Source organism: Haematobia irritans, chromosome 3 (genome assembly GCF_050003625.1).
Source record: "Haematobia irritans isolate KBUSLIRL chromosome 3, ASM5000362v1, whole genome shotgun sequence".
Classification (NCBI taxonomy): Eukaryota; Metazoa; Arthropoda; class Insecta; order Diptera; family Muscidae; genus Haematobia; species Haematobia irritans.
Window position 1 is genome coordinate 36,494,246 of NC_134399.1, and position 72,089 is coordinate 36,566,334.

General features: G+C 33.2%; 1 protein-coding gene across 1 annotated transcript; it reads left to right on the top strand.

The window, feature by feature from the left end:
* The first annotated feature begins 23,557 nt into the window (after window positions 1-23,557).
* On the top strand, window positions 23,558-54,348 carry unc-4. The gene is made up of 4 exons (XM_075300500.1): window positions 23,558-24,731; window positions 46,671-46,849; window positions 47,710-47,849; window positions 49,732-54,348. The coding sequence occupies exons 1-4, from the start codon at window positions 24,161-24,163 to the stop codon at window positions 50,291-50,293; spliced, it is 1,452 nt and encodes a 483-aa protein (XP_075156615.1). The 5' UTR covers window positions 23,558-24,160; the 3' UTR covers window positions 50,294-54,348.
* The last annotated feature ends 17,741 nt before the right edge of the window (window positions 54,349-72,089 follow it).

The following is a 72,089-nucleotide window of genomic DNA, read 5'->3' on the forward strand; positions in this document are numbered from 1 at the left end:
ATTCAATCTATATAGCCCTATGTTATATAGAAGGATCATAAGTGGACCGATAAAAAACGGATTTCAGATGTCATAGATCATGGGCAACTTGGAATGAAGAAAAGCGATGTATAATGACAACCCGTTATTACAGGCTCACTTAAGCTATTCAGTACAGCTTTAGAATTTTTAACTCGGAAATTGGGTGTGTAGAAAACAATGGACAATAAAATGTTTTACTTTCCCATTAATATTTAGTGTTTTATTAAAAAAACAAATCAATTGGATCAATTAATTTCGTGATTGAATCAGAAAAAATGTCCGTCTGTCTCTCTGATGTAATAAAGCCAAAGTCTTCCATAATGGCGCTATCGTCCTGTAATTTGACGCATAATTTGTCTGCACGCAGCCAAAGATCGAAAATGGGCCATATCGGTTTTGATATAGCCCCCATCTCTCGATTTGACTTCCTGCATTTTTGATCCAATTTGCCTGAAAATCGAAATCTAGTTGCACAAATAGATATGGACCCAGCACAAAAATGGAAGTTGTTCCACGAACATTTCTTTTAAAGCACATCCAGGGATCCCCCACCGATATTTTCACTTCCGATGTAGTCCTGTTGGACAAGTATTAGAAAGTACGCCACTAGGATATAGATTAATGGACAATTAAATTTCACAACAAAAATCAACAAAAAAGTAAAAAAGTAATAAAAAAAAATAAATTTCATCCCCGCTGTAATTTGAACCGGTGCCGTTTGACTGTTTCACTTTCATGGAAGTTCTTTTGAGAAAGTTATGGAAATTACGAGAATTTTTAATGTTTTGTTGATTTTTAATGGAAAAAGCGAAGAAGAAGCGGTGGAAGCGAAGAATTTTTCAATTTGTAAAAACTAGATAATAAGAAAATAAAAGTGTAACTACACTGGTAGAAAAATGTTTCGTATTATTAACGAACGGGCTTCGTTGATTATTTTTCGTTAATATTACGAAATTTTTCGTTATAAGAACGAAAGTGATCGTTAATACAACGAAATCAATCGTTAAAAGACAATTTTGTGTTTTGGTTTTTCGTTATATTAATGAAACACGTTTCGTTAATATTACGAATATTAACTTTGTAATTTTTTCAAGAATTAGAATAAAAAAATTTTCCAAGATGAAATTATTATAATCATTTGCACACACAGAAAAAAATATCACCAAAATATTTCCAATTAAAAAGTTAATTGAAGTTGAAAATTTTTTCAATTAATAAATTAATTGATACAATTAACTTTTTAATCATGATAGAAACATTAAGTTAATTAAGTCAATGATTGAAATTTTTAAAATGTTTAATTAAAAAATTAATTGATACAATTAACTTTTTAATCAAATTCGGAAGACTAATTCAGTTAAAAAAAGTGCTGATTTTTTTTTTACTTTTTTAATTAAAAATGTATTTCAAACAATCATTTGTTAATCCAAATAAAAACTCTAAGCCAATCTAACTAAGTAATTAAAAATAGTTACCTTTTTTAATTAATAAATTAATTGAGTTTTGCAATCTACATCAATTAAATTTTTAATTGAATCAATTAAAAAATTAATTGAATTTTGCTGAAAAAATCAATTAATTTTTTAATCAAGAATTTTTTCTATGCCCAATTAAAACTGTGATTGATACTATCATTTTCGTGATTGAAGACATTTCAATTAAAAAATTAATTGGATCAATTAATTTGGTGATTGAATCAAAGAAAAATTTTTTTGTGTGCATAGAGAGTAACTTTTGGAAACTTTTAAACTAAACAGTCGTTTTATATACTCTGAAACTGGAATTGAAAATTTCATTTATAAAACGAAATCGATCGTTAATATAATGATATGGATCGTTAAAAAATAAATTTTAAATTGTTATATTTCGTCATATTAATGAAATATGTTCATTAATAATACGAATGGGAGTTTGAGTATTTCTGCCTCTCCTTACTCTCTCTCTCTCTCTAAAACATCTCTTCATACTCTCACTAGCGTGTATGGCAATAAGCACATGTGTGCGTGTGCGTCTTGAAAAACAAACGGTAAAAAGTTCAACAGAAAACTTGTCTGATGGGCAAACATTAACAACATTTACGTTATTTTCGCTGAAGAGTGCACACGCTCATTACAGTTTCGTTGTGAATAATAAACATAGATGGGTGAGGTGAGTTAAATTGGTGTTTTTTGTATATTCGCAAGAAATTTAGTGTACATTTTTAATCTTTAGTGAAAATACCCCGGGGAAGTGAACTTTCAGATGAAGAAGGCGGAACAATTACGGTGATGAACCTTGGTTGCACAAAAATTGGATAAATGGACACGGTGATACGATTATCATTTTTTGATCTTAGAAATAAGAGGCTTTTTTTCTTAAGTGAAAGTCACAATATATGTTTATTATATTACTTAATTTATCATTGTATATTATTTCTTACTGTATATAAACCATATTTCAAAGATCTTAACAAAAAATAATACACTACCAATTACTACACTCAAATGCGCTAATTGGTTGGGTTTCATTAATATAACGTTTGTGTTCATTTATACAACGTTCGCCTTTCATTCATACAATGAATAATTTTCATTCATACAACGTATAAGCTGCACCGATACAACGAATAAATTTCATTCATACAACGAATAATATTCGTTAATACAACGAAAAGGCTACGTAATAGCAACGTAATTATTCGTTAATACTACGAAATGTATTCCATAAAGTGTTTCGTAAATATAACGTAAAATTACGTTGTTATAACGAAATGCTACGTTGGCTGACTTTTAATGAAGAATTTCGTTAATACAACGTAGAAATTCATCGTATTAACGAAACTTTTTCTACCAGTGTAAAACTACTAAACCCATGTAAAATTCATTTGAAATGATCCAAGTTTGCACTACTTCCGTTTCACAAATTGGGGATCTAAACTACTTTTTTGGAAGCCCTTTTTTTGGCTGGGGAGTGTATCGGTCCATGTTTTGGTGTAACCCCCATATAGACCGCTCTCTAGATTTAACTTCTTGGGCTTCTGGCGTCCGCATTATCCGATTTGCCATAAAATCGAGATTTAGAGGTAGTTTAGGTCCATCAGTAAGTGGTTCATATTTTGGTTTAAGGTGGGTATTAAGTTCGAGTTTAGGCGCTAAAATCGCTAAAGTGAAAACTAAATCAGTAAAAAACGACATAAAATTATACATATTTGTTGCAAATTTTATTATAACTTGATGGAGAATATCCCAAAGCAAATTTTCACAAAGTTTGTATTCCTTAAGGTGGATTAATTAAGAAAAGTAATCGTGAAAAAATGGCGATTTTAGCGGCTAAACTCGAACTTAATACCCACCTTTAGTCCCCATTTTAACCGATCATCCGATTTGACTTCCTGGGCGTCTATACACCCAAAGGTTTTCCGATATTCCTGAAATACGATTTTCTGCATATGGTGTGTATCGGTCCATAATTTGGTATAGCCCAAATATTAACCTCTTGGGCTTCTACATGGAGCAATATTTTTCAGATTTGCGTAACGTTGGAAATCTAGAAGTATTTTAGGTCCATTAGTAAGTGTGCAGAATATGGTGTGTATAGGTTCATCTTTTAGTATAGCCCTATCTCCCGATTTGACTTCTTAAACTTCTAGAATTTTTATCCGATTCCAAAAGACCTATGTGGTTTATATCGAAAGGGGGCTTGAGGGAGAAAAAATATCATCCCAAATTCACGAAACGAGAACACCCAGAAAAAAGTGCATTCGAAACTAAAGTGTAAAATAGTAAAATTTACTTGTTTCAGTAAAAATCCCAAATAGATAAATTTTAGAAATAAGGTATGGATTTTTACTAATACAGATTTCTTCTCGATGTATAAGAATTTACAACTTAACAAGAAAAATGAACAAAAACCGAAAGAAAGCCGTGTTTCTTCAAATTTAGTAAAAATTCTTATAAAATGATAAATATCACTTCCTTTATTATAAAATGCTTATCATATATATATATATATGAATAATACTTAGCATAGAAAAAAATTTGAGTTCACTCGTACTAAGAAGTATTCCAACATTTCAAAAATTATGGAATAAAAAACACTACAGGGTTGTTAAGAGTGATTTATTCAGTCTTTCTATGCCTAAGTCAAGTTTTATTCTACAGGCTGACAAACCCTGAATTTTAGAAAGAATAATGAATTTTTATTATATATTATGTTACATTTGTTCATTCTTTATTTGTGAAGGTTAGTACAATGTGGAACCAAAAAGTACCTTTTTTATTCTCGATGGGACATATGAAAAAATGATTTATCATCTCTGATCTACGTATATGCACATATTTAACTCACAAGCATATAGGCACACACTCACTCCAATTCTAGAAGAGAGTAAACGAAACAACTGAAGAAACTACAGACCATAGGTATGCTGATGTTGGATGATACTAACAACAAAACTACCAGACTTGATATCCTTGTGATGTTTGTGTTGGCAAAAGAGAAACAACAAGAAAAGGAAACCAAAAACAAAATGAAAAACTCTTGATGTCATTAATAAAATTATCACTACGACGGTACACACCAATTAAGCAACCTGCCAACGTTTTCAACATTTGACACCACCACAAGCACCCACACCTACAACCCCTCAACATTAGTTGCGGGTGAAAGCAACCACCACCAACAACAACTAACTGAAGAGCTCTATCAAAAGGAAGGCAAAGCTACGGATGTAGCCGACTATAGTTGAGTCTCCATAGCCATGTAAACTCAACATACACAGAGACTGTTTGTATGCGTGTGGGCGAGTGGGGTATTTGTTGTATATTCGTATAAATCTTTTGTAAATAAGAGCACGAACATTTCATTAAACAACACAATACGGTGAGTAAATGGAATATATGGACAAAAGTTTTACTCTCTGATGTATGAACTATCACCATTTGAATGCTGAATGAAACTCCATAGAGCCGTCGACAAGAGTGTTTGTAGACCGCAATACATGCAGAATAAAATGTAAAATAGATAAACATGGAAGAAATTTTACAACTATGTACCGTTCGTTTTGGAAATTATAAATCCAAAACGTCGTCGTCGATCTGAGCATGTCCGTCTGTTAAAATCACGCTAACTTCCGAACGAAACAAGCTATCGACTTGAAACTTGGCAGAAGTAGTTGTTATTGTTGTAGGTCGGATGGTATATATATATCGGGTCACTTTTACGTATAGCCCCCATATAAACGGCACCCAGATTTGGCTTGCGGAGCCTCTAAGAGAAGCATATTTTAACCGATCTGGTTGAAATTTGGTACATGGTGTTAGTACATGGTCTCTAACAACTATGCAAAAATTGGTCCACATCGGTCGATAATTATATATAGCCCCCATATAACCCCCCCCCAACCGATCTACTGAAGACTGTCATCCACAATCGAATTACTTGGGTTGCGGTAACACTTGCCGTTGGCAAGGTTACCGCAACTTAGAACTTCCTAACACCGTCTTCTAAATTGCAAGGTAGTCCATACGGGATATATATTAAACTAAAAAAGGCCGATTAAATACGTATATAATTAAGTTTGACAAAATTTTCTATAGAAATAAAATTTTGACAAAAGTTTCTATAGAAATAAAATTTTGACAAAATAAAATCTTGACAACATTTTCTATAGAAGTAAAATTTGGACAAAATTTTCTATAGCAATAAAATTTTGACAAAATTTTCTATAGCAATAAAATTTTGGCAAAATTTTCTATAGAAATAAAATTTTGACAAAATTTTTCTATAGAAATAAAATTTTGACAAAATTTTCTATAGAAATAAAATTTTGACAAAATTTTTCTATAGAAATAAAATTTTGACAAAATTTTCTATAGAAATAAAATTTTGACAAAATTTTCTATAGAAATAAAATTTTGGCAAAATTTTCTATAGAATTAAAATTTTGACAACATTTTCTATAGAAATAAAATTTTGACAACATTTTCTATAGAAATAAAATGTTGATAGATTATTTTTGGCTCGAGTGGCAACCAGGATTATGAATGGATATGGACCAATTTTTGTGTGATTGGGGATCGGCTATATATAACTGTAGACCATATGGCCACGGAGCATGTTTATCATCACAAACCGACATACATTATACCAAGTATGGAGGAGTGGGAAGACAGGAGGATACCCTTCGGAACCCTGAACATGTATACGGACGGATCAAAGATGGAGGAAGGAACGGGCAGCGGAATCTATTGCAACAGGTTGGCTGATAAGTCCCCGGTCTAACAAAGAAAAACACATTTTTTTGTCAAAATTCGTTTTTATTAATCAACGTAGTTCCCTTCAAGAGCGATACAACGATTATAACGACCTTCCAATTTTTTGATACCATTTTGGTTGTACTCCTTTGGTTTTGCCTCAAAATAGGCCTCAGTTTCGGCGATCACCTCTTCATTGCAGCCAATTTTTTCCCTGCGAGCATTCTTTTGAGGTCTGAGAACAAGAAAAAGTCGCTGGGGGCCAGATCTGGAGAATACGGTGGGTGGGGAAGCAATTCGAAGCCCAATTTTTGTCATCGTTCTCAATGACTTGTGGCACGGTGCGTTGTCGCGGTGGAACAACACTTTTTTCTTTTTCATATGGGGTCGTTTTGCAGCGATTTCGACCTTCAAACGCTCCAATAACGCCATATAATAGTCACTGTTGATGGTTTTTCCCTTCTCAAGATAATCGATAAAAATTATTCCATTCGCATCCCAAAAAACAGAGGACATTACTTTGCCAACGGACTTTTGAGTCTTTCCACGCTTCGGAGACGGTTCACCGGTCGCTGTCCACTCAGCCGACTGTCGATTGGACTCAGGAGTGTAGTGATGGGGCCATGTTTCATTCATTGTCACATATCGACGGAAAAACTCGGGTCTATTACGAGTTAACAGCTGCAAACACCGCTCAGAATCATCAACACGTTGTTGTTTTTGGTCAAATGTGAACTCGCGCGGCACCCATTTTGCACAGAGCTACCGCATATCCAAATATTGATGAATGACCAACCCGTTCTTTTGATATATTTAAGGCCTCTGCTATCTCGATCAACTTCATTTTACGGTCATTTAAAATCTTTTTGTGGATTTTTTTTGATGTTTTCGTCGGGCGTCCATTGCGTTCACCGTCCTCCGTGCTCATTTCACCACGCTTGAATTTTGCATACCAATCAATTATTGTTGATTTCACTGGGGCAGAGTCCGGAAACTCATTATCAAGCCAAGTTTTTGCTTCCACCGTATTTTCCCTTCAGAAAACAGTATTTTATCAAAACAAGAAATTCCTTTTTTTCCATTTTTTCACAATAACAAAAGTTGCTTCACAAAAGACGCTCTATCGCACAAACTAATTGACTTACAGACGTCAAATTTTGACACGAATCATTTGTAGGTTGGTACTATATAATACTACATTTAATACTAACGACGCCATCTATGTGTCAGAGCGGGCACTTTCAGCCAACCTGTTAGTGAACTAGGAATAAGGGAGTCTTAAACGCTAGATAGTGATTGCAGTATTTTTCAGGCTGAGATTTCTGCGATCACAAAGGCTGCTGAGTCGCTGTTGATGAGGCCGTTATTCAGAAGCGATATCAGCTTCTTCATCGACAGTCAGGCAGCTATAAAGGCATTGTGCAGTGCTGACATAAGGTCTAGGGTAGTCAGCCGCTGTCGTCGAGAACTCAAGGTTCTGACTGAACAGCATAATATAACTCTGTGTTGGGTACCTGGGCACTATGGGGTAATAGGAAATGAGAAAGCGGATGTGCTGGCTAAGGAGGGTGCTCGTGGAACGAACAACGTCCAACGTTCCTCCACTATCTTCTTATCATTACAGGATAGAGGTTAAATATGATGAGCAATGGCGAAGACTCTGGGTCTCCTCGGATGGTTGCGAGCAAACCAAGTTGATATGGGATGAAAAGAAACGTAGGAACTGTGAAATTTTGTTGTTGATGTACAGAGAGGAATTACGGCCATTGATTGGTATCATAACAGGACATAACACACTTGGGAAACACATGGTAAGAATAGGACTAAACGACAATGATATCTGTAGATGGTGCCTGGACCCAGAAGTTACGGAGGACTCGTACAACTTCCTGTGTCAGTGCCTAGCTTTATCCTTTAGAAGAAACAAGATACTGGGCTCCTTTTTCTTTCAGGCTCTCACTGATCTACGGGAGTGCAGCTTAAGGAACATACTTGCATTCATCAGGGCCTCTGGTTGGTTATTCTGAGATTTCTTTCAAAGAGAACGAGCAGGTGGAAGTTTCTGGGACAAAGCGGACCGCATCGGAAGGAGAAAGATTGAAAAATCACATCGAGGGATCACAATGGACCTATACTGGTCTAAGTGGGCATCAATTCAAGAAATTTGATGTCACCCTCTACAACCTAACCTAATCTAACCTAGACCGATATGGACCAATTTTGGTATGGTTATTAGCGGCCATATACTAACACCACGTTCCAAATTTCAACCGGATCGGATGAATTTTGCTCCTCCAAGAGGCTTCGGAGATCAAATCTGGGAAACGGTTTATAAGGGGGCTATATATAATTATGGACCGATATGGACCAATTTTTGCATGGTTGTTAGAGACCATATACTTATACCATGTCCCAAATTTCAACGGGATCGGATTAATTTTGCTTCTCTGAGAGGCTCCGGAGGTCAAATCTGGGGATCGGTTTATATGGGGGTTATATATAATTATGGACCGATGTGGACCAATTTTTGCATGGTTGTTACAGACTATGTACTAACACCACGTACCAAATTTCAACCGGGTCGGATGAATTTTGCTCCTCTAAGAGGCTTCGGAGTTCAAATCTGGGGATCGGTTATATGGAGGCTATATATAATTATGGACCGATATTTACCAAATTTTGCATGGTTTTTAGAGACCATGTACTAACACCACGTACCAAATTTCAACAGGGTCGGATGAATTTTGCTCCTCTAAGAGGCTCCGGAGGTCAAATCTGGGGATCGACTTATATGGGGGCTATATATAATTATGGACCAATATGGACCAATTTTTGCATGGTTGTTAAAGACCATATACTTATACCAGTCCCAAATTTCAGACGGATCGGATGAAATTTGCTTCCCTTAAGGGCTGCGGAAGCCAAATCTGGGGATCGGTTTATATGGGGGCTATACGTTAAAGTGGACCAATATGGCCCATTTGCAATACCATCTGACCTGCATCAATAGCAACTACACGGATGAAAAAGACTGTTTTTCATATGTTTGGCTATAAACATTATATGTTTGGAACACAAATTTTTAAACACAATATTTTTGAGTGCAAGCATATAATGTTCATAAACTAGCATAACATGTTTGGGACATATATGTTAATATGTTAGAACATATTATGTTTGGGACATAAAATGTTTGTAAATATAATATGCTTCGATGCAAACATATATTCATTTAGAAATAGCCTATAAACATATATGTGTTTAGTAGCTTGGAGCGCTATTTACCAGGGAGCGATATTGAATTAAGTTGGTGGTTGTTGCTTGTTATTACAAAATTAACATTTTATTTTTCCTTGGGCAATTGATCAGCTACTTCTTTGATCCTTACAAACTGTGTGGTCCGCTGTTCGAATCCCCGTCCGGCAAAAGGTAAAATTAAAATAAAAAAAATCATACAATTGAATAATTTCTTCTACAATCTTTGTATTACAGAAAAAGGTGCTAAGAACTAAAAAATCTCGTGGAAGTGAGAAAGATGTGGGGGAATATACAATTGGGCAGAAACAAAATTTTGAGCATTCAGGTCGAAAACCTATGTTGTTAGCACCTATATTAGCTGTTTTTTTCATAATTCATTATGTTTATAAATATATAAATAAATAAATAAATAAAATTTTGAGCACAATATTGTTTGTGAGAATTTTTTTTGAGCATATAATATTTTTGGGTGCAAAATGCTTCCAAACATATTATATGTTCACATAATAACATATTGTTTTTTGGAAGACAACATTATTGAATTTGGATGCAAAAATACAAAATGTTTGGAACTTAGACTACCCAAACATATATTGTTTAGACCAATATGCTTTCAAACATATTATATATTGGAAGAGATCAAACATATAAATGTTTGGGCAATACCCAAAAATATATATGCTTGAAGCAAAATATGTTTGGGAGTATATGTTACAGAAGCGATTTTTTGTGAGCGTGTACTTGTGCCAAGTTTCAAGTCGATAGCTTGTTTCGTTCGGAAGTTAGTGTGATTTCGACAGATGGACGGACGGACATGCTTAGATCGACTCAGAATTTCACCACGACCCAAAATATATATACTTTATGGGGTCTTAGAGCAATATTTCGATATTTTACAAACGGAATGACAAAGTTAATATACCCCCCATCCTATGGTGGAGGGTATAAAAATGTTGTTTTTTTTTCAAGAGCAAAACTTTTCGGACACCAGCTTCTTTTAATTCAGGAAAAACAAGTAAGAAAAGTCTAAAGTCGGGCGGTGCCGACTATATTATACCCTGATCTAAATTTTCGATACCATATCACATCCGTCAAATGTGTTGCGTGCTATATATAAAAGTTTGTCCCAAATACATACATTTAAATATCACTCGATTTGGACAGAATTTGATAGACTTTTACAAAATCTATAGACTCAAAATTTAAGTTGGCTAATGCACTAAATCTGAAGCACTTTTAAGGAAACTTCGCAAAAGTTTATTTATGATTTATCGCTCGATATATATGTATTAGAAGTTTAGGAAAATTAGAGTCATTTTTCCAACTTTTCGACTAAGCTGTGGCGATTTAACAAGGAAAATGTAGGTATTTTGACCATTTTTGTCGAAATCAGAAAAACATATATATGGGACCTATATCTAAATTTGAACCGATTTCAATCAAATTTGACACACATGACTATATTACTAATTGTACTACTAGTGCAAAATTTCAACTAAATTGGGCCAAAACTCTGGCTTCTAGGGCCATATAAGACCATATCGGGCGAAAAATATATATGGAAGCTATATCTAAATCTGGACCGATTTCAATCAAATTCGACACACATGACTATACTACCAATTGTACTCCTTTCAACCAAATTGGACCAAAACTCTGGCTTTTAGGACCATATTAGTCCATATCTGGCGAAAGATATATCTGGGAGCTATATCTAAACCTGAACTGATTTCAATCAAATTTTCCACACTTGACTATACTACTAATTGTACTCCTAGTGCAAAATTTAAACCAAATTCAGCCAAAACTCTGGCTGCTGGGTCCATATTAGTGCATATCGGGCGAAAGATATATATGGGAGCTATATCTAAATCTGAACCGATTTCTTCCAAAATCAATAGGGTTCTATTCTGTCCCAAGTTAGGAACATGTGCCAAATTTGAAGGCGATTGGACTTAAATTGCGACCTAGACTTTGATCACAAAAATGTGTTCACAGACAGACGGACGGACGGACAGACGGACATGGTTATATCGACTCAGGGACCCACCCTGAGCATTATTGCCAAAGACACCATGTGTCTATCTCGTCTCCTTCTGGGTGTTACAAACATATGCCACAGTGTGGCGCAGGGTATAAAAATACTGTTGTATCGATATGCTATTTCAATTTTCTCTGTGTTGCAGTAGAAGCATACAATATATATATTCCCAAAGTTCTTCTGTTCTACATACGCAAACTGAAGTTGTATGTTATGCAATTGATATGTGGCAGACCTGTGGTGTGCAGTTCAAGTTTGATGGTAGCAAATTTTTATGGTGAATTTCAATTCGCATAATAGACTTCAAGGCCCCAAAAAAGACCATTCTTGTCACTCTTGTCTGTGTGTTTTATGTTAAAATATGTTTTGGTAGTTGCAAAATAAATTATAAGAAGAGAGAAAACAAGTATATACGGCCGTAAGTTCGGCCAGGCCGAAGCTTATGTACCCTCCATCATGGATTGCGTAGAAACTTCTTCTAAACACTGCCATCCACAATCGAATTACTTAAGTTGCGGTAACGCTTGCCGATGGCAAGGTATCTTAAAACCTCCTAACACCATCTTCTAAATTGTATGTAAGTCCAAACGTGGTATATATTAAATAAAAAAAGATCGATCCAATACGTCTATAATTCAGTTTGACAAAGTAGACATAAAATTTTGACAAAATTTTCTACAGAAATAAAATTTTCTATAGAAATAAAATTTTCACAAAATTTTCTATAGAAATAAAAATTTTCACAAAATTTTCTATAGAAAGAAAATTTTGACAAAAATTTCTACAGCAATAAAATTGTAACAAAATTTTCTATAGAAATAAACTTTTGACAAAATTTTCTATAGAAATAAAATTTTGGTAGATTATTTTTGGCTCTAGTGGCAACCATGATTATGAACCGATATGGACCAATTTTTGTGTGATTGGACCAATTGTTGTATGGTTGTTAGCGACCATATACTAACACCACGTTCCTAATTTGAACCGGATCGGATGAATTTTGCTCCTCCAAGAGGCTCCGGAGGTCAAATCTGGAGAACGTTTTATATGGGGGCTATATATAATTATGGACCGATATGGACCAATTCTGGCACGGTTGTTAAAGATCATATACTAACACCATGTTCAAAATTACAACCTGATTGGATGAAATTTGCTTCTCTTGGAGACTTCACAAGCCAAATCTGGGGATCGGCTTATATGGGGGCTATATATAATTATGAACCGATGTGGACCAATTTTTGCATGGTTATTAGAGACCATATAACAATATCATGTACCAAATTTCAGGCGGATCGGATGAAATTTGCTTCTCTTTGAGGCTCCGCAACCCAAATCTGGGGATCGGTTTATATGGGCGCTATATATAATTATGGACCGATGTGGAACAATTTTTGCACAGTTGTTAGAGACCATATACCAATACCATGTACCAAATTTCAGCCGGATCGGATGCAATTTGCTTCTCTTTGAGGCTTCACAAGCCAAATCAGGAGATGGGTTTATATGGGGTCCATATATAATTATGGACCGATGTGGACCACTTTTTGCATGGTTCTTAGAGACCATATACCAACATCATGTACCAAATTTCAGCCGGATCGGATGAAATTTGCTTCTCTTTGAGGCTCCGCAAGCCAAATCTGGGGATCGGTTTATATGGGGGCTATATATAATTATGGACCGATGTGGACCAATTTTTTCACGATTGTTAGAGACCATCTACCAACACCATGTACCAAATTTCAGCTGGATCGGATGAAATATGCTTCTCTTAGAGGCTCCACAAGCCAAATCTGGGGATCGGTTTATATGGGGGCTATATATAATTATGGACCGATGTGGACAAATTTTTGCATGATTGTTAGAGACCATCTACCAACACCATGTACCAAATTTCAGCCGGATCGGATGAAATATGCTTCTCTTAGAGGCTCCACAAGCCAAATCTGGGGATCGGTTTATATGGGGGCTATATATAATTATGGACCGATGTGGACCAATTTTTGCATGGTTGTTAGAGACCATATACCAACACCATATACCAAATTTCAGCCCGATCGGATGAAATATGCTTCTATTAGAGGCTCCACAAGCCAAATCTGAGGGTCCCTTTATATGGGGGCTATACGTAAAAGTGGACCGATATGGCCCATTTTCAATACCATCCGACCTACATCGATAACAACTACTTGTGCCAAGTTTCAAGTCGATAGCTTGTTTCGTTCGGAAGTTAGCGTGATTTCAACAGACGGACGGACGGACGGACGGACGGACATGCTTAGATCGACTCAGAATTTCACCACGACCCAGAATATATATACTTTATGGGGTCTTAGAGCAATATTTCGATGTGTTACAAACGGAATGACAAAGTTAATATACCCCCATCCTATGATGGAGGGTATAAAATTATTGTGAAAATAGCAATTGGTTTTAGTTTTTTTTTTTTTTTTTGAATAAATGCAATTATTTTATGTCTTCCAAACGCTCAAGTGATACTTGGTCTCCATTTAAGGACTAAAATGTTAGGATGTGAAAATTTCAGTAATTATTTGATTGACCAAAGTAATTTTCAGGTGTGGTTTTTTGTATCTCAAAGAAAAAGCTGCTTTGGATGCCCATTTTGTGATGAAATTTTGGATTGTACCCAATTAGTTTTACATGAGAGTCATGGGACTGAAGTAGTGTCCATGCGATAATTTTGCACTATAGCATTTGTCTGTGGAATATTTGGCCATCTTATATTTTTCATCAAATTTTCACGGTTGTTATGTTAGGCTTTGCAAGGCACCCCTTTATCTCTTTTATTCTTTTTTTACACTTAAAGTTTTAGTTTCCACTGATGAAACACGAACTTACTAAAGCCTCTTTATGGGAATATTTTAAAATAAACTATAAGGACAAAACGTCTTCATTGAAAAGTGTATCTACTTTTGGAAAAGGAAAAAAACTTTGTATCCGAGAAATACGTCTTCTGTGCTAAAGAAAATCCGCATTCGTATTTTAAGGATATGAAATCTTTGGTCTCATGTAGAGGTGTGAACGTGACACGAAATTGTCGTGACTCAGGCTCATGGCAACGGCGTGATTAAAAAACCAAAATGTCGTGCGTGAGCGTGAGTCACGAAAATATTATCTTCGTGAGTGTGCGTGAGTAAAGATTTACGCTCACGTTAATAATCCCGCTTACCAACATAAAACGCTTAAAAGTTAAATTCATTTACAATTTTAGTGACATCTGGGATGTTAAGAGTGTAATAACGCTCTCGATTTTAATAATGCTCATGTTTTCAGACACGTCGCTAAGGTAAATTACTCAAAAAATTGTTCGTGAGTCACGACATTTTTCGTGAGTCATGATATTTTTGTGAGTCACGGTATTTTTCGAGAGTCATGACATTTTTGTGCGTGAGTGTGCGTGAGCATGAGTAAAATATGTTTATATAAGTTTGTCATTCTGTTTATAACACATCGGAATATCGATATCCGACCATATAAAGTATATACAGTCTTAATCAGGGAGTGATTCTAAGATATAACGATGTCCGTCCGCCTATTCCAATCACGCAATCGTACTGAAATTTGGCACAGATTTTTTCCCTCTGCAAGCAGATCAAGTTCGAAAATGTGCTATGTCGTTCCAGGTTTTGATAGCCCCCATACAAATCGACCCACCGATTTGGCGTCTAGAGCATCTAGACACCGCAATTTTTATCCGATTTAACTGAATTTCAAAATCTAGAGATATTTAGCATCACTTTTACAACTCGTGCCAAAAATAATACATTTGAAGAACTTTTTACCAAAAAATGTTATTTTTTAGAAGATTATTTTAGTACATGCAATATTATATTATGTACTCTCCTATTAGCGACAAGTTTTTTTGGGTATATAAAGGGTGATTCTTTTGAGGTTAGGATTTTCATGCATTAGTATTTGACAGATCACGTGGGATTTCAGACATGGTGTCAAAGAGAAAGATGCTCAGTATGCTTTGACATTTCATCATGAATAGACTTACTAACGAGCAACGTTTGCAAATCATTGAATTTTATTACCAAAATCAGTGTTCGGTTCGAAATGTGTTTCGCGCTTTACGTCCGATTTATGGTCTACATAATCGACCAAGTGAGCAAACAATTAATGCGATTGTGACCAAGTTTCGCACTCAGTTTACTTTATTGGACATTAAACCAACCACACGAATGCGTACAGTGCGTACAGAAGAGAATATTGCGTCTGTTTCTGAGAGTGTTGCTGAAGACCGTGAAATGTCGATTCGTCGCCGTTCGCAGCAATTGGGTTTGTGTTATTCGACCACATGGAAGATTTTACGCAAAGATCTTGGTGTAAAACCGTATAAAATACAGCTCGTGCAAGAACTGAAGCCGAACGATCTGCCACAACGTCGAATTTTCAGTGAATGGGCCCTAGAAAAGTTGGCAGAAAATCCGCTTTTTTATCGACAAATTTTGTTCAGCGATGAGGCTCATTTCTGGTTGAATGGCTACGTAAATAAGCAAAATTGCCGCATTTGGAGTGAAGAGCAACCAGAAGCCGTTCAAGAACTGCCCATGCATCCCGAAAAATGCACTGTTTGGTGTGGTTTGTACGCTGGTGGAATCATTGGACCGTATTTTTTCAAAGATGCTGTTGGACGCAACGTTACGGTGAATGGCGATCGCTATCGTTCGATGCTAACAAACTTTTTGTTGCCAAAAATGGAAGAACTGAACTTGGTTGACAGGTGGTTTCAACAAGATGGCGCTACATGCCACACAGCTCGCGATTCTATGGCCATTTTGAGGGAAAACTTCGGAGAACAATTCATCTCAAGAAATGAACCGGTAAGTTGGCCACCAAGATCATGCGATTTGACGCCTTTAGACTATTTTTTGTGGGGCTACGTCAAGTCTAAAGTCTACAGAAATAAGCCAGCAACTATTCCAGCTTTGGAAGACAACATTTCCGAAGAAATTCGGGCTATTCCGGCCGAAATGCTCGAAAAAGTTGCCCAAAATTGGACTTTCCGAATGGACCACCTAAGACGCAGCCGCGGTCAACACTTAAATGAAATTATCTTCAAAAAGTAAATGTCATGGACCAATCTAACGTTTCAAATAAAGATCCGATGAGATTTTGCAAATTTTATGCGTTTTTGTTTTTAAAAAAGTTATCAAGCTCTTAACAAATCACCCTTTATATGCCCCATGAATTGTAAATGTGTCGAATTTTAAATGTTTTAACTATTTTAGCATTAGCCAATAAGGGAAAGTTAATAATTCTACAGAAACGGAGAACTTTCTCACAATGAACTTTGATAGTATGACCTAACAGGAAAATTTTTTTTTTTTAAATTTTGTCCCCAATTTGAGTTCTATAAAATATTTTGTAAAATTGCATTTGTAGCGAAAATTTAGTCAACATTTTATTTCTATAGAAAATTTTCTCAAAATTGTAAGACAAGGGGAGACCTCTCTTCCTTTCTGAATATCACAAAATCACATATCCATTATAATAATATAACCTACCCCACATCCTCTGTAAATTTCAAGTAACTTCGGTAAGTCGACAACTTATAGTTTTTTCACTGTAAAAAATTTCACTATAAAAATTGGGACAAAGGTGAGGCCCCATCCTAGACCAAATATCGAAAAATAAAGTAGCTGTTCTTTGCCTAAACGCCCCTTCAACCTTCCCTGAAAATTTCAAGCAAATCGGATAATTTTGTTCCAATTTTCAAAAAGTCGGACAAGGGGCAGGTCCCCCTTCCCGTTCAAATCTTAAAAAATCGGATACCCCACAATAAATTCATAATCTCACGGCGTGTTCTCTGTAAATCTCAAGTAAATCAGATAATTTTTGTTTTTATACCCTCCACCATAGGATGGGGGTATATTAACTTTGCCATTCCGTTTGTAATACATCGAAATATTGCTCTAAGACCCCATAAAGTATATATATTCTGGGTCGTGGTGAAATTCTGAGTCGATCTGAGCATGTCCGTCCGTCCGTCCGTCGACTTGAAACTTGGCACAAGTAGTTGTTATTGATGTAGGTCGGATGGTATTGCAAATGGGCCATATCGGTCCACTTTTACGTATAGCCCCCATATAAACGGACCCCCGAATTTGGCTGGCGATTGCTCTAAGAGAAGCAAATTGCAACCGATCCGGCTGAAATTTGGTACATGGTGTTAGTATGTGGTCTCTAACAACCATGCAAAAATTGGTCCACATCGGTCCATAATTATATATAGCCCCCATATAAACCGATCCCCCGATTTGGCTGGCGGAGCCTCTAAGAGAAGCAAATTTCATCCGATCCGGCTGAAATTTGGTACATGGTGTTGGTATATGTTCTCTAATAACCCCCATATAAGCCGATCCCCAGATTTGACCTCCGGAGCCGCTTAAAGGAGCAAAATTCATCCGATCCGGTTGAAATTTGGAACATGGTGTTAGTATATGGTATCTAACAACCATGCAAGAATTGGTCCATATCGGTCCATACTTATATATAGCCCCCATATAAATCGATCCCCAGATTTGACATCCGGAGCCTCTTGGAGGAGCAAAATTCATCCGATCCGGCTGAAATTTGGAACATGGTGTTAGTATATGGTCTCTAACAAACACGCAAGAATTGGTCGATATCGGTCCATAATTATATATAGCCCCCATATAAACCGTTGCCCAGATTTGATCTCCGGAGCCTCTTGGAGGAGCAAAATTCATCCGACCCGGTTGAAATTTGGAACGTGATGGTAGTATGTGGTCTCTAACACACATGCAAGAAGTGGTCCAAATCGGTCCATAATTATATATAGACCCCATAGATTTGACCTCCGGAGCCTCTTGGAGGAGCAAAATTCATCCGATCCGGCTGAAATATGGAACATGGTGTTAGAATGTGGTCTCTAACAAACACGCAAGAATTGGTCGATATCTGTCCATAGTTATATATAGCCCCCATATAAACCGTTCCCCAGATTTGATCTCCGGAACCTCTTGGAGGAGCAAAATTCATCCGATCCGGTTGAAATTTGCAACGTGGTGTTAGTGTAAGGCCGCTAATAACCATGCCAAAATTGGTCCATATCGGTCTATAGTTATATATAGCCGATCCCAAATCACTCAAAAATTGGTCCATATCGGTTCATAATCATGGTTGCCACTCGAATCAAAAATCATCTACCAAAATTTTATTTTTATAGAAAACATTGTCAAAATGTTATTCCTATAGAAAATTTTGTCAAAATTTTATTTCTACTGAAAATTTTGTCAAAATTTTACTTCTATAGAAACTTTTATTTCTATAGAAAATTTTGTCAACATTTTACTTCTATAGAAAATGTTGTCAAAATTTTATTTGTATAGAAAATTTTGTCAAAATTTTATTTCTATAGAAAATTTTGCCAAAATTTTATTTCTATAGAAAATTTTGCCAAAATTTTATTTCTATAGAAAATTTTGCCAAAATTTTATTTCTATAGAAAATTTTATCAAAATTTTATTTCAATAGAAAATTTATTTCTATAGAAATTTTTTCCAAATTTTACTTCTATAGAAAATGTTGTCAAAATTTTATTTCTATAGAAACTTTAAACTTAATTATATACGTATTTAATCGGCCTTTCCTAGTCTAATATATACCACGTATGTGGTATATATTACGGTATTAGGAAGTTTTAAGATACCTTGCCATCGGCTTCAGTAGAAGTTTCTACGCAATCCATGGTGGAGGGTACATAAGTTTCGGCCTGGCCGAACTTACGGCCGTATATACTTGTTTTACTGTACTTTAAACAAAAATCGTATAAAGGGGTGGTCCACCTCCGTAAACAAATTTCGAAAAGTAGCGAGTCTTTGCCTAGACATCACCCCTAACCTTCCTTGGAAATTTCACCCAAATCGGAGAACTGTGGCCCAATTTTGAAAAAGTCGAGCAAGGGGGATGTCCCCTCCCCCACCAGATGTCAAAAAATGAGTTACACTATTGTCACCACATGAATACCCTCTGAAAAAATAAAATTATTTTATAACAAAAGCAACTGCAATGAATTCAATTTATATATTTTTGTAATGTGCGCTGTATGTAAAAAAAGATTTTCCCGCTTTTTCGTTGAATCTTTTCTTGAATTTCCTTTACAATAAACTTCAAAGAGACCGAGACCTTTCCAACGAATGCAGACTTTGTCAAACTTTTATTTCTATAGAAAATTTTATGTCTATAGAAAATTTTGTCAAAATTTTATTTCTAAAGAAAATTTTGTCAAAATTTTATTTCTATAGAAACTGTTGTCAAAACTGTATTTCATAGAAAATTTTGTCGAAATTTTACTTCCAGAAAAAATTTTCTCAAAATTTAATTTCTATAGAAAATTTTGTGAAAATTTAATTTCTATAAAAAATTTTGTGAAAATTTAATTTTCATTAGAAAATTATCTCAAAAATTTTATTTCTATAGAAAATTTTCCCAATATTTTATTTTTATTGAAAATTTTCTCAAAATTTTGTTCTATAGTAAATTTGATCAAAATTTTATTTCTATAGAAAATTTGGTCAACATTTTAATTCTCTAGAAAATCTGGTCAACATATTATTTTTGTAGAAAGTTTTGTCAAAATTTTATTTCTATAGAAAAATTTCTCAAAACTTTGTATTTTGCAAAAAATTCGTAAAATTTTATTTCTATAGAAAATTTAGTCCAAGTTTTATTTCCACAGAAAAAATTCTTAATATTTTATTACTATAGAAAAATTTCCCAAAAATGTTATTTCTAACGAAAGTTTCAAAGTCGTGTTTCTATAGAAAAATTTCTCAAAATTTTATTTCTAAAGAAAATTGTTTCAAAATCGTGTTTCTATAGATAATATTCTCAAAATTTTATTTCTATAGAACATTTTCCCAAAATCTGGTCAAAATTTTATTTCTAAAGAAAGTTTGGTCAAAATTATATTTCTATAGAAAGTTTTATCAAAGTTTTATTTCCAAAGAAAATTTTGACATATTTTTGTTTCTATAAAAAATTGATTAGTTGGAGAGGAATATTTTGCAAAACGTCAAGAATTCTATCAAATTGCCAAACAGTAAAAAATCTACCATTTTTGGTAGAATTCTACCAACTGTTTAGACCTTGTTTAGAATACGTAGTCATTTAGACTGTTAAATTTACTAGTTAAATTTACAAAAAACGCGATAAATTTTACACAAACGAAGTATACAAATTTACTAAACTTGTAATTTTTACCACCAACCACAATGCGCCGCCCTTCAACTTTTTTTGTTTAGCAAGTGAAAAAATTAATGTTGTCTAATAAATTTTCTTGAATTTGCCGAAAATATATCTCAATTAAGTTGAAATTTTCTAAAACTAACTTACATTTTCCTTAATTATTAACTCACTGTTCTTGAGCGTACGTTGAAGATAAACCCCTTATATCCAAGTACAGCTTTTGTGTGTAAAATTAAGCGATAATAAATTTTAGCTCTCATTATGGTAACGAATTTTTTTTTATAGTTTTGATCATTTGTAGTAAGGAGTTTTAGTTCCACACAAGTTAAATATGGGTGTATTTGTAGTAACATTTACAAATTCTATGACATTTCGAACTATTTTGTGGGATATGTGATTTTGGTAAATCTTATGCTTAATTTGGGCATATTTTTCTGTTGTTTAGTACATTTATCCAAAAACAAACAATTATTTAATTGAAGAAAACCTTCTCATATTAAGGAAATTTTAATTAAAACATACCACTTTCCATGAACTAAAATAATGGATTTCCTGCCTCCCAATGTGCAAATCAATATTTTGTGACAAAACTTTTGTAATTTTATGTGGTAACAAAACTTTAATTAATCCACTCTATAAAACGCTTTGCGAAATGCCAATACAGCTGTTGCATGAAATACCCAAAGTCAGTGAATTTTTCTCATTTTAGCCACAAGCAAAAAAAGTCCGAAATAAATAGAATATCAATCAATTAATGCCATAATGAACATTTAAACAAAATTCAATTCAAACCAATTTGCGGCAATGAACAACAACAGAAAGCAGAGACAGACAGGCAAGCAAGGGCAAAAAGCAGAGAAAAACATTGAAAGGAGGGAAAAATTCGACAAAAAAAAATTAATGAAAATCCCCAACTCTAGAATATTGAGTTTGAGGCTGGAAGCCAACAAAAAAAGAGACATTGAAACTTTTACATAAATTGCAAAAGGGGGCTTGAGAGAGTATATGTTCTCTACGTATATATGTATATACAAAGTGGTTGATGAAACACCACCCAACTCCCAACCAAGGATCTCTCTTGCAATATACAGAGTATTGTTAGGTGTATGTGTGTGTATGTCTCTTGCAAAGAAAACCCAACAAGGTAGCTTAAGGAAGCTGAACACACATAGTTATATATGGCTGCGAGTATATATCTACAAATAAACGAAATCACCCCCACCACCAACAAGAACAACAACAACTAAAGAACTAAAAGATTGTTTGGTCGACTATGGGAAGAAGAAGCAAACGACACTTATAGCAACAAATGCACAAATAATAATTTTATGAGCACAAATTGAAATAATCACCAAAAACTCCGCCCTGCCGTAGATGGCACACACACACACACAGTTAGTGTGTTATGCCACAACGCGAAGACTAACGGTCGGTACACGAGGAAAGAGCTAGCCAGCAAACAACGACTTGAAGAGACTCACATATTCGGTCACATAAACACAACAACAAATTAAATAAGAAAGTGATAAATTGAAAAACCAACAAAAGCAAAGAACAAAAAAAAAACAAACAAAACACAAAACAACCCACTAGAGCAACATTGATGGAAATTGTTTATACAATAGCAACAACAAGAAGAAAATACTGGTATTTTTCTACCCCGCCATAGAGAAAGATAGACACACGAAGAGAATATTCTATAGTGGTCTCTTTTCCGGTGACTCTCCATAAAGGCAGCCATATTGGTAAGTATTGATTTAAAGAGAATCAAGAGAGCAATGACTATGGTCCAATTGATTTCCTAAAGTTGTTGTTATTGTTGTGCAGACATTTATGAATTATTGAAGAAACGAGACACTATGCCCTCTGCTCTTTGACGACGGAAGCTTTTACGTGCTACTTGCTAAGCAATAAACGGCTACAAGCATTTGTAAGGCTAGCCAAGAAATATAAACGAACTCCCCACACACACGCGCACACACACACACATGTATATATATTTTGTCTTTTGTTGTGTATACATTTAACATTGTGAGACTTTTGTGTGGAGTTGAGTGTTTGTTAAATTGAATGTACGACGCCTGAGGAATAAAATTAAATGTTTTTCGGTTTTATGAATTTTTATCTCGCTCTAGTAAATTTCATCTCTTTCTGGCATGCTGGTGCTGGTGGTGGGGTAGCCTTAAGGCAAGGTGAAGTTTTGTTGGCCTAAACTCTTCAAGAGGATGGGTAAGAGATTGCATGAACATTGAATATTTGTGTATGAGTGCATGAGTATGCAAGAGCAGGTCTTTGGGCCCTGGTGTGAGAGTAACCATTGGATGATGGTTTTGCCATGCAACAATGGCAACAATCTTGCTTTTGTGACCAATACACACCACACCCCACACAACTACCATTACGTTTAACCACCCATCATACACATACTGCTCTGCAGCGTTGCCTTTTAAATAACCTACAATGCCATTCGTTTCAATAACTCAACTCTAGCGGTGGTTTTTTATCTCTTGGTCTTCTTCTTCTACTACTTCCTCTCTGACTTCACTCTGGCCCATCAAGAGCCTTAACGTTTGTATAAATTTTGTTTAGGGGGGGTTTCGTGTGTATGGGTGTGTGTGTTTGCTACATCTACCAAAGAGGATGATATTGGTGGCGTTTGGTTGGCTGGTTGGTGGTGCTTGAGCATTTGTGACTCGCTTACTTGGCTCAATGGCACTCGCTGCTGCTCTCAGTTCAAATTGAATTTTCATTGTGGATGTTTGTTATTCATTTAACGGCTCGGAACTGTAAATTTCTTTTTACCGTCGGCGCTTAAAGTCCAATAGAAAATAAAAACATGTTTGTCATACCAATGGCAGTACTTGGCCTACAATAACAGCAACAACACGGAGTTAACGAAATTCTTATTGGAATCCCCACCACCGAAAGTCGAAAGAATAGAATAGAAATCAAGTCGGGTAAAACGAGAATTCAAGTATTGAGCAGAGTGCTGTGTGTGAAGTGTCGCGAGTGCGGAAAATCATCGCAAGCAGAAAATCGAATTGGAACCGGTTACGAAATATTCGAACATATTTTAATGGTTTTTGATTGATTTAACCGGTTTTTGAAAACTGCATTGCTATATTCGCTCTCAAAACAATTATAAATCATAAACATATTGAAAAAAATAATAATAACTGTTAATTGTTAAATTGTGATAAAATATCAATAATCATTTAAGTGACCCATAATTTATTAAAGAAAATACAAATTAAAAAAAAAATATAATAAAAAAAAATAATTCGAAAATAGTGATCTTGTCCAACTGCAAGTTTATGACCAACATTAGGTTGTTGGTAAGCTTCCCTTCCATATTGCCTCAACAATAATGGTTTTGGAACAAAAATATCAGCCACCAACAACAACACCCCTTCACCCGTCACCTACATCGCATTCACCTCCCCATCATCCTTCGTCGGTAAACGCTTTACATCATTCACCGATAGCCCGGCAATTGTCGCCACCCGCGACAAATTCTGTTAACGGTAATAGTAACGGCATTGTGGCTCCTAATATGCCGTCGGAAGCTTTACATCCCACCGCCGCCCTGCAGCTATATGCGGCGGCAGCTCAATTGGCCCCAGGCGGTGTCCGTGTACCACCATGGAATCCTTTTTTGCAATTCGGTGTACCGGGAGTTTTTGGTGGGGCCCCGTTTTTGGGACGTCCTCGTTTTGAAGCAAATGGACCTCAAAATGCCGCCGCTGCAGCTCAAATGGCTAGCAATGCGTTTGCGAATTTAACCGGCCTAAGTGCCGCTATGCGTAATGTTTCGGCAGTGCAGAGCACAGCAGCGGCGGCTGTCGCATCGGCGGCAATACAGCATCGTCTAATGATTGGAAATCGCCAAAATATGCCACCGACGGGACCACCCAGTGAAGGATCTAATGAAGATAATGGTAAGTTGGAGAAGGTTTTGTTTTTTAAGAGAATGGCTTAAATATAGGTCGAAATATTTACAGCGAAATAAATTCGTATTAATTTTTGTCGGTTGTCTGAAGAGTTTAAATAACTCAACAAAGAGCTATTAATTCAGCTAGACACATTCACGTTTTTAGTTACATGTATTGGGCTATTTTTTTATCAAGGGCTAAAAGGTGCAATTACAACAAAATTATTTCGTCGATTCCTGGACGTTTCGTCCAACTTTTTCAATAGGGGTTTATATAGGAGTAATAACTTTATACAGTGAAACCTCTCAAACTTGGACTCTCTGAAAAGCGGACTAACAACTTTCTTGACATGTTTGCTATATTGTCACATTAAAATTAACCTCTCAAATGTGAACAATATTTAGGCGACCGTGGCTGTCCACTTTTAATACGTTTCACTGTATATGCTGTATTTGCTTTTCTTTATTTTACATCCATTCAAATTAATTTCCTTTATTGTTGATAATATTCCATTGAGATTTTCACGCAATCTCACAAATCATCTCACCAAAAAATTGATGTCATCTTAAAATGAAATTTATTTCAATCTGAAATATAATTGCACCACAACTCAGTATATTTGTATGAGTTTGAGTAAATGAAAAAAAAAAACAAATCTGGGTTTTAATTGATTAACATTCAAAGAAATTCATTCAGTTTTCAACGTAAATTATTTTCATTACAATCACATATGAAATTAGTCAATTCAATGTGTGTTTAAACAAATGTGAAATAATTAAACAAACAAATAATAACAACAAATCCCCATCAATCTGCAAGTACTTGATGTGTGTATTGTTGTTTTTTTTTTGTTTGTTTACCTTCAATGTTATCAATTAAAAGAAAGAATTCATTGTTAAATAGATTATTATTATTATTACAATAATTGTTTTTATTTAAGAAAAATCATCTGTTCATAAGTCATCCATTGAATATATTTTGCTTATTGTTCCTTTGGCAACAGTTCATAGTTCTATGATAATTGAAATCTTGAACTGTAACCTAATGGCCCACGATAGATTTTTATTCAATTCAATGAAATAAATACAAGTGTAAAAGTGACAATAACTTGGCAACGTTAGTTAGATAGATTTCTCTATCAATGGATTCAATGGTGCGCCATACGAAGGATTTCCCTTATCATTTGATTGAATCTGGTTATGAGTATATTCCAATATATGTACTAACATTCGGATATTCTTTGAATGGAATGGTTCAAAAAAGACGAAATTCAATTTTGTGCCAATTTGATCTTTACGCACAATACAAAGGCAAATTACTGTTTGGAAAAATCACTGCGAAATGTCAAAAAATTAATTTTTGGGGCTTTCACATTTTTTTCGAAGAGTGAATTGGATCATGTAACTGGTTGGCTGATAAGTCCCCGGTCTGACACATAACATATGCAGTCCATACTCTATGATTTATATGAGTAGCATGCATATCAGTCCTCATACTCGATACGCTATATACTCGTATCTAAATGCATATCGGTTTGTTTTCTCTGGATCATATTAGGATAGGTTAGGTGGCAGCCCGATGTAACAGGCTCACTTAGACTATGCAGTCCATTGTGATACCACAGTGGTGAACTTCTCTCTTATCACTGAGTGCTGCCCGATTCCATGGTAAGCTCAATGACAAGGGACCTCCTTTTTTATAGCCGAGTCCGAATGGCGTTCCACATTGCAGTGAAACCACTTAGAGAAGTTTTGAAACCCTCAGAAATGTCACCAGCATTACTGAGGTGGGATAATCCACAGCTGAAAAACTTTTTGGTGTTCGGTCGAAGCAGGAATCGAACCCACGACCTTGTGTATGCAAGGCGGGCATGCTAACCACTGTACCACGATGGCTCTCAGTTAGGAACTTAACTGCCGAAAACTTTTCAGTTAAAATTAACCGGAGAGAATATATTTGCAATGTACTTTTTGTTAACTGGCAGTTAGAGCCTAAAGGTGCTACATGAAAATGGCCTTTAGTGTTTTTAGTTTGATTAAAAATTGATTGTTTAAATAAATGTTTAATTAAAAAATCAATTTTTTTTACTGACTTAGTCTTCCGAGTTTGATTAAAAATTAATTGTATCAATAAATTTTTTATTAAATAAATTAAAAATTTTCAAATATTGAACTTATGTTTCTATCTTGATACACTAAGAGAAAAAGTTTCGTTATATTAAAGAAATGTGTCGTTAAAAGTCAGCCAACGAAACAAATTCGTTAATACAACGAAATTTTTCGTTATTATAACGAATTTTCTGTTAATTAACGTAACGTTTCGTACTATTAACGAATATTTTCATTGTATTAATGAAAATGTTTCGTTATATCAATGAACATTTTTCGTTGGCTGAGTTTTAATGAAATTTTCTTTGTGTGTACAAAAAGTTAATTGTATCAATTAATTTATTAATTGAAACATTTTCCAATTTTTTTCCAACTTGGATATATTTTGGATATATTTTTTTCTGTGAACTCCCCAAAATACCCCAAGCGCAAAAGACCAACTGTTTCAGATCTGGAGATTTTGGTGGTCATCGTGCGGCAGAAATGGACCGAAGAACCTCCTTTTAAGCCAGTCTTTGTTGATGTGTGCTGAGAGCGATTGTATTGAGTCCTGTTGGAATGTTCATGGTCTGCTGCCGAAATGTGTGTCCAAATTCGTTAAATGACCACTTTCGTGCAATGGAAGCAGCTCCTTAGCCGTTTCCAGTCAGTGCATTGGTGATCTCTTGCACTTTTTGGAACATCAATTGTATTAGTCCAAGCTCATTTTTCAATATGTGTTGACCTTAATTTTTCTGCACTGAAAAAAATATTGTCGTGAGGCCAAAGATTTCATGTCTGTAAAATACAAATGCAAATTTTTCTTAGCATAGAAGACGCATTTCTCTAACATAAAGTTTTTTTCCTTGTTCAAAAGTCGATAAACTTTCCAATGAAGTTGTATTGTCCTTATAATTAAGTGATTTGACTTAAAAATGGGTATCAAAACATAAAATATTTTTTTTTGGGGGGTAAGGTCAACTTGACTTTAATAATTCAGAAAAATTCTTTAAAATTAATGAAATTGTCTTTAAATTTGTTGTCTTTTTGCATCTTGACTACAAAGCAAAAAATCGTTCAAATATAGACGTTTTTTACTTGAAATGTTGCATAATTTCTACTGGAAGTCGAGTCTGAAGTTGGAAAATAAAGTTGTCGTTAACTCGTTTTTAAAGGACTTTGATAGCATATGAAGAAAAAAGCTGAAAAAAAAAAACGAAACATTAAAATTTGCTTCTTTGAAGCAAGTACACAAAACCCAAATTTTAAAGAGAATTGTGTCTTAAAAGTATTCTTACTTGTATTATCCGCTTCTTTAAAGTGAAGACAAAATCTATGGAACTGGACATGCTTTTTTTTTCAAAATGAGCTATCGCTGGAATAAATCTGTCAACATGCAGACGAGCGGTTTAGAAATTAAAGTAATCTGAATTTGGTTGCAATACATATCAGCCACACTGTCAGTTATACCATGGGCCCATTAAAGAGTGTTCTACACTGAACAAAATATTGTCCCAAAAATACGAACTCGTATTTTTATTATTTATTAAGTCAAATGTCTTCCTTCAAACTGGTGGGTTCACTGTTTTTTCAGTGTAAAAATATCGTCAACTTTACAAATTTTATAATCATTTTTACTAAAATTATCATAGTTATAATCGATGAAGATATCCACCTTATGATAAAAATATCGTCGTCAGGTTTTCAAAATTCACCATCAATTTTATAAGGAAGGAAATTAGTATAATATTAAATTATTTAAAATAGTGCAAATAAGGACAAGAAAAATATATCCATTAACAAATTACGCCCAGTAAACAGCGTACTATCGCTTCAATCCCCTTTGCAGATCTGGAATTTCGAAACAATTTTTTTTCTTCAAAAGAATATAAAATATATTTTAAATGATTATTGCAAAGCTTTTGGTTAATTCAATTGTTTTTGCTCTTGAAAAAATGCTTTGAGACCAATTTATTGTAATTGTTTGCAGATTTAAGTACCAGCAAATCTTACTGAAATATATGCAATTTGTTTGCTATTCGAATAATACGTCCAATAACGTAACAATAGATGACACTGTTTTTTAAGTATCAACTTCTCTTGTTACTTTTTCAATATTGTTTATTTTATATTTTCTTAATTGCCCATAGAAAAACAATAATATTTCCGCTAACAAAATGTTAATTCTTTAAAAATTTTCACTCCTTTTGTAAAAATAAGATACTAATCGAGACATTATCTCTAAATGAAGTATGTTGTTTTATTATCCCAATTATTGAAAATTAATTCTGTGACGAACTCAATCCATCGATATTTTTTAAATCGATTTTGTCAATATTGAATAAAAAAAGCTAAGACATTTTAATAACTTTCCTTCAGTTCTGCAAACATGACATCAATTTGCCAAAAGTGAGATGGCCCCATAAAATCAAGCTTACTGCTAATATCTCAATATTACCTACATAATATACAACAATAGATAAATATAAATTTATGCAGACTAGAGATGGGCAAGTGGGTCCAATTATATGTGAATGTTCTTCTCAAGGCACAACTTTAAAAGAACTTCCAAAAATGTCCTCCCATAGATGTTCTTTATTTTAAATGCACAGATAGTTCATATGAGTAAATTTTTTTATAACTCGCTTTTTTCATATTTTTAATGGGAAATTTATTTTTTTTTTATTTTAAATATGTTAAAAACCGATAAGAATTAACAAAATGGTACAAAATATTTAAATTTAGCCGAAAAAATATATTAAATCCTTTCTAGAAAAATTGCGAATTTTTGGAAAATATTTGATGACAAACGTTCCAGACAAGCATTATAATTCACTAAAAATCATAGAAAATTTTAAAAAATTTAAAAAATTGTCAAAATATCATAAAATTTCTTAATTCACATCCAAAACACTGAATTCACACCTCACACCTTAAGAAGTGATGTAAATTCAGACTAAAACCACGTTGAGAGATGGAAGTTATAGTTCGCGAACTACAGAAATTTGCATTTACCTCTAGCATCGGTATATTTACAAACTTTTCATTAAGTACGTTAACATCCAAGTTCGAGTTAAGACTAGTAGTCTTTGTAATGCCAATTTTCTTTATTTTGTTCCACGTTTTCCTTGTACTCGTTAGCATTATTGAATTTGTTAGTATGAAAAATCAGTTTTTCATGTTTAACCTTTCAAACTATATCTTTTCTGGCAGATTGAAAAGTTGAGTAGAGCTCAGGAGTTTTGTATCTTTTCTACCTCTCTGTATGCCCGTACTCTTATATCAATAAGTGTTTTCACCTCATTTGTGAACCATGGTTTCAAGTCAGTTTTAATATTCTTTGTTACCATAGGTACATGTTAATTGTAGAGATCAACTATATTATCAGTTTGAAAGTTGACCTTACTGTCTATTGAACTAAGATAATAAATTTGATTCCAATCAATCCTATTCAAATCTTGTTCCAGATTTAGTCTGAATTTGGAAATTTAAATTTTCATTAACACGTTTTTAAAGGTCTTTGATAGAACACGAAGAAAAGAGTTGCAATTAAACGAATATATATTAAATCCTAAAATGAAGTACGCTTAAATGTATCCTTACTTCAAATCACCGCTTCTTTGGCCAGGAACTAATACCTAAATCATTGTTTTAAAGACAAAATCTTTGGAACCGGGCATGTTTTTCCCATATGCAGGAATTTGAGCTTTTTTTGTTTTATGTGTACTGGGAGTTTTGACTGAGGCAAATTCAACACTGGGACAATACGATATGAAATAAATTATTAAAAATGCTTCGGCTGCGGTTAATCAGCCTCTTGACGTCGATGGCCAATTCGTGGCACATTATCGAATTTTCACCGAACGCCGAAGCAAATTCTCTCTGAGATTCGTTTTTAAATTTTTCCTATTATATCCACAATTCGAACATTTTTGATACACCAGAAGATTTATAATCAAATTAAATATTCAAAAGTTTATAGTTGAACAAAAAATTACGACTAAAACCGCGAAACAACAAAATTTAATTTTGAACAAATTTTCTCTTTCCGAAAAACGCAAAACGAAATATCAGAAAATTCATTTGGGCTTCTTCAACATTTTCTGGTCGGAGAGCGATGGGTCATCTATTATTTAGTAATCTATGATGTGCATGTCCAGGAGTTATTTTGCAAGTATACTGCAATTTAGTTAAACAGGAAAAAAACACAAAAATGGACAATTTCGTTGGCCTAAAATTTCAGTGCGGAGAAAGGTATTTTTTTAATTCTAGCAATTCAACAAAGATCCTAGGTTTAGAATGGAAGGACAGCTGTTGAACTGCACTGAGAAAAATATTTACGTGATATTAAAGATTACGCAACCTAAATTTTAGGATGCGAAATTTACAAATTTCTTTAAAATAATGCAATTTTAATTAAAATAAAGTTTATAATCTTTGCTTCAAAGTTTTTTTTCCATTAAATTTAGGACACATTTTGTAAATTTGCGTCCCTCCGTTAAAGTCGCATGACTTTGAACTAAGGCAAATTTTCCTTAAAGTAAAGAAATACATTTTTGATTTAAAGAAATTGTCCTTAAATTAACTGAAATATTGAAACTTTAGACTTAAGATAAAAATGCTTCAAATATTGGTTAAGACTTATATTGAGGATTAAGCGTCTTTGGTTTAACGTTTTTTTTTTTTTGGAATTAAGAAAACATTTTTTACTTTGAAGTATCCGTTATAAATTGGATTTTTAAAGTGGCCTTTGTTTGTACGTGAGTACCTTTATTATTAAACCGTGAAAAGAGAATGCAAATTTGATAAATGAGATCTGTATCCTAATTTTAATTTTACTGGTTCTAGATTTAAAGCCAGATAGGTCGCTAAAAATTTTCTTTATTTTAAAGAAGCAGCATCTTTGGCTCGGAATCAATACCAAAATCTTTAAAGGAAGGTCAAAATCTTTGGATCCAAGTAAACCAAGTGGGCTCAACAACTCGATTGAAGTTAAAATCCATAAAAAATTCCATTCAAATCTTATTTGCCAATGAATTTTGTGTAAAATTTTTCCAAAAAAAAAAATATTAATGATGTTTTAGATTCACTCACGCATATTACCAACGTGACTCGTAAATCACGTGATACTTAACTTAATATCCCTGAGACACATACACATCTCTAATGCAGACACATGAAACTCATTTGAGATGTGTAAAATAGATTAATATCGTCTTTATTTTTTTTGTTGTTTTTGAGGAGTGTAAAAAATACAAAATAATCACATCTACACACATTTTGAATATTAATCATTTTTTGGAGCTTAGATGATTTTCTTCGTTTGGAGTTTTTTTGTTATATTTGCTCGCTTTTTGTGAGCCGCAGCATGTCATTAATCATTTGGCAAAATAAATTTCGCATAGAGCAAGGAGAGTGAAAAAACAACAACGAGAACAAGACATATGAAAAAAATTGAAAATCACAAACACAAAACAATAACACTTACACCTAAGGTAAAGGAAATATTGAGAAAAAATCAAAGCGAGAGAGAGAGAGAGAGAGAGAGAAGGAGAAAACTAAATTCACCTCAGGTCTTGTTGGTTACCTACGCAATGTCGAAAAAAATCTTGTGTAGCCACCATAAACCTCAACCATGCGTACCATTGTCAAATCCGCCTGCTGTCAACTACGAAATGCTTGTCTTAAATCTATGAGCATGATGAAGCTTTACCAAGGATAAGCCTAAATAACCCGTTGACATCACACCACCATCATATATGGCAGCATAGTCCAATGGCTAAGGTAATCGCGTGCCTGACTGTGTGTGTGAGAGTGTGGGATATTGATGATGATGACAGCGAAGATATCCATGATTTGAGTTTATATGAGAAACTACTCGGGGTCTATTAATTTTTACCGGTTTGCTTGGTTGGTTTCGATTCAACCAAAGGAAAAACTTTTGCCTTGTTTCATGTGTGATTTCGTTTCGGTCGTTTTTTTACGTAGATGGGAGTCATCATTTCATTTTTGTTTTTTTTTTGTTCTTTCTCTCGAGCTAGTTAGCCATTTTAGCTGTTTGTGATTTTCATTTCTCCGAGCTGTTTCAACCGGAAATGAGAAATGTCATAAATTGAACGAATTCATTCATCATTTGTTTGAGTTGTGAATTTCTTCATTATTCACTTGAATATTTTTTCTATATATATACGGACAGGATATACGTGTGCTTTGCTATGATGAATTTAAATTAGATGTCGATTTATTTTGAGTCATTACTTACAGATGGACATCAATCATTAGAATGATTTTAATCTTTCAATTTAAAATTTTGGAAAATGGATTATTTGCTCTAATACATTGCAGACACCTAAATGATATAGAAAGATAACAAATACAAATAAAATCTCTTGAGTTAAATTACGTTAGTCGTGATGGATCCGGGGCCAGATCCATTACTGGGGAGATAATATTAGGAGTCATTTACACTAGTTAAAAAAATAAAATCAGTTTCATGTACCAAATGTGGAGAGGTGACTTTTTTATGTATTTTCATACACTGAATTCGAAAATAAAGATTAATTTTTTTATGAAAAGTTTTTGATATATCGTTATATTTTTATTTTTTTCGTCGCTTTTTTTCACTCATCATTATGTCTCGACCTAGAAATAGTGCAAAATTGAACTCCAATTTTTTTCCTCAAAGGAGGGCATTGTCTTTAAATAGTGAAAAAAAAAATAATAATGTCTGATAAATTTTCTTGAATTTACCGAAAAATATTTACTTATTTTTGTGTTATTGGCGTTTTTTAATAGAGTTTAGTTTAAAAAAATCTAACCCAACTTTTGCTTTCACTTTTTTTTAGTGTAAAAATGTTTATTTGATTTTTAGAGAAGTCTTAAACTTCTTTTTTAAACGTGCAATGCAATGAAAACCTTTCTTTCATATGAAATATAAATTCTCTAGATTTTCACCCCAATTAATCGAGTGCACTGAAAAATGGTTCTAACGATTTTGTCTTTACTTTAAAAATTTTGGTATTGATTCCGAGCCAAAGAAGCGGAGAATGCAAGCAAGGATACTTTTAAGACACAATTCTCTTTTAAATTTAGGTTTTGTGTTCTTGCTTCTAGGAAGCAAATTTTAATTTTTCGTTTTTTCAACTTTTTTTCTTCATATACCAGCAAACAAATTTTGAAGTTCTTCCAAAGGCACAACTTTAAAAGCACTTCCAGAAGATGCACTCCCAATGATGTTTTTTATTTTAACTACCCAGGAAGTTCTTTTAATTCAATTTTTTTATAACTTGGCTTTTTCATACTTTTAATGGATAATTTCAACTTTTTTTGTTTCAAATAGGTTAAAAACAGAGTAAGAATTCATAAAATGGTTCAAATCATTTAAATTTTGTCGAAAAAAGTGCTAAATTCAATCTGAAAAAATTGTGCATTTTTGAAAAGATTTGAGGTCAAACGTTTCCGACAAGCGTAAGAATCCATTAAAAATTATAAAAATTTATAAAAATTATTTATTTGACAAAATATCACAGAATTTTTTAATTTACATCCAAAACATTGAATTCGGATCACACCTAAAGAAGTGATGCAAACTCAGTGCAACGGCTGTTGAAATGGAGGACTTCCGTCCTATGACAAGTCCATGTTAAATTCATCGCTTCTGCGTCAATTTTGCACTACTTCCGGATCCAAAAAGAACATTTCTTCTTTGGCGACGCTTTTTTTGCTGGGTCATTCTTATTATTTTTGGGAATGGTATGCAAATTTCTGCTTTAGTTCATATTGAACTTATGTGTATGGTCATTTATACCATGGTTAGTTCATAAAATGTTTGTGACATACTTAAAAAAAAGAAAATTTCATTAGGCTGTTTTTTGTTTTGTACTTAGGTTTGGTGGCATCCCCATATTTCAGGCTCACTTAAACAATTCAGGCCATTGTGATACCACAGTGGTGAACTTCTCTCTTATCACTGAGTGCTGCCCGATTCCATGTTAAGCTCAATGACAAGCGACCTCCTTTTTATAGCCGAGTCCGAACGGCGTTCCACATTGCAGTGAAACCACTCAGAGAAGCTGTGAAACCCTCTGAAATTTCACCAGCATTACTGAGGTGGGATAATCCACTGCGGAAAAACTTTTTGGTGTTTGCCCGAAATTGGGTTTGTACGCACGACCTTATGTATGCAAGGCGGGTATGCTAACCATTGCACCACGATGGCTTCAGTGTACTTACATCGCATACCAAATTTCAACAGCATCTAATGAAATTTGCTCTACCAAGAGGCTCAGGATGCAGGGATGACAAATGATGTTGACGAAAAAGGAATAAAAAATGTATTTTTCGAAGCCAAAAGGTGCTAAAATGACATGATTTCAAAATTAAAGACTACTGTAAAAGTATACGTAAATTTAAGTCTACACCGGTTTTTGATTTTTTTAGATTAAAAAAAATATATAACATCTTATTTTGCAAAATTTTATTTCTTTTGAAAATGTTGTCTAAATTTTATTTCTGCAGAAAATTTTGTAAAAATTTTAATTCTGCGAAAATTTTGTAACAATTTTATTTCTATAGAAAATTTTGTCAAAATTTTATTTCTTTAGAAAATTTTGTCAAAATATTATTTCTGCAAAAATTTTGTAACAATTTTATTTCTATAGAAAACTTTGTAAAAATTTTATCAATATTTTATTTCTATAGAAAATTTTGTCAATATTTTATTTCTATTAAACATTTTTTGAAAATTTCATTTCTATAGAAAATTTTGTCAACAATTTATTTCTATAGCAAATTTGGCAATATTTTATTTCTATAAAGTTTTTTTTTCAAAATTTTAATTCTATAGAAAATTGTTTCAACAATTTATTTCTATAGGAAATTTTGTCAAAAATTTTATTACCATAGATGATTTTTTCAAAATTTTATTTCTATAGAAAATTTTGTCAAAAGTTTATTTCAATAGAAAATTTATTAAGAAGTAAGTACCTCTTTGCAAAAGCTACCAAATTCGGCGAAAATTTTGTAAAAAATTTATTTCTGCGAAAATTTTGTCAAAATTTTATTTCTATAGAAAATTTTGTCAATTTTGTAAAAAAATTATTTCTGCGAAAATTTTGTCAAAATTTTATTTCTATAGAAAATTTTGTCAATATTTTAATTCTATAGAGATTTTTTGAACATTTTATTTTTATAGCAAATGGTGTCAACAATTTATTTCTATAGAAAATTTTGTCAACAATTTATTTCTATAGGAAATTTTGTCAATATTTTAATTCTATAAAAATTTTTATCAAAATTTTAATTCTATAGAAAATTGTGTCAACAATTTATTTCTAAGGAAATGTTGTCAAAAATTTTATTTCCATAGATTATTTTTGCAAAATTTTATTTCTATAGAATATTTTGTCAAAAGTTTATTTCAATAGAAAATTTATTAAGAAGTACCTCTTTGCAAAAGCTACCAAATTTTGTAAAAAAATTATTTCTGCGAAAATTTTGTCAAAATTTTATTTCTATAGAAAATTTTGTCAACAATTTATTTCTATAGGAAATTTTGTCAATATTTTATTTCTATAAAATTTTTTTCAAAATTTTAATTCTATAGAAAATTGTGTCAACAATTTATTTCTATAGGAAATTTTGTCAAAAATTTTATTTCTATAGATCATTTTTTCAAAATTTTATTTCTATAGAAAATTTTGTCAAAAGTGAAAATTTTGTAAAAAATTTATTTCTGCGAAAATTTTGTCAAAATTTTATTTCTATAGAAAATTTTATCAATTTTGTAAAAAAATTACTTCTGCGAAAATTTTGTCAAAATTTTATTTCTATAGAAAATTTTGTCAAAATTTTATTTCTATAGAAAATTTTATCAAAACTTTATTTCTATAGAAAATTTTGTCAATATTTTAATTCTATAGAAATTTTTTTGAAAATTTTATTTTATAGAAAATGGTGTCAACAATTTATTTCTATAGGAAATTTTGTCAAAAATTTTATTTCCATAGAAAATGTTGTCCAATTTTTATTCTATAGGAAATTTTGTCAAAATTTTATTTCCATAGAAGATTTTGTCAAAATTTTATTGCCATAGATGATTTTTTCAAAATTTTATTTCTATAGAGATTTTTGTCAAAAGTTTATTTCAATAGAAAATTTATTAAGAAGTACCTCTTTGCAAAATCTACCAAAATCATTTTTTTTGTAGAATTCTACACGCAGAAAAATAATTCTTTCCTCCCAAGCGAAATTTTAGACAAACAAAGTTCGTTTCTCATTTGCTTTTCGTTGAAAGGAAGTGTATTTGGAAGAAAAGTATATACTTTTTGTGATAAACGTTTATTCTTTTCCAGGATGTGAAAACAATTTCATAAAGACTAACTCAAAAAATTTTTTTTCTGGCTAATTGCATTTTCCCTCACATCTTTCTCACTTCCACGAAGTTTTTTAGTTCTTAGCACCTTTTTCTGTAATACAAACAATGTAGAAGAAATTATACGATTTTATAAATCTTGTTTACCTTTCGCCTGGACGGAGAATCGAACCGCGGACCATGCAATTTGTAAGCCAACACACTATCCACTGAGCTATGTAGCCCTTATTGTCATCAATAGACAATTGCCCTTATAAGTTATATTTATATAGCATAGCTTGCGGCGCCCATGAGCCGATTAAACAAAGTTTATTTCACAGAAAAATACATTTAGTTGGGCACCATGGAACAGTGGTTGCTACGTCTGACTTGCATGCCAAGGGTCGTGGGTTCGATCCCTGCTTCGACCAAAGTTTTTTTTTTTTTTTTTTACATATATTCCAGATATGGTCGGAAGATTCCGAAAAAATGTTCAACATTACATTCTACTACATTAAATTTGTACTATGAACTGTAAAATGTGTCTTATTAAAAACCTAAAGTCAGAAAAGAACAGTGTTTGATATAAAAGAAATGGACTGTATCGTTGGTTCAAAAACAACTTTTTTTATTAAAAAAATTAACATTTTGTAACAAACGAATTTTTTTGGTGATAAAAGTGTATACTTTTCGAAGCAATTCAAAAAAACTCTAACAAAAGAAAAACGTTTTCGATACACGTTTTCCAAACGTTTTTTTCTTTGCGTGTACCAACTTTGGCATACCGGTTCAGGGGCCATCTCTAAGCATTATTGCCAAAGACACCATGTGTGTATTTCGTCTCCGTCTGGGCTTTTCAAATATATACACTCTCTTATAATACTGTGTTCCTCAGTGTAGCGGAAAAAATCACATTTCACGTTTCACATTTGCGGACGGTATAGATAATATTCCTCTCAATAATGTTGAGATCCTGTAATAAAAACTAAATTATCCTCATTTTTAAACACATATGATTATTTCTTCAATGTCCGCTATTTATAATTTTTATAGTTGCGTTGATATCTGAGAACAGTTCACATTTAGGGCAGAATAACTCTATATAGAGTAATTGTGATATAAAAGTACCAAATGGCTCGCGGTCGTGCCACGGTGCTTTTGGCAGTCGAAATGTATCAAAAAATGCACAAAAGTGTCAACTTTATGAACCCTGTCAGGATGACAAATCAGAAGATCGGTTTAATTGGGGGCTATTTATTTTTTTGAAAAACCAACACAGCAAGATTTACATCATACTATTATTTGTCCACACATTATTAACGCTTTCGTTGTATAAATTTTTAGAATTGCACTTGGAAAAAAAAGTAATATTTGTTTGATCAAGTTAGCTTTGCTTTCTGTATTTGTCTTTTGTATTTATTATGAGGAAACTAGAAATATTTTTCATTTGTGTTCTGTTACTAGAAATAAACGTTTAACTTTAAGTTTTTGTTTGATAAAAATTAATTATCGTGTATTTTATTTGATATATTTTCTATTAATCACCACAAGTGTAGACAATTAAAAATTTCTGTTTTGATCCGGAAATGGTTCAGAAATAAGATCAGAAGCAATGCATTTAACATGGTCTTGTCATAATGGTTAAGTCATCTTCTTAAGCCTCCCCTGCATTGATTTTGCATTAATGCTATTTCAAGTTTTTCTTTCTTGTTAAAGTTGTCACCTTTTGTTTGGGCTGAAAGAAATAACTTTTATAGCAAAGAAAACTTCGTTGGTCGAAAATTTCATATATGAGAAAATAAATTAATTGTTTGCGACGGTAACCAGTAAAAACGCAGCTTCCAAAAAAAAAAAAAAATGATTTTGTTCCCCATCTTGTTATCGGAAAATAGTGCAACTTTGGATTATGTCCAATGAATTGCTCACGAGTTTTTATGGTGAAATCACATGCCGTTTAAGCGTACTTTTCATTGTTTCAAAAGTTATGCCTTGAAAGTTCGGGAAATTAAAAGAAAAAATATAGCTGAAGACCTCTTGTTTTTCAAACCTAATTGTAACTTAATAAAAAAATAAATCATATCGTCTAAAATAAATTATAATTAAATTAAAGTAAAATAAATTATTTTTATTAAATAAATAAAATTAGTAGTTAGGAAACACTTCAATGAGACTGCATTTACCATGTGCCTACCTCTTTAATTTATATCTCACCGCTATGAGATATAACGGCCACTTATATAGCAATTAAATATACAACTAGACTTAAACTTATGGAATTTTCCACAGCTATTTACAAACTATCTTTGAGCATGAAATTTTTCTATATATGGAAAAAATTCTTAATTGCTTGATATGTAATGGTAGAGTCAAATCATCTGGATTTCTCTTCACCTTCTAATTTCAACGCAAAAAAAAAACAACTTTTAACAAATATTGAAAATTAGCCCATATGATTATACTGCGAAAATTCCTGCTGCACCCTCTTTTTTCGGGCTTCTCCACTCCGAAACCCAGGGTTTGTTTTATTTCTTTTAATAATTATGTTATAAACAATTGACGGGTTGTTCGTTATTCTGCAAGTTGTTTTAGCATTTCGTTTTAAACGTTGTTGGGGCGATTATAATTAAAAAATCAAGATAAAATAGTGGCATAATTGGAAATGATTAAAAACTTCACTCCTTCGGATCAAGAAATGTGAACTGGTGCGGGGTCATGCAATTTTAGCTTAGATATTATTTGTGGTGAATAGACACGAAGAATTGGTGGTGGCCCGGTGTAAATGTGAGGAATGGCAAACGTTTGCCTCTTGGAGTAGCGAAGGTATGCATGTGGAAAAGTCATTTTCTTTGCCATTAAGTCATTTGACACTGTATCATGCAATGTTAACTTGCTATACACTGCTGGCCAAGAGTGCTAGAAATGAGACATCAAGAAATTTCACTAGAATTTGTGAATTTTGTTGGATTTTTTTAGTGACTATATACAGGTTTTGATGGAGTGAAGAGGAAGCTAAAGCAAAAGAAGGAAGAGTGAAGCGAAGTGAAATGGAGAGGAAGGCATATTTGCAAAGTCTGATTATATAGCATGTTTTGTAAGGACGAGCAAAAACATAAATACAACAGAAGCATTACCAATTAGTAAGGGAAACAGTGGTGCTATCATATGAAATGAAAATGAATTTTTCATTATATACCAATGATTTTTTTATTATTACATCAAAACTTGAAAAGTGTTTGAATTCGACTTGATTTCACACAGAATTCAAATATTTAATAAGCATTAATTATTGTTAAATTTTAATTTAGATTCTAATATTATTCTTTAAAGGAGATTTAAGCATTATGCCTGGGAAGGGGGTTGAATTTAAAAATTTAACAAACACTTGAAAAATATTTTAATTCAACAGAAGCATTGCGATTTTGATGAGTGACACCGTGGTGTTATCATATCACTAAAAATAATAATGATTTTTGATTAATACACCAAGACTTGAGAAGTATTTGAATTCAACTTGATTTCAAACATTATTAACATGAAAGAATACAAAGATTTAATAAATAATAGTTAATGCTTGAGTTCTTCTTGGGTTCAAACATTCTATGAAGGTGATTTTTAAACATTATACCTTGTTGAATTTAAACATTTAACAAACACTTGAAAATTGTTTTAATTCAATTTAATTTCAAAGGTGTTCCTTCTCCAAAGGTGTGTGTAAAAACAAACCTTATTCAGTTCCGCAATCCTCTCTATGTATTCATAATGACAGCATGCACTTTTCCAAACAGCTCAACCCTTGACCACCATAATCATTAGATGCTCCTGATGCCTTATGGGGCATTTCATCATTTATACTGTAATCATAATAAATTTCAATTACCTTTACGATTTGGCGGAAAGCCTGTGCATAGAGGCATAGAGGTAATGCAACCCACCACCCCATGGAATGCACTCTGTGCTCGAATAATGTTAGAAATTATATTTTATGGTGATGCATGTCTACCACAATGGCAGCTCTTTTGATTTGTGTTCCAAATGCACTGGTTTGTAATTTGAGAGCTTCGTACTTAAAACGCAGCAATGCATTCCGGTCCGGTGAAACCCATAAGGAAGAGAATGCAACATGCAAGCAGGATGTGTTAGGCTTTTCAAATATTCCATACTGCTATGAACCAAAGCCTCAAAGATATTTTCCATGTACTTGAAGGCATTATTTCCTTCCTGGGGGCGTTATAAGACCTATATCATGCTCAGCCCTTGGGATTGTAAAATCAGGTTGCTATTTTGACCAGCAGACTTAAGGATATGCATTTGTTGTGAAATTAAAATTATAGCCTACATACTTAAATGCCGTTAATGACTTTATTACCAAGGGATTGCTGGGTATGAGTGGAATTCCAGCAAGACAAATGGGTTTAAATTTTAAATTTTGGACAAATGGAATTTTAAATTCTAGAAAATAAAAGACGTTAGTTTAAATTAAATTATGCTAAATTAGGCTACCCAGGGGGACAGCAGGTGGTTTATCGCTGGACGACCTCTAAGATCAGCTAAGATCAAATAAGCAGCCCCCGACCAAGAGGGACGAAGATTGAGGATGCGCTGTAAAAATTCAAGTATATCCAAAGACGGCTTTGCGACAGGGCGATCGAATGCGGCCCAATTAACTAGGCTTCCACTCACAAGGGTGCCCCATAAATATAGGGCACACTTGCGGGTGGAAGCCTATTTATAGGGCCGCATTCGATATACTTGAATTTTTACAGCGCGTTCTCAATCTTCGTCGCTCTTGGTCGGGGGTTGCTTACTTGATCTTAGCTAATCATAGAGAGAAGAATAGTATTATACAGAATCACGAATATGGACTATGATTTGAACTATGTATCGGAATAGAAGCTAATATTGCATGTGTCCTCGTCCCGCTAATGCCCGGCAGGTCTAGGAGAGCGCTCTGTGTCACGTAACCATTAAGTTGGTAATGTATGTAGGTTCTGTTGATATCACATCCAGATGAGTGTCTGCCTGGCCCTGAACACAAGTACCCATAAGGTCTTGTGTCAGCCCTCGCGAGGACCTTTTTTGCTTGCATAGGGACCTTCGGGCTGAGAACAAAGGCTACATCTACATTATCGGTCACAGTTAACAGCACCAAATTGGGACCCATACCGATTGAATATTCCGACAGACAATACAACTGATCCTAGAGTAGGAGATAAGGAGCCAGCGTCAATATTGAGAAGCAGCTTTAGAATAATGCGGTGGGCGGTAAAACCGACCAGCACGGTACCTGTTAATGAAGAAGAGGCTGGTAAAGAGATCGACACGGCATCAAAGTAGATCCCAAACCCAAGGAACACGAAACTTCGAGTAAATTAAAGGAAAACGGAGAGGATCCTCAGTCGGTGAGAACTTTTTCAATTCGCAGCTCACATGAATTCATTATAGAAATGAGAACATGAGAAGAGGAAGCCCTAGCTAAGTGTCAGTTAATACTCCGCGAATTGAAGGCCGCAATAAGTAGAAAAAAGAACATTGGTAGGGATGTTCAAAACGGGGTCTAGACGGTGATAGACGGACTACTTCATGATAGCAGTAACTAGAGAATAAGCTGGAATATGGTGAAGAAAGAGAAGGAAGCTGTTATACCGAGAAGGATATATGAGCGTCTTGCATCAGATACCTCAAACAGACGTTCTAAGAAGTTTGAGGTATAAAATAAATCCAAGGGAAGCAGTTCAAATAGTTCGGAAGACTAAGGCGGAACCATTCTAAAGGAAGAGACTAAGAGATCTTCCGTGGGAAATATCACCGACACACTGAAGGATAAGGCCGTTGAAATCCAGAGGAAAACCGAAGAGGAAACCGTTCTGAGAATTTTGAGGTATAGAGTCCTAGACAGTTCAAATCATTCCTAAGGCTAAGACGGAGCCATTCTCTTAGTGATAGGTAAAGAAGGAGACAAAGAGACCGTCCGTGAGACTATCACCATCACACTTGAAGGATAAGGCCGTTGCCCAACTAGCACCCAGGTCGGCAGAAACAAACCTATGAAAGAAGCTCAAAAGGAAATTGAATGAAATTATGACACCTACAGAGGTAAAATAGCTTCGAATATAAAGTTTTCGAGGGGCGAAACCCGAAGAAGAAACCACGGCCGAGAGAAAGCCTCGATTTCGTCGTTTTAAACCCGTTTTATGAATTCGAGACAGTTCAAACAGTTCGAAAGGCTAAGACGGAGCCATTCTCTTAGTGATAGGTAAAGAAGGAGACAAAGAGACCGTCCGTGAGACTATCACCATCACACTTGAAGGATAAGGCCGTTGCCCAACTAGCACCCAGGTCGGCAGAAACAAACATATGAAAGAAGCTCAAAAGGAAATTGAATGAAATTATGACACCGACAGAGGTAAAATAGCTTCGAATATAAAGTTTTCGAGGGGCGAAACCCGAAGAAGAAACCACGGCCGAGAGAAAGCCTCGATTTCGTCGTTTTAAAACCGTTTTATGAATTCGAGACAGTTCAAACAGTTCGAAAGGCTAAGACGGAGCCATTCTCTTAGTGATAGGTAAAGAAGGAGACAAAGAGACCGTCCGTGAGACTATCACCATCACACTTGAAGGATAAGGCCGTTGCCCAACTAGCACCCAGGTCGGCAGAAACAAACATATGAAAGAAGCTCAAAAGGAAATTGAATGAAATTATGACACCTACAGAGGTAAAATAGCTTCGAATATAAAGTTTTCGAGGGGCGAAACCCGAAGAAGAAACCACGGCCGAGAGAAAGCCTCGATTTCGTCGTTTTAAAACCGTTTTATGAATTCGAGACAGTTCAAACAGTTCGAAAGACTAAAGCTGGCTTCATTCGATTTCATGGGCCTTTGTCCATACAGTCCCCAACCCAGCAGAAACAAATCAAACAAAAAGCGAAAAAGAAATCGATCGAAGTATTGGTACCTACAGAGGTAAAGAAAGCTTCGAACATAAAGTTGTCGGGGGCGAAAGAGGAAATACCGAGAGGAAACCCCGACCGAGAGAACGCCCCGATGGCGTCGTTATGAAGCCTAGTGATGGGCATAGTTATGAAGACTTTTTATGAAGTTTGAAGGATAAAGTGAATCCAAGGATCGTCGTTATGAAGCCCTGTAATGGGCATAGTTATGAAGACTTTTTAAGAAGTTTGAAGGATAAAGGGCATCCGAGGATCGTCGTTATGAAGCCCTGTGATGGGTATAGCTATGAAGACTTTTTAAGAAGTTTGAAGTATAAAGTGAATCCAAGGATCGTCGTTATGAAGCCCTGTGATGGGTATAGCTGTGAAGAATTTTTAAGAATTTTAAACCATTCGGAAGACCAATAAAGAGATTTTATTGAGACTATCACGAGCGCACTGAAGGATAAGGATGTTGCATAAACCATTAAGCCCACAACCACAATAGATGTCCACTATTGGGAGCAACCGTGGTGCAATAATTAATATACTTGTCGTGCATACATAGGGTCGTGGGTTCAACCCCAGTTTCGCCCGAGCACCAAAATGTTTTTCAGCAGCGGTAATGCTAGTGACATTTCTGGGTGTTTCAAAGCTTCTCTAAGTGGTTTCACCTCCAATAAGTGACGCCGTTCGGAGTCGATGTCCGAAGGATGTCCTTGATATTGAGTTAACCATAGAAGCGGGCAGCACTCAGTGAGAAGAGAAAAGTTCACCACTGTGGTATCAATAGTGGACTGAATGGTCTAAGTGATCCTGAAATGTCGGGATGCCACTATGCCCAACCTATTCTCTTAGTGATGGGAATGGCAAGAGACAAAGAGACCTTCCGTTAGACTATTATGGACAATCTGACGAATAAACTTCCACGATCTGGATGCATTCATGACAGACGAAGAAGTAAGAGAATCTATTAGGAAAGTGATAAAGACACCTAATGAAGACATGATTGTACGACTTACGGCGACAAACTTCAGAGAACAAAATAAGATTTTAGTCTCACTCCCGGCGGCATACGAAGCAAATGAAGTTCAAAGAGGTAATCAAACGCTGTTTCCGTTACTTTGAATTGGGACACATGAAATGGGATTACAAGGGAGCCACCGTGGTGCAATGGTTAGCATGCCCGCCTTGCATACACAAGGTCGTGGGTTCGATTCCTGCTTCGACCGAACACCAAAAAGTTTTTCAGCGGTGGATTATCCCACCTCAGTAATGCTGGTGACATTTCTGAGGGTTTCAAAGCTTCTCTAAGTGGTTTCACTGCAATGTGGAACGCCGTTCGAACTCGGCTATAAAACGGAGGTACCTTGTCATTGAGCTTAACATGGTATCGGGCAGCACTCAGTGATAAGAGAGAAGTTTACCAATGTGGTATCACAATGGACTGAATCTAGTCTAAATGAGCCTGATACATCGGGCTGCCAACTAACCTAACCTAACATACATAGGACCGCATGGTAAGGGTCTGTGCCTAATATGTGGAAGGACGGACTGTGACTCTAATATCCTGGGCTGGTAGTCGAAAAAAAAACAACCCAAAGACTACTTTACCATTTATTATAAATTCCCAACAAATCAGGTATCAGAACAATTATTAAAAGTGGTCCTTCTTTCCATGTTTTTACAAGAATTTTCGCTTCTAAGGGAATAGGGATGATGGCCAGCCTCCTTTGGACACTTGCTTGACTAGGCCATAAAAATTTTGTACAATGGTCCTTTGAACAAATGTAGGATAATTAAAACTTTGTTGCCATGCTTGTTGTTGATGTTACCAATGGCAAACAATGAATGGCCCAAAATTAAATGTTCGTTTGCCATGGTCACACACATTTGTAGCCATGGCTAAACTATCATAGCAACTCTACTCCATTCCATCGCCATCACCATCACCACCACCATCCAAACCACCCTAATGTAGATAATTGAAATATATGATTATGAATATTTATTATTGTCGAGTGACTGAAGTTTGGGTGTCGTTTCTCTTCTCTAATGTGTGTGTGTGTATGTGCGTTGAGTACATTGGAGCGTAATTAAAATCAAAATAAATGTGTACAAGTGGGCCCACTTGCCCACACCCCTGAAAAATTCATTAATATCGCACGGCTTTTGTTTTAGTCCAAAGGGACAAATCTCTGGCTAAGATAGTCAGACTGACTGGGGGCTAGACTGGCTGGGTCCAACGTTTGATATGTAAATTAATGAATTATTGTTGTTGTTGCTTTTGTTTTTGTTGGAACAATTTCTGTTGTTGAGATTATTAATTGAGTTTTGTAGTTTTTGTTTGTTGCTTTTCTCCAAATGGGAATTTCCATTTTACCCTTCGAAGAGTGGGGAGGTATGCTCAGCTTGAAGGGTCCTAAGGCCAGTAATCTAATAGTTTTGATTATATTTAATTAAAATGAATATATTGTTATTATCACACCCTCCCCAAATCCCTACTTAGCAAACTTTTGTTGTGCCGAATTTAGTTATTCATTTTTCATAATTTCTATTTTATTTTGGCTTTTTATTACAGGATTTTCAGCCGACTGCGATGATGAAAGCAGTGCTGCCAAACGTCGACGTTCTCGTACCAATTTTAATTCATGGCAATTGGAGGAATTGGAACGAGCCTTCTCTGCCAGTCATTATCCGGATATTTTTATGCGTGAGGCTTTGGCCATGCGTTTGGATTTGAAGGAGAGTCGTGTTGCGGTAAGTTTAGTTTTAAATGGATGCGTAAAAAAAAGAACAAATTGGAAATAAAGTTATAGAAATCCCTTCGAATGAATTGAGCCATCGGCCTTGGTTTTGATACCAATTTCGGCTGAACTCCAGATAGTTTTTTAGTCCGTTTTAAGCTCCTCTCATTAATATTGGTGATATTTCTAAGGATTTAAAAGCTTCTCCATTGAGATGGTGAATCAAAAACTTGATTTTCTGAATTTACAAAATTATGAAAATTGACTACACACAAAAAATATCAATTAATTTGATTGGCAATACAATTAAAATTATGTTTAAATTTGAGCTAACAACGTAATTTGTAAACACAATTACGATTTTAGTCACTTTAGCAACCAATTTTGTTATACCAACAAACATTTTGTTATATCAACAAAAAATTTGTTGAACTAAAAAATTTTCTCTAACAACAATTTATTGTTAGCTCAAAAATTATAATATTATTTTGTGTGTATGTCGACTTCGACTATTCTGTTGAACCGTTGAGCTCTATGAGGAATGTGGTAGCTCTGATTAAAGAGAAAGTCACCATCTGTCATACTACAATAGACTACTTGTTTGCATTAAAAAAAAAAAAAAACAAAAAATCGACTTATCCACAGTTGTAAAAGAAATTGTACAAAAATAATTCGATTAGTCGAATGTCAACTTTTTCGCATTAAAAAAAAATCAAAAATCGACTTATCTACATTTGTACAAAACAAACTCGACTTTTTCAAATAAAAAAAAAAGATTTTTCCAATGTTCTAATTTTTTTATTTACTTTATAAATTTTCTATATATACCCTATTGTTATAGTTTTCTAATATTATACGCTTTGTTTCAGATAGGTATGGTTCCAGAATCGACGTGCCAAAGTTAGAAAACGTGAGCATACAAAGAAAGGACCTGGAAGACCTGCCCATAATGCCCAACCACAGACATGTTCTGGTGAACCAATCCCGCCCAATGAACTGAAAGCTAAAGAGAGGTAAGCAATAAAAAGTTAATCTTATAAAATATAGAGGAAGAATAGTCAAAAAATTAATATATACACAAAAAAAATATCACCAAAATATTTTCAATTAAACAGTTAATTGAAGCTGAAACTTTTTCAATTAAAACTTTAATTGATATAATTAACTTTTTAAACAAACTAGAAACATTAAGTCAATTAGGTCAATGATTGAACATTTATAAAATTTCAGTTAAAAAATTAATTGATACAATTAACTTTGTATTTAAATTCGGGAAACTTAAAGAGTATTGATTTTTTTAAATTTTTAATAAAATGATTAATTGACTTTAATAAAAAAAGTGATTGAAAATAGTTACGTCTTTATTTAAAAATTAATTGTTACAATATTTTTTTTTCAGCAAACTAAGAACAGAAACTTAGTTAAGAAAATTAGTGAACATTTTTAGCGTTTTTATAAAACAATAAATTAACTTTGTATTTAAATTCGGAAGACTTAAAAAATATTGATTTTTTTTGTAAATTTTTAATAAAATAATTATTTGACCTTAATAAAAAACGTGATTGAAAATAGTTGCGTCTTTATTTAAAAATTAATTGTTACAATATTTTTGTTTTCAGCAAACTAAGAACAGAAAGTTAGTTAAGAACACTAGTGAACTTTTTTAGCGTTTTTATAAAACAATTATTTGAAAATTTTAATTGATATCGATTGCAAAACTCAATTTAATGTTTAACTGTTTTAATTAAAAAGTTAATTGGATTAAAGTTTAAATAAATAATTAATTGAAGCAATTAAAAAACTAATTGCGTTTTCCAATCGATACAAAATTAATTTTGAATTAATTCAATTAAAAAAGTTATTGATTTTTACATTCAACACCAATTACATTTATAATTGAATCAATTAAAAAATTAATTGAAATTTACAAAACAAATCAATTAATGTTTTAATAAAATATTTTTTTTCATTCCCAATTAAAACTGTGATTGTATATCCAATTAAAATCGTGATTGAAGATATTTTGATTAAAAAATTAATTGGATCAATTCAATTCGTGATTGAATCATACAATTTTTTTTTGTGTGTACTTAAATACAAGAAAACATTTTTCTGTGGAAAAAATCCTTAGAGACAAAAATCTCAGATGTATTCTAAAATTTAGTTAAAAAATCTCAAAATTTTCTCTTCATACAAAGAAATTTTCGTTAATGAGATTTTAATTAAATTTTTTTAATTAAAATTTTAATCAAAATTGATCCAATGATATTTTTTTTTCGAAACATGTTCATAAAGATAATGAAAATTTTTGTTAATTGCACGAAACATTTCGTTGTTTAATATAAAATTCGGTATAAAAATGAAAAGTTTCCTTATATTAACGAATTAATATAAGCGAATTCATTCGCTCAATTTTAATGAACATTTCATTGATATAACGAAGTTGTTTACTATCAGTGTTTACAAGGTTATGCCTCCTGGTATGAGGATTTATGACATTAAAAGTCCTTTTGTGGGGAAATACCATCTTATTGAATTCCAATATACTTCTCATATACTTTCTTCTCATTGTACTGGTAGAAAAAGCTTCATTATATTAAGGAAATGTGTCATTAAAATTAGGCCATTGCAGCTAATTCGTTAATATAACGAAATTGTTCGTTATTATAATAAATTTTCTGTTAATCAATGAAAAGTTTTGTACTATTAACGAACATTTTCACTGTATTAATGGAATCCATGAGCATTTTTATCCATGAACATTTTTTGTTGGCTCAATTTTAATGAAATTTTCTTTGTTTATGTGTATTTACATTTTAATGAACAACTTCAGTTGAAATTTCCTACATAAACTAACATCTTCTTCTTCTTTTCATTTTATTTTCGTCCTTTCAGAGCTCGTAGACGAAAGAAACTAGCCAAGGCCATTGATAGACAAGCCCGCAAATTACAAGCCAAAGGCATTACAGTCGATCTGGAAGCCCTCAAGGCCGAATACATATCACAACACAAGGCCAATGGTACTTTCTCCGATTCTGATCTCGAAGATGATAGCATACAAATCGATGTTGTGGGTGGTACGGAAAGCGACGATGACTGTGATGATTTTGCTTTCCGGAGTCCGCGTGACAGTGATCTGGCCAACAACAGTTACTCGCCCAGTGGCAGTCCGAATGGCCTGGGCAGCCCTATGTCTAATGGTGGTGGAATTGATGCCTCACGAGATGATGATAACAACAGTAATCATCATATGCATATGCATATGACCAATGGTCATGAAAGTTGTGATGTCAAACCGTTCCTATTTCCCGGAAGAGCTGCAAATTTCCAAATTAAATTACAAAACACCTCATCGTCATCATCATCGCCCTCACCGAATCACCAGCAAACCTCACCAATTAGCATACGGCGCAGTAATCCGTTTAGCATAGAATCATTGCTATTCAACAACACGTGAGTCCTGTAGGTTCCTGAAGATGATCTGTGAAGAAAGTACCAAAAAAACTGAAAAACAAAAGAAAGCCAAGAATCATTATCAATCAACAAAATGTGTGAATTTTGTTGGCAGTTAATCATGGGAGCTAAAAAAAACTTAGAGTGTTAGCCCCAAACTTCCCTAAAATCCTCAAGCATTCGCTATGTAACCAACGCCTCTTTGGACCCCGGAGTAAAAAACAAAAGAAGTGATCCCACCTTTAGGAACCGGTGACAAATGGCAGCTCATTAACATAAGAGGCCATTGTTCCATGTTAAGTATGGCTTAAAGTCAAGTAATGTGTGTGTGTATGTGGAGGAGGGGGAGTGGAAACAAGATGAAGACATAATCATTAAGGCTAAAAAAAAATCCAGAGAAAAATTTTACCAACATGTTCCTTTTGTGTATTAACCAAGTTAGCAAGCAATACCCCTCCCCAAATGAAAGCTAAAAAATTTTTCTTTTCTTTTTTTGTTTACCTTCAGTTCAATTTTCCCCTTTTTATTAGCATGCATACAAGAAAAGAAAATGAAATGAAATAAACTCATAATGAGATAATTGTATTGTATTTTGGAATTTAATGACCCTATCGATTTAAAGTTATTGGCTTTGCTAAGGAAATTAAAGTACTACCACTCCAACGACAACGTTCACTTCTTGGGCACTTTATGGCCTCAGCATTATCGAAATTAACAAGTCATTCATATTTGGCTACCGCGGTCAAAATCTGATAGGGAGACCATCATTATATTTAATATCAAGTAAATTCAAAACAAATTGCCTTGGCAATATGAATAATTGACTTGTACTTGGCAGAGAAGAGTAATCAAGGGCGATTTGTTTTGCATTTAATGAAATACAAAAAGAGTGAATGTAATGTTGGAAATGTGGCTAATATGGGCTACACAGTGGGTTAAAGACGAGTCAAAGTTATGTATAAAATTAAATTTCGGAATAACATTTAAAAATTGAAAAAAATCTATGAATTTTTATATTTGGAAAATGTACAACTGCGGTAGATTAATATTCAATTCAATTGCATTACATTAAATTCATTTTTTATTAAACTAAACTAAATTGATTTAAAATAAAAATAAATTAAATTAATCTCTCAAAAATTAAATTAAAATTCACATAATCGTTGAATTGTTTTCCTTAGTATATCATATATGTACATACATATATGTGCTTGTTGACATTTCATTTTATGACTCTCTCTACCTAAGCCTAATATCTTAATGATGAACTCATATAACTCACCTCTCTCATCCACTGTACTCTTGAATTATATTCTGTAACTGTAATCGCGTAACTAATAGAGGGAAGTTCGGTAATGTCATGACTACCAAAGTAAATTCATAAAACCGGGTAATTGGTAATTTGATTACAACAAAACGACAAATGAGAATATTAAATAAAATCACCATCAATTGACTTACCATGATGGCTTTTTGTGCGTTGTGTTGTGTTCCTCAGCTATGCATCATCATGCACGGGCTATGGTTGAGTGTCGTTGGTAGTGTAGTTGGCCCATTTCTGCCATAGCCAACAACACGCCATTGACATTGTTGTTGGCTTTAGCTCTTTGTAGTTTTTATTATTGGCCATATAATACAACACAAAAACAATTCACTTTACATATTCAATGATGGCCTCTCTCCCTCTCTCTCTCTCGGAGCACCATTCTTTGTTGTAGTTGTTGAATTTCATATGGGAGAAGAACCGGTAGTAAAAAAAGAGTTAACTAACAGTGAACATGGACATAAATTTTGTTCGGTAATCAATCGTTTTGTTTGTTAGGTTATTCGATTACTCTCATTATAGCCGATTGGGGGCGGAGGAGTTGTATGGCTGGGTGGATGGATGTACGTATGTATGTATTTGTTTGTGTTATTATACTTTCTCAATTGTGTTTGATTTTATAATTTCTCTTTTACATGTTAAATATTGTTTATTTGCCTTTATTTTTTACGTATTAAAATTATCCTCTCGTTAAAAAAAAGTGTCAATATAATTGAAAATGGTATTAAAATTAATTGGATTTCTATTGTAATATCTGTTATATTGTTTTATAAGTTTCATTTATTTAATTTAGAAAAAAAAAACAAGATTAGCCGAAATTTATTTGTCCTTTACACACACACTAACATATTTGTCACTTGTATTATGGTTCAAATAAACTTTTTGCATGAATTATAAAAAATATATTTAATATATTTTAGGGCCATAAATATAAATTTAAAAACTTATATTTTTTGGAAACATACACGAGAATTATAAAAAAGAAATTAAAAAAAACATAGAAATCTATTCACGCTCGAAAGTACGAATGACTACATTCTTTTCTGAATGAAATGTCATATTTATATGGAGAAGTAACAAACAAATCCAAAATATTGAGAGCTATCTAAACTGTAAATGCTATTTACAGTAAAAACTCTCATTACCAAATAATTTTAGAAGTTTTTGGTAATCACTTACTATTAAATGAAAATCTTGTTTGCCTTCGCAACTGTCATTTCCTCTGAGTAAATCCAAATGCAATGTCTTGTCCACGCTTGCAATTTAGATTTTGTTATTGCTACACACAAAGAAAATTTCATTAAAATTGAGCCAACGAAACTATTTCATTGATATAATGAAACATTTTCATTGCGACAATGAAAATATTTGTTAATAGTACGAAACGTTTCATTGATTAACAAAAGATTCATTATAATAACGAAAAATGTCGTTATATCATCGAATTTATTTCATTGGCTCAATTTCAATGACACATTTCGTTAATATAGCGAAGTTTTTTCTATCAGTGTAATGTTGGAAATATTTCCATTTAACAGTAATTGGTTAGCAATTTTGAACTAAGTTACCTCGATCATTTTTTGGTAAAAGAATTTTTGTTGGGTTGCAATTGAACAACTGAACAAAGGTTAAAGGTTTTTAGAATATTGCATTTGTTCGCTTGATGGTAGTGTTGCCAACTACATTTCAGACACTTGTTCACACAAAGAAAATTTCATTAAAATTGAGCCAACGAAAATTTTTCATAGATATAACGAAAAAATTTCATTAATACAATGAAATAAATCGTCAATAGTACGAAACGTTACGTTGATTGACAGAAAATTCGTTATAATAACGAAAAATTTAATTGTATTAACGAATTTGTTTCATTGGCTCACTTTTAATGAAACATTTCGTTAATATAATGAAACTTTTTCTATCAGTGTTCTGTCAGTTAAAGAGGTTAAATATTTTTCCGAATTTTTATCGTCAAATTGTATGGATATTAGGGATGCCAGATTTTGAAGAGGCAAAAAGAGCACATTCAGCTTATAAAAAGAGCACATACGAAAAAAGAACACACTTTTTCAAATAAAATAAAAATATTTAATTCCAATTTATTGAAAGATAATTCATTTAAACATAACAAAAAGTTTCATAATATAAACATAAAATAACCCACTTTCAACTCAAGCTAATTTTCTTACAATACTTTGTAAGTAATTTTTTTCTTACAATACTTTGTAAGTAATTTGTGAAAAAATTTATTGAAAGAAGTTTGTTTACATTTAGAACAGAGTACAAAGTGAAGAAGCAACATCGGCGTGCTCTTCTTCGACTCTGATATATAAAGTAAAACACTATTGAATTAGAAAATTACGGCGTAGGAAAATCTCGTAGTGTGACATTTACGTATGTTCAGTTTACTTTTACCATTTATTGAATCGCGTTGGAGTAATATTTGTTGTGATGCATAAAAAGAGCACAAAAAGAGTACTTAACTAAAAATAGAGCACTTTTGCGTGCTCTTTTAGCCTATTGTAAAAAAGAGCACATGTGCTCTGTAAAAGAGTACGTCTGGCATCCCTAATGGCTATTTACAATAATTTCTATATTCAACTTTACAATTTATGATTTAATTTTGTTAAAAAAAAATGATTCAATATTTTAATCTAATTTTTTTTTTCAAATTCATTTAAAATGATAATTGAAAAAATATTTTTTGGTGTGTATGTAAATATTTGGTTGGTAATGCAACAACAAGTATTTTTTTAATTGAAGCAATTAATTTTTTAATTGAAACAATTAATTGTTTGATTGAAACAATTATTTTTTAATTGAAACAATTATTTTTTATTTTTAAATTCAGTTATGGTTTCAATTAAAAACAATGTTATTATGGGTTTCTGTGCTTAGGAGACTACACTGGTAGAAAAAGTTTCGTTATATTAATGAAATGTGTCATTAAAATTGAGCCAATGAAACAAATTCATTGATATAACGAAATTTTTCGTTATTATAACGAATTTTCTGTTAGTCAACGAAACGTTTCGTACTATTAACGAACATTTTCATTGTCTTAATGAAAATGTTTCGTTATATCAATGAAAAATTTTCGTTGGCTCAATTTTAATGAAATTTTCTTTGTGTGTAGTTTAGAAAATTTTGTCTTTTGAGGTGGGTATTAAGTTTGAGATTACATGCCAAAATCGGAAACAAATCTGTAAAAGCAGAATAAAATTATAACTTTTTTTCTGGCAAAATTTATTATAACTTGAAGGGGATGATCCGAAGCCACAAACGTAAAAGGAATTATTAAAGAAAAGTTTCGGTGAAAAAATAACTATATTAGAGGGTTCATGCAGAAACTAGCCCAAAATATTTCCATTTCCATTTCCTTTAATTTTATTTATTTATGCAAAAATAGTGAACCTGAACCATTTTACAAAGCAGACATGTGTGCTCAAATAATTCTATTGTAAATAATATTTAAAAATTCTAATTTCCCATTACACTCTTGTATACATATCACCTAATGTGTAATTAGTATTCTGGTATAAGGTATATATGTTTCTATAGTAGGAGAAACTAGACTTATGATGTGTTATAATTTTCCGATTAACTAAACCATACACACACACAAACTCTTCTCTTTCTCTCTCTCTCTCTCTCTCTCTTGGTTTAGTACTATAGTACTCAAATTAGTTGAAAATCTTCTACTGAATTATTTATATATGTTAGTCTTGTATTTATTACACAAAATGCTTTATAATTTTAATGAAAAGAAAAATCTCACAAAAATCTAAACCATTCAAAAATTGTATAAATTAGATGAAGAATAAATAAATCACAGAATTATTATTATTATTATAGTACTGCATATAATATAAGAAAACCAGACAAACAAATACACTTATAGCCAGTGAGAGTAAATTGTAAAATTTCTCTAAAAATACTTTGTAAAGACTTTCTCAAACCAACAGCAATGTTTCCTATTAATTTTTATGTATGTATGTACGAACGTATTGTATTATGTATCCAAAATACAGTTGTATGATGACTGCTCAATCATGGCTCAAGCTCTTACCCATCCATGTGAGTTATGATTTACGTTTGATGTGCAGCATTTCTACTACACTTGTATATGATTATGATAAACTACTATTATTATCATTTGTATTATATTTAGTTTATAATTTAAGATGTGTACAATTCATTAGATAATAACATGAAAATAAAATGCTATGAAAAATGAAAATAAAATTTATGAAAAAAAAAATTATATCAAATATACAAAAATTAAAATGCAATTTGTTTTATTTTATTCTACAAAGTATGTGCGTTTGTTGCAAATTAGCAAATTTAATGTGATTATTATGAAAACGCAACGTTTATTGAAGTCACGCAAAAGCATGTGATTGTATTGCTAAAGTGCTAATTTGAATTTACTTCAAATAATGGTTATACAAAGCTATAGACGAGGGACAATAGATCAATTGATACACACGGGATCCCAGGGACAGTCGAAACAGTGGACTGCACTTGGGAAATGTCGAAGTCAACTGTTTCGAAGCTGGAGTCTATAAGGTCATGACCATAGGTTTTGATACCCTCCACCATAGGATGGGGGGATATTTTAACTTTGTCATTCCGTTTGCAACACATCGAAATATTGCTCTAAGACCCCATAAAGTATATATATTCTGGGTCGTGGTGAAATTCTGAGTCGATCTAAGCTCGTCCGTCTGTTGAAATCACGCTAACTTCGGAACGAAAAAAGCTGTCGACTTGAAACTTGGCACAAGTAACATAGTTGTTATTGATGTAGGTCGGATGGTATTGCAAATGGGCCATATCGGTTCATGTTTATGTATAGCCCCATATAAACGGACCCCAGATTTGGCTTGCGGGGCCTCTATCGTCCACATCGGTTCATAATTATATATAGCCCCCATATAAACCGATTCCCAGATTTGGATTGCGGAGCCTCTAAAGAAGCAAATTTCATTCGATCCGGCTGAAATTTGGAACATGGTGTTGGTATATAGTCTCTAACAACCATGCAAAAATTGGTCCACATCGGTTCATAATTACATATAGCCACTCATATAAACCGATCCCCAGATTTGGATTGCGGAGCCTCTAAGAGAAGCAAATTTCATACGATCCGGTTGAAATTTGGTATGTGGTGTTAGTATATGGCCTTTAACAACCATCCGATTCGGCTGAAATTTGGTACATGATGTTGGTATATGGTCTATAACAACAATGCAAAAATTGGTCCACATCGGTCTATAATTATATATAGCCCCCATATAAGCCGATCCTAAGATTTGGAGCCTCTAAGAGAAGCAAATTTCATCCGATCCGCCTAAAATTTTGAAAATGGTGTTGGTATATGGTCTCTAACACCCATGCAAAAATGGGTCCACATCGCTCCATAATTATATATAGCCCCCATATAAACCGATCATCAGATTTGACCTCCGGAGCCTCTTGGAAGACCAAAATGCATCTGATTCAGTTGAAATATGGTACGTGGTGTTAATATATGGCCTCAAACACCCATGCAAAAATTGGTCGAAATCGGTCCATAATTATATATAGCCCCCATATAAACCGATCCCCAGATTTGACCGATGGAGCCCCTTGGAAGAGCAAAATTCATCCGATTCAGTTGAAATTTGGTACATGGTGTTAATATATGGCCTCAAACACCAATGCAAAAATGGGTCCACATCGATCAATAATTATATACAGCCCCCATATAAACCGATCCCCAGATTTGGCTTGCTGAGCCTCTAAGAGAAGTAAATTTCATCCGATTCGGTTGAAATTTGGTACGTGATGTCAATATATGGTATCCAACAGCCATGCAGGAATTGGTTCATATCGGTCCATAATTATATATAGCCCCCATATAAACCAATCCCCAGATTTGACCCCGGTGCCTTTCGGAGGAGCAAAATTCACCGATCTGGTTGAAATTTGGTACGTGGTGGTAGTATATGATATTTAACAACCATGCCAAAAGTGGTCCATATCAGTCCATAATCATATATAGCCCCCATATAAACCGATCCCGAGATTTGGTTTTGGAGCACTTGGAGGAGCAAATTTCATCCGAGTCAGTTGAAATTTGGTACATTGTGCTAGTATATGGCCGTTAACAACCATGCCTAACTAGGTCCATATCGGTCTATAGTTATATATAGCTCTCAGATAAATCGATCCCCAATCACACAAAAATTGGTCCATATCAAGTTCATAATTGTATATAGCCCCCATATTTCAATTCTGGCTCCCTACGTACCGTGCAAAAGTCCATGTCGATTCGTAATTATTTGTAGTCTTACCTACATTTTTTTATTTTTGGGTGGTGACCATGTAACATGGTTTTCGCAACCATGTTATTTTCTCGGAAATGATGTATATGATTTCGGCAAGCAGGTTATATTTGACGAGAAAATAACATTTTAGTGACAAACATGTTACATGGTCACCATACAAAAATAACATTTTGCTCTTGAAACATATTTGCGGTGATCATATTCTTTCTCTGCGTGTATACATACCCTTTTTGTCTAATATATACCACGTATGGACTACCTAACAATTTAGAAAACGATGTTAAGAAGTTTTAAGATACCACAACCCAATTAATTCGATTGTGGATGACAGTCTTTCGTAGAAGTTTCTACGCAATCCATGGTGGAGGGTACATAAGATTCGGCCTGGCCGAACTTACGGCCGTATATACTTGTTTTTTATTTACTTCAAAAGAAAATTTTTTATCACCAAACGAAAACTTAGTTTGTCTAAAATTTCGTTTCTCAGAAAAGAAAACTCTTCTTTCAGTATATATATTTGTGTTAAATTTAAATTTTAAAGTGTATCACTACAGGATTTTTTTCACGAAATTTGGGACGCCTTTTTGTACTTTTTACATTCTTAAATTTTTTGGGGGTTTTCGAAAAAAGCCTAGACCAATTTAGGTTTTTTTTTAAGATTTGGGGGGAAGTTTGTAGTTTGTCTAAAATTTCGTTTCTCAGAAAAGAAAACACTTCTTTCAGTATATGTATTTGTTTTAAATTTAATTTTTAAAGTGTATCACTAGAGGATTTTTTTCACGAAATTTGGGACCACTTTTTGTACTTTTTACATTCTTAATTTTTTGGGGGTTTTCGAAAAAAGCTTATACCAATTTAGGGTTTTTTTTAAGATTTGGGGGGAAGAATCAAAAATCGCCTGGCTACACTGATGTGGACCAATTTTTGCATTTTTGTTAGAGATCATGTGCTGACACCATGTACCAAATTTCAGCCGGATCGGATGAAATTTGCTTCTCTTAGAGGATCCGCAAGCCAAATTTGGGGGTCCGTTTATATGGGAGCTATACGTAAAAGTGGACCGATATGGCCCATTTGCAATACCATCCGACCTACATCAACAACAACTACTTGTGCCAAGTTTCAAGTCGATAGCTTGTTTCGTTCGGATGTTAGCATTGTTTCAACAGATCGACTCAGAATTTCACCACGACCCAGAATATAATACTTTATGGGGTCTTAGAGCAATATTTCGATGTGATACAAACGGAATGACAAAGATAATATACCCCCCATCTTATGGTGGAGGGTATAAAAACGTTATTTCCCAAGCATAATACGTTCTAGAATATGTGTCGGTTTTTGGAGGATATGTATATTAGAGTGACCGCAACTTATATGGGGCAAAAAAAATGTCGGAATCTTGCTCGCCCTTACCCCACAAAACGAATCCCCTTTCCAGATATTGGGATAGCCAAAATTTGAGCCCGATTAAACGACGTTAATACGTGCCGCTCGTCGCTCAAAATTTGAAAAAAAAAACGAATGTTTTGGCCAAAAAGTTTTTGCGGCACGTGTTAACGTCGTTTAATCGGGCTCGACTCACCACGCCCCAAATATATTTAAAGGGTGATTTGTTAAGAGCTTGATAACTTTTTTTTAAAAAAAAAACGCATAAAATTTGCAAAATCTCATCGGTTCTTTATTTGAAACGTTAGATTGGTCCATGACATTTACTTTTTGAAGATAATTTCATTTAAATGTTGACCGCGGCTGCGTCTTAGGTGGTCCATTCGGAAAGTCCAATTTTGGGCAACTTTTTCGAGCATTTCGGCCGGAATAGCCCGAATTTCTTCGGAAATGTTGTCTTCCAAAGCTGGAATAGTTGCTGGCTTATTTCTGTAGACTTTAGACTTGACGTAGCCCCACAAAAAATAGTCTAAAGGCGTCAAATCGCATGATCTTGGTGGCCAACTTACCGGTCCATTTCTTGAGATGAATTGTTCTCCGAAGTTTTCCCTCAAAATGGCCATAGAATCGCGAGCTGTGTGGCATGTAGCGCCATCTTGTTGAAACCACATGTCAACCAAGTTCAGTTCTTCCATTTTTGGCAACAAAAGGTTTGTTAGCATCGAACGATAGCGATCGCCATTCACCGTAACGTTGCGTCCAACAGCATCTTTGAAAAAATACGGTCCAATGATTCCACCAGCGTACAAACCACACCAAACAGTGCATTTTTCGGGATGCATGGGCAGTTCTTGAACGGCTTCTGGTTGCTCTTCACTCCAAATGCGGCAATTTTGCTTATTTACGTAGCCATTCAACCAGAAATGAGCCTCATCGCTGAACAAAATTTGTCGATAAAAAAGCGGATTTTCTGCCAACTTTTCTAGGGCCCATTCACTGAAAATTCGACGTTGTGGCAGATCGTTCGGCTATTCATGATGAAATGTCAAAGCATACTGAGCATCTTTCTCTTTGACACCATGGCTGAAATCCCACGTGATCTGTCAAATACTAATGCATGAAAATCCTAACCTCAAAAGAATCACCCTTTATATACTATATAGGGTCTGAGGACAATTATACGCCCCATCCTATGGTTAATGGTATACAATTTCCGGGGGATTCTCATACTTAATTCTTGGGAAAGCGGAAGCGAAAAAATGACACAATCTCGGGATCCAGTTGCCGAGAAACAAAAACATATTAAGGAGGTTATTATTGCAAATCCCTTCTGGGCATTTGCAATTGAGCAGAAATACCAATAGGTTACGTTAGGTAAGGTTAGGTGGCTGCCCGAAGTATCAGGCTGACTTAGACTATTCAGTTCATTATGGTACCACAGCGGTGATCTTCTCTCTTATCACTGAGTGCTGCCCGATTCCATGTTAAGCTCAATGACAAGGGACCTCCTTTTTATAGCCGAGTCCGAACGGCGTTCCACATGCCAGTGAAAACACTTAGAGAAGCTTTCAAACCCTCAGAAATGTCTCCAGCATTACTGAGGTGGGATAGTCCACCGCTGAAAACTTTTTGGGGTTCGGTCAATGCAGGAATCGAACCCACGACCTTGTGTATGCAAGACGGGCATGCTAGCCATTGCACCACGGTGGCTCCCAATATGGAAAGACCAATATTTTTTTCGGTTCCGCCACATGTGGTCATTAGTATATGTTTATGTCAGTCAGTGTTGCCAGTATTTTTCTGGCTTTTGTCGCCAAATTATGATGTTTTCGTCCCCAAAAACCCAATTTAAATTTAAATTCCTCACAAAAATCCCCAATACATTTTTGACATGTTTTTTTTTTTTTTTGTTTTTGAAAAAATAAAGGCTTACTGTAGAAAATCAGTAATCATTTAAAAATTAAAATTTTGTCAAATCATGCCAGCTGCAATAACATAAAGATTTCGAATCACAACACCAAGAGACTGGTGATCATCTTCAAATGCTGGAGATATGAATGGGAGTTCGGCAACCTTGTATTTATGAACGAAAATTTACTTCTAAATATTCATGTAGTAAAATTGGGTGGTAGACACATTGCCAAAGTTGGCAGAATTCTACCAGAAATGGTAGATTTTTTATTGTTTGGTAGATTGTTAGAATTTTTGATGTTTTAGATTTTGCAAAAATGTAAATTTTCTATAGAAATAAACTTGTGAGACAATTTTCTATAGAAATAAAATTTTGACAAAATTTTCTCTTAAAGTAAAATTTTGACAAAATTTTCTATAGAAATAAAATTTTGACAAAATTTTCTATAGAAATAAAATTTTGACAAAATTTTCTATAGAAATAAACTTCTGAGAAAATTTTCTATAGAAATAAACTTCTGAAAAAATTTTTTATAGAAATAAAGAAATTTTGTCAAAATTTTATTTCTATAGAAAGTTTTGTCAAAATTTTTTTTCCATAGAAAATTTTGTCCAAATATTATTTCTATAGGAAATTTTGTCAAAATTTTATTTCTATACAAAATTTTGCCAAATTTTATTCTATAGAAAATTGTGTCAAAATTTTATAGAAAACTTTGCTAAAATTTTATTTCTAAAGAAAAATTTGTCAAAATTTTATTTATATAGAAAATTTTGTCAAAATTTTATTTCTATAGAAATTTTATCAAAATTTTATTTCTATAGAAAATTGTGTCAAAATTTTATCTCTATAGAAAATTTTGTCAAAATTTTATTTCTATCGAAAATTTTGTCACAATTTTATTTCTATAGAATATTTTGTCAAAATTTTATTTCTATACAAAATTTTGTCCAAATTTTATTTTTATAGGAAATTTTGTCAAAATTTTATTTCTATACAAAATTTTGCCAAATTTTATTTCTATAGAAAGTTTTGTCAAAATTTTATTTCCATAGGAAATTTTGTCAAAATTTTATTTCTATGGAAAATTTTTGGAGCGAAATTTCTGAGTTAAAGTGGCAGCCCGATTAAAATTCAGGCTCACTTAGACTATTCAGTCCATTGTGATAGAATTTCTGAGTTGGGAACTTGGGGTTTTGGTGGGGAATTTCCATAAATTTGGGGATTTTTTTTTTGAGAAATCGGTTTAACTTTTTTCCCAAAATTTTAGTTCTATCGAAAATTTTGTAAAAATTTTATTTCTATAGAAAATTTTGTAAAAAATTTATTTCTATAGAAAATTTTGTCAAAATTTTATTTCCATAGGAAATTTTGTCAAAATTTTATTTCTATAGAAAATTTTGTAAAAATTTTATTTCTATAGGAAATTTTGTAAAAATTTTATTTCTATAGGAAATTTTGTCAAAATTTTATTTCTATAGAAAATTTTGTGAAAATTTTATTTATATAGAAAGTTTTATCAGAAGTTTATTTCAATAGAAAATTTTGTCAAATTTTTTTTTTCTTTAGAAAATTTTGTCAAAATTTTATTTCTATACAAAATTTTGTCCAAATTTTATTTTTATATGACATTTTGTCAAAATTTTATTTCTATGGAAAATTTTTGTCAAAATTTTATTTTTATAGAAAATTTTGTGAAAATTTTATTTCCATAGGAAATTTTGTCAAAATTTTATTTCTCTGGAAAATGTTGTCAGTATTTTATTTCTAAAGAAAATTTTGTCAAAATTTTATGTCTATAGAAAAATTTTTCAAAATTTTATTTCTATATAAATTTTGTCAACATTTTATTTGTATAGAAAATTTTCTCAGAAGTTTATTTCTATAGAAAATTTTCTCAGAAGTTTATTTCTATAGAAAATTTTGTCAAAATTTTATTTCTAATGAAAATTTTGTAAAAATTTTATTTCTATAGGAATTTTTGGCAAAATTTTATTTCTATAGAAAATTTTCTCAGAAGTTTATTTCTATAGAAAATTTTGTCAAAAATTTATTTCTATAGAAAATTTTGTCAAAATTTTATTTACATAGGAAATTTTGTCAAAATTTTATTTTTATAGAAAATTTTGTAAAAATTTTATTTCTATAGGAAATTTTGTAAAAATTTTATTTCTATAGGAAATTTTGTCAAAATTTTATTTCTATAGAAAATTTTGTGAAAATTTTAGTTATATAGAAAGTTTTATCAGAAGTTTATTTCAATAGAAAATTTTGTCAAATTTTTTTTTTTTTCTTTAGAAAATTTTGTCAAAATTTTATTTCTATACAAAATTTTGTCCAAATTTTATTTTTATAGGACATTTTGTCAAAATTTTATTTCTATGAAAAATTTTTGTCAAAATTTTATTTTTATAGAAAATTTTGTAAAAATTTTATTTCTATAGGAAATTTTGTCAAAATTTTATTTCTATAGAAAATTTTGTGAAAATTTTAGTTATATAGAAAGTTTATCAGAAGTTTATTTCAATAGAAAATTTTGTCAAATTTTTTTTTTTTTCTTTAGAAAATTTTGTCAAAATTTTATTTCTATACAAAATTTTGTCCAAATTTTATTTTTATAGGACATTTTGTCAAAATTTTATTTCTATGAAAAATTTTTGTCAAAATTTTATTTTTATAGAAAATTTTGTGAAAATTTTATTTCCATAGGAAATTTTGTCAAAATTTTATTTCTCTGGAAAATGTTGTCAATATTTTATTTCTAAACAAAATTTTGTCAAAATTTTATGTCTATAGAAAAATTTTTCAAAATTTTATTTCTATATAAATTTTGTCAACATTTTATTTGTATAGAAAATTTTCTCAGAAGTTTATTTCTATAGAAAATTTTCTCAGAAGTTTATTTCTATAGAAAATTTTGTCAAAATTTTATTTCTAATGAAAATTTTGTAAAAATTTTATTTCTATAGGAATTTTTGGCAAAATTTTATTTCTATAGAAAATTTTCTCAGAAGTTTATTTCTATAGAAAATTTTGTCAAAATTTTATTTCTATAGAAAATTTTGTCAAAATTTTATTTCTATAGAAAATTTTGTCAAAATGTTATTTCCATAGGAAATTTTGTCAAAATTTTCTTTCTATAGAAAATGTTGTCAAAATTTTATTTCTAAAGAAAATGTATAAAATAAAATGTATAAAATAAAATTTTGACAAAATTTTCTATAGAATTGATTTCAATTAGTGGCTCGATTAAAGTTCGATATCTTTTGTAGATATTCTCCATATTCAACATGGGAATGTAAATGACAAAATTTTCTATAGAAATTAAATTTTGACAAAATTTTCTATAGAAATTAAATTTTGACAAAATTTCCTATAGAAATAACATTTTGACAAAATTTTCTATAAAAATAAAATTTTGACAAAAATTGTCCATAGAAATAAAATTTTGACAAAATTTTCTTTAGAAATAAAATTTTGACAAAATTTCCTATGGAAATAAAATTTTGATAAAATTTTCTATGGAAATAAAATTTTTACAAAATTTTCTATAGAAATAAAATTTTGACAAAATTTGCTATAGAAATAAAATTTTGGCAAAATTTCCTATAGAACTAAAATTTTGGAAAAAGGGGTTAAACCGATTTCTCAAAAAAAAAAATACCCACAAAAATCCCCAAATGTATGGAAATTCCTCACCAAAACCCCATGTTCCCAACTCAGAAATGTAGTCCCCATACCCCAATTTGGCGAAAAATCCCCAAGACTGGCAACACTGATGTCAGTCCTGTCACTTACCCATTTGCTAAATATATGTCAAATTCAATTATTCGATTAAAACATTGATACAACCCATGACAATTTGTTTACATAGCGGTTATTATTTTTCTCAAATAATCGTATAAAAAATAAGTATAAGTTCTGTAGAATTTTTAAATATAATAAAAGATGAAATAACACTTTTGGTTAATGGAAAAATACTCACCTAGAAAGTTGTAAAGATTTGTTGTGGCTTTTTTGTTTACAAATCGTATGCTAATTTATAAAAATTTCCCTGAGAAAATTTTCTCAACGATCTAAAAGTTCCCAGGAAGCTTTTATGAGGCAATAGCTAAGACATTCATTGAACTTAAATCATCTATTTTTCAATAAGACCTCGTCAATAGAAGACGTTTTGTAAATAATTCAATAGGATTCGGTTGTTGGAACGATTAATCGAAAACTCCTATAAATTTTATTGTTGTTATTGTAAATGTTAAAGTGGATTTATAATGAATTCAACACTAATTCACACATTTTCCCTTTACTTTGGTAACGAATGTTGTCGTCTACTGGCATGTGTGTGATGTGGGTCAGTTTTTGAGGCTGTTTGGAAGTTTTTTTTTTTGTGTTTGAGCTGCCTTTGTCTGGAACTAAACCTAATGATCATAATAAACAAATTGATTTTGGTCGCAAAACCCCAAAATGAAAAGCACACTAAAACCTTAAACAACATCGGATAATAAAATGAAGGAGAGCACAAAAAAAACCTATCGACAAATTTAAATGAGAATTGAAAAACATGGATATAAAATCGACCATACAAAGATAGCGAGTATAGCTGTGAATGCTATAGCAGAAGCAGAAATAAAATCTGAGAATTAATTTGGCCATAAATCAATTTGCAACAGGAAATCTGGTTTTTATAGATGTTAATTAAATAACCAAACAAATTAGCAATAAATGTAGCAAGCACTACCTACTGCGAGAGTCAATGTCTGTGTGATATTTCGAATTGAAATGTTAGCATTATTATGTTACCGTACTGGGAAAAATAAATATGGCACAAACGAAACTAAAGGTATTAGATTTTCAAAGAAATTAAATATGCCACAAGGATGTTTATAGTTTTGATTTTAACTCACCATCATTGCAATACAAAATTGTTCGTATCGTATTGTAACATAAAGAAATTTTATTTACAAGAAATTTCATAATATTAAACAAATATATACGGCCGTAAATTCGGCCAGGCCGAAGCTTAAAGGGTGATACGGTCAAAATTTGGTCAAGAGAAAACGCGTGTAAATCGGTGAAATCGTTTATTTAAAAAATCAAATTAATTCCTTTTTCAAGTTCAATTAGTATAAAATTCAGGAAAAATATTCAGTTAGGTTTTCGCTTTTCCAAATCCGAATTGCCGGGCCTCACGCTTGATACCTGCCATCAGATTTTGTACAGCGACCTTGTCCACCTTCTTCATCGCAGAAAGCCAGTTTGCCTTGAACTGGTTTTTTGGTCTTCTTTAGGTTCCGCTTGACAATAGCCCAGTATTTCTCAATTGGGCGGAGCTCTGGCGTGTTGGGAGGGTTCTTGTCCTTGGGAACCACCTGCACGTTGTTGGCGGCGTACCACTCCATGGCCTTTTTACCGTAATTGCAAGATGCCAAATGCGGCCAAAACAGTACGGAACAACCGTGTTTCTTCAGGAAAGGCATCAGACGTTTATTCAAACACTCTTTCACGTAAATTTCTTGGTTGACAGTCCCGGAAGCTGTGAAATTGCTGCTTTTCAAGCCACAGGTAGAGATGGCTTGCCAAACCAGATATTTCTTTGCGAACTTTGACAGTTTTATGTGCTTGAAAATATCTGCTACTTTTCCCCTTCCTTTTGCCGTATAAAACTCCTGTCCCGGAAGCTGCTTGTAGTCGGCTTTGACGTAGGTTTCGTCGTCCATTACCACGCAGTCAAACTTCGTCAGCATCGTCGTGTACAGCCTCCGGGATCGCGCTTTGGCCGTCGTATTTTGTTTATCATCGCGATTTGGAGTCACTACCTTCTTGTAAGTCGATAGTCCGACTCGTTTTTTGGCTCGATGCACGGTTGTAGACGATACACCCAGCTTATTTGCGGCATCTCGGAGAGAGAGGTTAGGGTTTCGCTTGAAACTACCGGAAACTCTCTTTGTCGTCTCAGCGGCTTCCGGTTTTCGATTTCCCCCCGATCCAGACTTCCTGGCTGTCGACAAACGTTCCCCAAACACTTTAATTACATTTGTAACCGTTGATTTGGCAACTTTTAGCGATTTTGCCAGCTTTGCGTGCGAGTAGCTCGGATTTTCGCGATGCGCGAGCAAAATTTTGATACGCTGCTCTTCTTGCTTGGACGGCATTTTGACAACTGAAGAGTGAATTCCAAAATCAAAATAGGAGCAACATTCTACACACACACACCTTCAAAATGAGGGGTGTTCATGTTTTTTAAATGCAAAATTGAAAGAAATACGTCAAGTTTATATTGACCAAATTTTGACCGTATCAACCTTTACTAACACCACGTACCAAATGTCAACCGAATCGAATGAAATGTATTTCTCTTAGTGGCTCCGCATGCCAAATCTGGGGATCGGTTTATATGGGGGCTATATCATTATGGCCAGATGTAGACCAACTTTTGCATGGTTGTTAGAGACCATATACCAACATCATGTACCAAATTTCAGCCGGATCGGATGAAATTTGCTTCTCTTTGAGGCTCCGCAAGCCAAATCTTGGATTGGTTTATATAGGGGCTATATATAATTATGGACTGATGTGGACCAATTTGTACATGGTATTAGAGACCATATATTTACATCACATACCAAATTTCAGACGGATCGGGTGAAATTTGCATCTCTTAGAGGCTCCTCAAGCCAAATCTGGGGATGGGTTTATATGGGGCCTATACATAATGTTGGACCGATTTTGGGCCAATTTTTGCATGGTTGTTAGAGACCATATACTAACACCATGTACCAATTTTCAACCGCATCGGACGAATTTTGCTCCTCCAAGAGGCTCCGCAAGCCAAATCTGAGTGTCGGTTTATAAGAGACTATACGTAAAAGTGGTCCGATATGGCCCACTGGCAATACCATCCGACCTACATCAATAACAACTACTTGTGCCAAGTTTCAAGTCGATAGCTAGTTACGTTCGGAAGTTAGCGTGATTTCAACAGACGGACGGACGGACATGCTTAGATCGACTCAGAATTTCACCACGACCCAGAATACACTTTATGGGGTCTTAGAGCAATATTTCGATGTTTTACAAACGGAATGACAAAGTTAATATACCCCCATCCTATGGTGGAGGGTATAATAAAAAATTTTGAAGCAACGATTTTAAACTTTATTTTAATTACAATTTCATTATTTTTAAGAAATTTGTCCTTAATATTTTGTAATTTGCGCATCCTAAAATTTTGGTTGTTTAATCTTTAATATTACGTAAATATTTTTTTTTCATATATATATATATTTTTATATATATATATATATATATATATATATATATATATATATATATATATATATATATATATATATATATATATATATATATATATATATATATATATATATATATATATATATATATATATATATATATATATATATATATATATATATATATATATATATATATATATATATATATATATATATATATTTTGTTTCAGTAAATATTTAATTATTTTTTTTTTCCAGTATTTTTATTTCTAAAATGCCTTTCTCATAGTGATGCACATTCAAGACTGTTGTACGGAGTACAAATAGCATACTCTGGTACATGTAATGATATCACGGCTTATTTACTGCCCTACCATTACCAATTTTTATGGCTTTTGGAAAGCTAGAAATGTTGTCCAAAATGGTTGGGAAGACAGCTGTTTCGGATTTCAACATATTCATCAGTTCGCTTTATTGGACGGTCTACTCACTTTCAATTATTAGAGTATACTGGTAAAGCGCCCTTTTATTCCAGAGAACGAGCTTTAAAAAAAACCTCCAGCATGTCAACAAAGAAATTTAGAAATTTCCCCAGCTCAACGAATTTTTCTTTATTACGAGTATGTTCTCAAATTGTATGAACTAAATGTCAGTAATTTTTCAATGACATAGAAATAAGTTTTATGCTAATTAAAGCTTCGAACACCTCTCAAAAATAGTTAAAATGAACTGCAGCGTGGTTAAAATGGTAGTTATCTAAACGCTTAAGATTTTTTCCTAATTTTTGTTTTACGATAAGGATGCATTACATACATGGTAGTTAAGAATACAAAATTGTTAGAAAATGATCTTTAATTTAATTAACCTTAAAATTTAGAATACAATTTAGTTAAATTTTCGCACGAGGTAGTTCATTCTTCCCATAAAACGGTTCATTTTTTGCTGTGCCACTAAATGTGATACTTTTTACTATTTTGTGACACTTTTTTAATTACATTAATTTTTACTGTAATATTTTTTACACATTACGATCACAAATAACATTAGGATTGCAGATATGATTGCATTATTAACAAATAATTGAGTTCACCAGTCGAATATTATGAGAACATTTTCTTTTTCTTAACAAAATATCACCAGTGTATGCTTTTACCGCCTATAAGTATGAAAAATTTCTATAATTTCTATGGATTAATCTTCTGAATTTTAATTTTCAAGGAATTTCTACTAAATTGGATCAGTAAAGATCTTATTAAAAACTGAAATAAATGCCATCAATTTATGAAAAAGTGTGCCACAGTTTTAAAATGAATGTACCACCTTTTATGGCTTGAGACACTCTTTGTGCCACTTTTTAGACATCAAAAGAAAATTTGTACTCACGCACGAAAATCTTTTAAAGACTCACACTCACGACTAGAAATGTCGTGACTCACGAATATATATATGAGTAATTTACCTGTAGAACCTGACTAAAACCATGAGTATGATTAAAATCGACTCACACGTGAATCACGACAATTTCGGGTCACGTGTTTGTCAATCACTCAAACAAGGCTCGTGGCGATTGGTTGCAAGAAATGCTCCAAAAATAGAATGGCGGTGCTTCGAAACACGTCTATAACATCGTGACAGATGATGAATCGCGGAGTTATGTTACACGCATGAGCCCGAAAGTAATCAGCATTTGACTGTATGGGTGCTTCAAGATGAGCCAAATCCAACAAAAGTCGAAGAATATCCAAGCAAACGATCGGCCTGTTTTTATACCCTCTACCATAGGATGGGGGTATATTAACTTTGTCATTCTGTTTGTAACACATGCCTTAAGACCCCATAAAGTGAGCATGAGCTGAGCATGTCCGTCCATCCGTCCGTCTGTTGAAGTCACGCTAACTTCCGAACGAAACAAGCTATCGACTTGAAACTTGGCACAAGCAGTTGTTATTGATATAGGTCGGATGGTATTGCAAATGGGCCATATCGGTCCACTTTCACGTATAGCTCCCATATAAACGGACCCACAAATTCGCCTTGCAGACCCTCTAAGAGAATCAAATTTCATCCGATCCGGCTGAAATTTGGTACATGGTGTTAGTATATGGTCTCTAACAACCATGCAAAAATTGGTCTACATCGGTCCTTAATTATATATAGCCCCCATATAAACCGATTCCCCGATTTAGTTTTCGGAGCCTCTAAGAGAAGCAAATTTCATCCGATACGGCTGAAATTTGGTACATGGTGTTAGTACATGGTCTTTAACAACCATGCACAAAGTGGTCCACATCGGTCCATAATTATATATAGCCCCCATATAAACCGATCCCCAGATTTGGCTTGCGGAGCCTCTAAGAGAAGAAAATTTCATCCGATCCGGCTGAAATTTGGTACATGGTGTTAGCATATGGTTTCTAACATCTATGGAAAAACTGGTCCACATCGGTCAATAATTATATATAGGCCCCATATAAACCGATTCCCGGATTTGGCTTGCGGAGCTTCTAAGAGAAGCAAATTTCATCCGATCCGGCTGAAATTTGGTACATGGTGTTAGTATATGGTCTCTAATGACCATGCAAAAATTGGTCCAAATCGGTGCATAATTATATATAGCCCCCATATAAGCCGATCACCAGATTTGACCTCCGGAGCCTCTTGGAAGACCAAAATTCATCTGAGTCAGTTGATATTCGGTACGTGGTGTTAATATATGGCCTCAAACACCCATGCAATAATTGGTCGAAATCGGCCCATAATTATATATAACCCCCATTTAAACCGATTCCCAGATTTGACCATCGGAGCTCTTGGAGGAGCAAAATCCATCCGATCCGGTTGAAATTTGGTACGTGGTGAAATTTGGTATAGTGCGCTAGTATATGGCCGCTAACAACCATGCCAAAATTGGTCCATATTGGACTATAGTTATATATAGCCGATTCCCAAAAATAATCTACCAAAATTTTATTTCTATAGATTTTTTTTTTAATTGTATTACTGTGTTTTTTTTTTTTGATTTCAGCTTAAAACCATGCATTGACTAAACTACAAGTGTAGCTTAACCAACAGAGGAAAAGAATGTTTGTCAAATTTATTTGGGCAAAGCCCTATAGACTGCAAGATGGTTGGATGGACGCTCGTTTCGGAATTACCACATTCCTCATCAGCATCCTCTGCTTGCAGCAAAACTATCAATCAATTATCGGAATAAATTCAGGCAGTTCACTAAACCCAAAAGTAAACCACATTTGAACCTTCCGAAAAAAGGTTTTACATGATAGCCGGCTTTTCCCAAATAAATTTGACAAACATTCTTTTCCTCTATTGGTTAAGCTACACGCTCACAAAAAATCGCTTCTGTAACATATACTCCCAAACATATTTTGCTTCAAGCATATATATTTTTGGGTATTGCCCAAACATTTATATGTTTGATCTCTTCCAATATATAATATGTTTGAAAGCATATTGGGCTAAACAATATATGTTTGGGTAGTCTAAGTTCCAAACATTTTGTATTTTTGCATCCAAATTCAATAATGTTGTCTTCCAAAAAACAATATGTTATTATGTGAACATATAAT

Coding starts and splice junctions, on each gene's coding strand:
- unc-4 (XM_075300500.1), top strand. CDS start 24,161: ATGGTTTTGGAACAAAAATATCAGCCACCAACAACAACACCCCTTCAC. Junction 24,732..46,670: donor AGGATCTAATGAAGATAATG/GTAAGTTGGAGA, acceptor TTTTTATTACAG/GATTTTCAGCCGACTGCGAT. Junction 46,850..47,709: donor TGAAGGAGAGTCGTGTTGCG/GTAAGTTTAGTT, acceptor TGTTTCAGATAG/GTATGGTTCCAGAATCGACG.